Consider the following 72,089-nt stretch of genomic DNA (forward strand, 5'->3'; position numbering starts at 1 on the left):
TTAAAAATGAAAAGATAATCACATAAAACGTTTTTTCTAGCTTTAGTTGATGCAAAATCATTAATAATTAATTCGAAATTCATACTCACCAAGAGTTCTTTTTCAATGCATTAAATTTCTAAACCGTTCAACCTTTCTTGAGACATTGATGATCTCAAATAATTTTTTAATAGCTTTAGCTTAGAAAAACTTCTTTCAGCTGATGCAACTGTCACAGGTGTGGTTAGTAAAATTCGGTAAGCAATATCATCATTTGGATAACAACCCATAGCTTTTACCAACTCAAGAACCTGAAGTGGTGTCATTGCTTCATCGGACAAACTCACCTGCAACATTCTTAACTCAGAGAAAAAATCATCTAAATCAACATCCGACGAATCATCATGAGAGAATGTTCTATAAAAATTAGTGCAGTTTTCTCTTAATTCAATTGCATTAAGTGACTTTAACTTCACTGAATTATATAAGAAACCAAAACATTTTCAAATGTTCTTATTTGTTCAAATCTATCATTCAACGAAGTAATAGCCATATCCACAACGACAAGGAAATAATTAATTTTAAAATCATCTTTAGATGTTTGAATTACTTCATTATGATCACTTTCATCAAACTGTTTTTTTTTCTAAAACATCGACGCTTTTTGGGAAATATAGCATCAATACCCATCTCATGAGCAAGATCTTTAGCCATGTTCATACTAGAGCTAAATCCATCATGTCTATATTTCTCAAAAAAAGACATTACGCCTTCTACTTGTTTCATGGCATTATCAATACATATAGTTTTATCTTGTAATTTCTTACCTACCATATTAATAGCAAATAAAATATCATGCCAAATAACAATACCAAACAAAAACTCAAAATTCTCAAGTGCATCAATCAAACTTTCAGTTTCACTTTTTGAAATAGCATCATCACACAAATCATATAGTTCAATTAAGGCTGCTCTTATTTGAGGAGCTTGATATCTTATAACTTTTACACTTTTTATTCGACTCTCCCATCTAGTATTAGACAAACTTTTTACTGTAAAACATGAAATATGCTTAAGTAAAATATTCCATCTTTTTGTAGAGCTCGAAAATAAAGTGTATATGCGTTGCACAATCCCAAAAAAAAGAAACAGCTTTCACACAAGAATGTGTCATAACAACAAGATTCAAGCTATGACAAGCACATGGCATAAACAATGCTTTTCAATTAATTTCAAGCAATCGTTTTTGAACTCCTTGGTGTTTTCTTTTCATATTAGAACCTTTATCATAACCTTGTCCCCTCACATTTTTAATATCAAGATCAAGAGACTTAAGAGCACTTTGTAATTCGTTAAACAAGCCTAGTCATGATGTATCATCTACTTTAAGAAACTCTAAGAAATACTCTTCAATTCTAATATTTTTATCTGAGACATTCACACATCGTACAATTATACTCATTTGCTCTTGATGACTCACGTCTGGTGTACAATCAAGGATAACAGAAAAATATTTTGCTTCTTTAATAACACTTGTGATAGAAAGTCTAACCTTATATGTGAGAAGAGAAATTAGCTCGTTTTGAATGTTATGACCAAGATAGTGGTGATGTACCTCATGAGTTTGGATGTGTCTTATATGATCCTGTATAATCACATCAAATTCAGCAATCCTCTCAATCATTCCTAAAAAATTACCATTACTATCTTGGTAAAGTTTTTCATTTGATCCTCGAAAAGCTAAATTTCTTTTTGAAAGACATTTAACTACATCAATTATTCTATATAAAACTTGTCTCCAACGTTCTTTTTCTTTTGTGATCTCATGCTGAAATTCTTTATCAATGGTCAAATTATTTTGAAGTCTAACTTTAGATTCATTCCAAGTTCTCATGTTAGCCATATGCTCCTCACTTTTTTCATGACCTTTTAGTCTATCACCAATATGTTTCCAATCTCTTAGTCCTTGATTTGCTAATAAACTGACATTTCCATGAGATTTAAACAACTTACAACAAAAACAGTAAACTTTATATTCATGTTTTGAGTAAATTAACCATTTTCTATCAACAATTTCTCCATTACACAACTTTCTGAAATAATGCCTATATGCAAAATGCCTTTTAGTTTTATCATCAATGGGAAACTCAAGATTCATATCTCTTTTGGGTTCTTTTTCAATTAGCAAATCTCTTGTTCTGTTATCAAGACTATTCCAATTTCTAAGATCATAGATATCAAAAGGAGGAATTGATGGCTCATCATCATCTAACTTTTCAAAATTAGAAGGATTTGACTCATTCTCATGAGATTCCACATTCGTTTTTGCTCTAGAACTCACAGTATTTTTTTTAACAGATTTATCTAAAGCTCCCCTCTGAGATTCTACAAAAGGTATGTATGTTTCAATAGGGTTTGTAAAGTTGTTATGATTGTAGAGTCCTGTATTTAACTTCTTGTGTTTCTGTGTAATAGGTGGATCATGCTCTCAAGATTCATTTGACGGCAAGGGGAATAAAGAGAGAAGTAGAGGAAGAAGAAGATGAGAAGAGGAAGAGGAAGAAGAAAGAAGGAGGCGTTGAAGCACCGAAAGAAGAGCTTGAACAGCTGATCAACTCTCATCAGAACTCAGACAATGATGATTCTTTTTTTATTGGCTTCGTTGATACACACCTACTACATATAGACATAGAGTCGTCCGTCAGTAACTGTTGTTTGAAGAAATCTTCAGACGAGAACTGAAGAACATTACACACTCATCTTATCTGTCTATAGAGATCTGCTCAGTTCTTTCTTTCTGTTTTTGTTAAATCTTTTATCTAGTTTTTGGATAACAATGGTTTATTTATGGCTTTAATTTGTTATCAGTTGATCTTTGTTTCCTACAATACACTATTCTCTAAATCCAAGAGATTACTCTTCCCATCTCTGTTGCTTTTCTATAGTTGATATCACACTAACTACACTAGTCATGACACGTGCGAAAAATATTAGCTTTCACTGTCATTAATTCGGCAGCAAAATATATAAAATCGCATTTTACATTATCAAGCTGGCAAAAGTTTGTATTTTAAATCTTCTAGTTTAACCCAGTGGTAAAAGGGTTCTAGCTGGAGTTTCTGCCATGGATTCGATTCCCGGCTCCTTGGCCACCCATAGACGCCGTAAGTGACAAGAAAACCCGGATTTCTATGAACCTCTTAGTGATTAGTCGTTGAACCTACAAAGAAAGCCTTTGGGATCACACCAAAGATTATCAAAAAAAAAAAATCTTCGAGTTTAACAGATAACACTTTAAACAATGAAAGTAGTTGTAGTAAGATACAGTACAAACTGTATAAATTAATACTCGACAAATTAATGGGCAAATCTCCAAAATAGCACATTTCTAAATTTATGTCACAAAAATAGCCTTCAAAAACTAAAATGATCAAAATAACATTTTATGTTTTGAAAAATTTAATTTTTCTTTTTATTTTTCAAAATTTGGAATCTTATCCCAAAACCCCACTCCCCAACTCTAAACCCTAAAACCTAAACTCTAAACCCTAAACCCTAAACTCTAAACCCTAAACCCTAAACCCCACCCTTTAACTCTAAACACTAAACCCCACCTTAAACTCTAAACTCTAAACCCTAAACTCTAAACCCTAAACCCTAAACCCTAAATCATAAACCCCACGCCTTAACTCTAAACTCTAATGTCTAAATTAATTTACCATAGGGGTATAAGTGTATATTTATATCTTTTGATAAAACATTAAGTGTTATTTTGGTCATTTTTATTTTTAGAAACTAAATATGTGACAAAAAGTTTTTTAGTGCTATCCTATTCATTTTCTATAAATTAATAAACACTATAAATTAATAAATTTTTGGCGCCCAAGTTGAACCAGTTTAAAATATGATACAAATCAATAAATATAATAAGATAATAATATTTTAGGGAACCCTATATAAATAATAATAGGGTCCCGTTAAAATCCTAAATTAATAATTTTTGAATATTTATATAAGTACAAACAAACAATTATATTATTTTCTTTATTCCACAATAGAATTAACTTTATATTTTCTTAACACTTCAATATATTTTACTAATATATAGTAAAATAATATCTAAAATTCATATAAATTTTATAAAAACTATTTTATATACACAAAATAATAAAGTAAAAATAACATGTAATTTGAGTTTCAAAATTTAATTCATTTATATACGATAAATCAATTATTTTCTTATTTTATAAAACTTAAAACTTAAAAATTAAAAAAAAATTGAGAAAAGATTTTTTTTTTAAAATTAATAACTATGTATATTAATAAAATATCTTAGTCCTAACATTACTAATTTATAGAATTTTTACTGTATTTTTTTTGTCATCAACTTATTCAGACTCATACATACTATGTGAACCAAACCGAGAGATATTGATCCATGTGAACGACGAAAGACGCTTACTTCCTGACACTGCGTGCTAGGCTATCCGCCTTTGAATTTTGCGTTCTTGGTACATAAACGATCTCTGATTGGAGGAAACTTTCTTTCAGGGTTTTAATATCTTCCAAATAATTTGCAAAAGCGGGTCATTCTTCTGGTTCCGAAACCATCTTCACCAATTGAGAATAATCTGTTGCAAACGTAACATGAAATTGACGTAAGTTCCTCATACATTCCATTGCCCAGAGTAGTGCTTCCATCTATGCATGGAGAGGAGAGAAACTAGCCTAAACATTCCTCGCCCCCATCAGCCCATCGAACCCTTCTAAAGTACTGAACCAACCCTGTCTGGAGAAAATTTCATTCTCTATCCATGAACCATCTGTGAAACACCATCTACCTGGAATTGACGGTAAAGACTTAACCTCTACGTGTGATATTGTCCTCTGTTCATTCACTATATGTGCTTCAGCCCAAAGTGTTGATTCTGTTTTTGCCAATTTGAGCGTCTCACTAGGATCAATATCCAGATTGCTAAAAAATTTATAATTCTTCCTTTCCAAATGTACCATAGTATCCATGCAAACTGATGATCATCTAACTGCGGGAAGACTCAACAGAAAAGATGATCCATGTTTGTAAAAAGAGATCTTGTTGGGAAAATAGCTGGATTTGATGGTATCTTTGAGAGAGCCCAAACCTGAAGTGCTGGAGGACATTAAAAAAACACATGGTTTATCGATTCCTCGTCAGCTCCGCATCTTGCACAACATATATCACCAGTTATCCCTCGCGCTTGCAAATTTTTCTTGACTGCTACCCACCCTATCACTAATTGCCATAGGAAATATTTTATCTTTGGTGGGCACCGTATTTTCCAGCAGAATGACTTCAATACATCTACTGTGGGTCCAAACATTACTGGTGATCTTTTTCTGTCTGGGTAAACCCGTTCTACCTGATATCCTTATTTGACCGGATATTTCCCATTGTTTGTGAAATGCCATCCATCTCGATCTACCATCTGGGTTCTGCTCAGTGGTATACTTTCTATAATTTTCACATCCTATGGGTCCACTAAAGCCCGGAGTGCTTGCGAGTTCCGATTTCGCAAAGTAGGATCAATGAGAGAACCCACTGTGAGGTCTGGGTAATGATTGTGTGTTTTTATTAGCTGGTCTCATGCGAGTGGTTAGGAGCCAGAGATCATTCCATACAGATATAGAGGATCCTGATCCCACCCGTTTGATTAGTCCTTTGCTTACCAGAGATCTAGCAGATGTGATACTCCGCCAGCCATATGACGGAGATTATGAAAGAATCGGTTCCAGGGGTGAGGCTTTCCTGTAATACCGACCTTTGAAAACTCGAGAAAATAAAGTATTTGGCTTCTCAATCAATCGCCATAACTGTTTACCAAGCATCGATGTGTTGAAATCAGTGATGTGATATTAAGAGTTTTCAAGGCTCCTAAGACAAATGTTGTAGTATAAAAGATTGTCGAACCAGTTCTGAGGGATATCAAAGCACTGAGAATGCAAGTACTCACTTAATCTAAGTGCAACCAATGATTTAGATGGGTTTTAAGCTATGACTAAAACTAGAAGGCAATAACAGAATGATACTTTCTTGACTAAGGGAAAAGATAACTCATGGGCATAGGGATTAGACCTTGGGTGATCAAGTATCGAACTAAGGATGGCAAATGATCAATCAAACTATCAACCTTAAGCCTAGACACAATTCTAAGCAAGCTCTATGTCTAGATGAATGCTCATTTGCTAACATATCTCAAACATCAAATGTCTTTGGTTGAATAATATGAAAGCAATCATTACTAACAAGTCTATTAGCTATCTTAGCATCTTTAACAACAAATGTCTTTGGCAAAGTATACTAAAAGCCTAGGAGAGTTGTCTCAGGCATTTCATCAAACACCTTTTGGGTGGGAAATGTCTATTGATCAACTTTTGAGTGGCCAACTCAGAAGATGCATTATCAATACTCTACTAGCAAGGAACAAGAATGATCTACACTAAAACATCCTAGAACTAACCTAATCACCCTTGATCTCCCTAACCCATGAATTCAAAAGGTGATTACTCACTAATCTCCATGATTCCTCTTAAACCCATATTGGGTTTCAGATTAATCATGTAGAGAAATAGATAGGAAATCAACAAGAACACAAGAACATAACAATCAAAATCCAAGAGATGAACTTCTGAAGAGAGTTTTTTTTTGTATTTCTCAATAGATCAAAAGATAATCTGCCTGGTGGCTACCAAAGATGTTTAAAACATAGGTTTTAGAAATGTAAAACGTCCAAAATAAATTGCAAAAAGGTCCTTGAGAAATCATGATTTTCGGCAGCAAAATAACACGGAGCGACTTGCAGGTGTCGCTCCGGAAAGTCGCTCCAGGGCCGATTTTTGGTGTCTCCGGGCGAGAGGTCCCGAGCGACTTTGGTGTGTCGCTCCAACGGGTCGCTCTGGATCGGGAGCGACCTTGGTAGGTCGCTCTGAGAGGTCGCTCCAGGGTCATCTAAGACTGTTCGGAGTAACGAGAACGCGAGCGACTTCATGGCGTCGCTTTAGGAAGGTCGCTCTGAGAAGTGGGACACAGCGACTTCGTGATGTCGCTCCGGGAGGTCGCTCCCATGCTCGGTTCGTCCAATGGTCACCTTTTCACCTCTTTTGAGCTCCAAATGCACTCGAATGTCTCCAATAACCTCATGTGGTACTCCAGTACCTAATAGAGACTCATGTATGCAAAATGCAACCTAAACATGGCTAAATCCTAGTCTATATGATCAAAATGCACATGGACGAATGGATAAGATAATGGAAATATGCAAGATATCATGATGTCTTTGAACCCTATTCCTCCTTCCTCCTTGCTAACACATACTTTGTCCCATGATTTCCAATGCATTCCTCTTGTGCTTCCCCCTGGAATTCACCAAAATTGGGCTACCGCGCTTGTCAATTTTTTTGCGGTTGCCTTAGGTAATCGATAGCAAGACATCAAATGATTTGGTAATGCTGTAACCACTGATTTAATGATCACTTCCTTTCCTCCTTTTGTGAAAAACTTAAAAATCCAACCATTAACCTTTTTGTTTAGCCTAGAACCCCCAAGATTTTCTGGTAATCCTAGATAAGTTCTCATTCCTCCAAGATTCTAAATACCCAAAATATCTCTCAGTTCCTGTCTGATTGATTCCTAAATCTTGTGCCCAAATTGGATCGAAGACTTATCAAAATTAATGAGTTGACCTGATACCATCTCATATTCCTTTACGACCCTGAGAATAGTTTGACATTCTTTTCTTTGGGCTTTACAAAAGAAGAGACTATCGTCCGCAAATAGCAGATGAGAAATCGATAGACATGCTCTGGCTAACTTCATACATGTCAGTTGTTGCCCACCCTCCGTCTTTTTAATATTTGCAATCAAAGCCTCAGTACACAATATAAATAGATAAGGGGATAAAGGATCTCCTTGCCGTAACTCCATATGTGGAATAATGAGACCACGTACTTGGCCATTTAGTAGAACCCGATATGAACCGATGATATACACTCCATCATCAGCTTAATCCAATGAAGATCAAAGCCCATCTTTTCTAGTAAAGCCTTAATGAAATTCCATTCCACCCTATCATACGCTTTACTCATGTCCGTTTTAATTGCCATATACTTTTCTTGACATGCTTTATTAGTCTGTAATCCATGAAACATCTCCTGAGCTATAAGAATATTATCAGTTATCAACCTCCCTGCCACGAATGCCGATTGAGTTTCTGAATTGAGGGACGGAAGACATAATTTCAACCGCTGACACAAAACCTTCGAGATAATTTTATACCCTACATTACATAGACTAATTGGCCTCAGCTCCGTCATCCTTGTTGGCCCTCCGTTTTTGGAATCATACAGATATTAGTAATATTTAACCTTGGATCCATTTCTCCAGAAACCAAAAAATTGTTTACAATTTCTACCAAATCATTCTTAATAATATGCAAGGAATGTTGGAAAAAGAGAGCTGTCATGCCGTCCGGTCCTGGCGCCTTCTCTAGATGCATCATAAACAAAACCTCTTTAACCTCACTCTCAGTCGCTATCCTCAACAAATGTTGGTTCATCTGAGGAGTGATACCCGTTGTAACCTCTGTGAGAAAACTTTCAAACTCTGTAGGTGAAGTGGTGCTTAATAGATCTTCAAAATAGTCTACAGCCACTTTTTCCACCCCATTATCCTCTGTAATCCAATTCCCCGCAGCATCATGTAATCCAACGATCCTATTACGAACTCGTCATTGCTTAGTTAAAGCGTGATATAATTTTGTGTTAAGATCCCCAGAAGAATACCATATATTCCTACTTTTCTGATGCCAATAATCTTCTTCATCCTTATATGCTTCTTGTAACTTCCTGGAGACCTCCACGATATCCTCCTGAGATCTAGTATTATCTGTTTGTACTTCTTCGAGAGCTTTCTGTAAATCATTTATCTTTTCCTTTCCGTAAGGTGGATTGTTTTTCCGCCATTTTGCAATTTCGTGTCGACAATTGCTAATTTTTACCACTATATCATCCTCTCTTCCTACACTATGATCTGACCAGCCTATTGTAATGGATTCCATAAGACCCTCTTGTCCAACCCATCTCTTATAAAAACGAAATTGTCCTTTCCTCCTGGGAACTTTATCATCTAGGTATGCCACCACTGGCCGATGATCAGATGCCACCATCCCTAAATATTCTGTATAAGAACAGGGAAATAGAGTGTGCCACTTCCATTTGCTAGGGCGCGATCTAAACGACATCTGATCATCACTGCCCCTTTTCCTTTTCCTCTTCTCCCTTGCCATGACATTTTGTTTCCCCGGACCGGAAACTCCAACAAACCGCTGTTTCTTATCATGTCATTAAAGGGAATAAACGAATCCGCACTTCTCAAAGCTCCTCCATCTTTTTCATGATTTCTAGTAATTTCATTTAAATCGCCAATAATAAACCAGGATTCGGATCTTGAAAGTCCATACCTAGTTAATCGTTCCCAGACTTGTTCCCTTATTTTTTGGACCGGATCTCCATAAACAAATGTTAGAAACACTCTTTTCCCAGAGGCACCGCTTCCACATCTATCATTCGGTTACTTGAGTATAGAAACTTAATCTGATACTCATTATTATAAAAAAAGCGCTAATCCACCACTCCTTCCATTTGGATCCACTGTAACCAGATTATCGAATCAAGAGTGGAGTTGAAATCTCTGTACAAAGTCAAACTCCTGCTTTGTTTCTGATAAAAATAGAAAATCTGGTTTATGTTTGTGCCATATTTCTCTCAAATAACTCAATCCATTTACTTCCCATTCCTCGACAATTCCTACTTAAAACTTTCATTAAAAAATAAATTAAGGATTTGCACCCATGATATGAGCAGTCAGGTATAAAGAGACCCTGAATTGCCTTGTACCATAAATAGTCCCATAATAACTATGATCCATGTGTATTCCATTATTTCATCCCAATCAACTCCACCTCCATCATAAAAAAAAACCAAGAGCAATCCTACAGAAACCACAAACCATAGCTTTCCATAATACGTAAACATCTCCTTCTTTTTTTCCCTTGGGTTTTGTATTAAACAAATGCCTCCTTTATTCTCAGAATTTCCACTACCCAACCCACATATTTGTAAACCAAATAGCCTTTTCACTAGATTATTAGGCCTGGACCAATTATAATATGAATAATAAGTTCTCCTATTGGACGATATCATGAGGCATTTGATCCATCCTTGCTTCATATACTCAATCTTCTGTGTATGTGTTTGGTTTAAGGAGACCAAACACATTATCTTGCTTGCTCTGTACACCACAGACACGAAGCCCTTGTATATACCACTTAACCACAATGTACCAATGATCCAACGATCATACCAATGAAATAAGACATAACCGAACCAAATTGCTATTCCATGTTGTACCTCTGTCATCGAAACTATGAAGCATCCACACCAAAAACTATAGAGTTTAATTTTATTCCAAGTTATAATCTTCGAGAAAGGTCTAACCTGCAGCAAGTACCAGCTAGAGATAAAACAAGATAACATGCTCTGAGAGCTTATTAAAGAGTTTAAAATAAAAAAAACACAGACCCAACTCATCACCCCCAATACATTTTTTGTTTTGATGACCGTGGGGTTCCCAGGCGGTAAGCCCAGACTAATCCCCACGAGGCCTTCCATCCGGGCACGCACGGTTATAGGCGGGAAGGTGGCCAAGGCGACTCGAACCCAGGACGGACACTCCAGCCGGAGTTCCAATACCACTAGACCAAGAGCTCTTGGTTATCACCCCCAATACATCCTTTGTAAAAAACACACAATATCATACCCAAGATAAAGCTTTCCACAAGCCATGAGAGGAGAATCCACATGAAGTACTGTTCATTATCCGGTAACGGTAAGAATGGTTGACACTGCAGTTACAATTTTTTAGAAAAATATTTTGTTACTTTAATTAACAAAAATATTAAATAAAAATAATTAGATAAAAACAAATATAAGTAACAGAAAATAAATAAAAATCATATAAAATTTTACAAATTACAAAATAAATTAGTTTTTATTTTAAAAAATAAAAATTATTTTATAAATAAAATTCTAATTATAAGTTTTAAAAAAGTAATCAAAATATTATTAAAAACAAAAAATTTATAAAATTTTCATATGCTTCAATTTTCTTTTAATCTTTAAATTTTGTAGATTTCTTAATAAAATTATATGTATATAATTTTACAAAAAACTTCCAAAAACTTTTTTTCGGACAATTTAAATAGGAAAATCAAAGCATACAACAATTTTTTTTTAAAAAAAATTGTTAATGAAAATTTTCTGTATTTTACTATTTAAAACTATATTTTTAATTTTTGAACAAAAATAGTTTTCAATTTAAAAAAATAGATTTTTATTTTGAATTTTGAAAAAAATTCATATAGTTTTAAATTGTAGATAATTTTACTTATTTTTATAAATTTTATATTATTTTATAAAATAATTAAAATAATAAAAGGTTTTTTAGAAAAAATCAGGTTTTTACCAGCTAATGCATAGAGCTAGTTATAATTTTGACATGGAAAACAAGTAATTTAATTTTAATTACAGTTTAATATGTTACTGAATTTATTTGGAGAAATTGCTTGAAATATCATATTGGATACCACATTTTAAATATACACTCAATCAAAAATATTCTAATATTTAGATTATGGTTTATTGATTATTGTTTAGGGTTTAGTATTTAGAAGGTGAGATTGAGTTTAAATTTTCTATAAATAAATTTTATACATTTATAAATAGTTACAAGGGTTGATTTAGTCTTTTAAAAAACGTAAGTTAGTTTAGTCTATTTTATTACAAACTTAATTTATTTATGGAAATAGCTATCATTTAAAGATATTAAAAATTAGTATCAAACTTGTGGCAAATTTAGAATTTTCCAGTTATTTTTAATGTCTAACATGTTAGCTGTTAAATTCAAAGGTCTAAATTGTAAAATTTTGCCAACTTAATCATTTAAAATGTAAATTTTCCAAACATACTACAGCTCCATAACATACAAATGTACCTAGACGTTGGCATTTTTTTTAGTTTTTTTTTTTGTCAACCTAGACGTTGGCATTTGTATTTTGTAAGTTGTAACTAACCAAACAAACTCAACCTCAACTATTATTAACCGGACCTCAAAATGAATTTAGATGCAAAATAGATCTTAGGCCATCTTTAACCCTGGCTCTAAGATTTAGATTCTAAAAAAAAAAAAATTAAAAAATTAGTAGATTCCACACCATTTTAAAAACTCATTTCTTTCTTCTCCTACATAAAAAGCAAGTTTTGAAGGATTTTTAGCTTATTCACGGGCTCCACCACACACGTGGCGACCAGCGTTAATGATTCTCTAAGACAAAGTTACAAAATCTACCCACTCTACCGAACATATAAACTCCGAATAATCTTCAGAAGGTTGAACCTGAAAAACTCGATCCACCCGAACGATTAATGCGGAAACCTAAATGTACCGGTTCACACCTTCTTACCGATTACCGAATATCAATATCGAGAACCGGATTCAGATTGCTCAATAATTTTAGCAACTGTGACGGAATAATACAAAACCGGAATCACATCAATTACGGTTTACAAAAACCGGATCTATTTGAAAAGAAAGGACTGAAACATCTTTACCAAAACCTTAGCAAAGCGAAGAAAGTTTTAGAGTAAGAACATTGTAACACTCGCCGACGCCACTAGCTCCTCCTTTTTACAGTAAGCTTTCCTGATTCCCTTCAGAAATGTAGACAAAAAAAATAAGACTTTGGTTAAGGTTGGTCTTGTCTATTTGTGCTTCATTCTACCTCGAGTCTCTTGAAATCTCTGATGTGGTTTTAAATCTGATGTTTCCGTTGCCTAGGGTTTAGGGTCCTTATCATCTGCAACCTACGAATTGAAAGTCCACACCTTTATGCAATTGATTAGATAAATTTCTGATTTTTCTTCACTCTTATGCTTAAAGTTTGCTTCTTTCTGTAATTGGTGAAGAAGATGCAGAGTGGGGACTTTTATCTATCCGAAGTAGAGAAGTTGCGTGCCATGAACGAGATGAATGAACGAATGAAGAAGGTGCTGACTATTTTCTAGTATCGTAAATTCAAAAATACTCTTCTTTTTTTCATTCTTGGTGAATGTCTTCTTGTCTGAAAGTTATGTAGCTTTTTGGTCTCTTCTTAAAATCTAGGAAATGTATTGTTCTTGGAAAAATATCACTAGTCTAATTTGATTGATATTTGGTTTTATATTGTTCTGTTTTGCGGTGTGCAGAAGCGAAAGATTGAGGAAGTTATGTACCCTGCTGAGCTTATTGAACAGCTGAAGAACAAAGATGATCAGATCAAAGCGTTGGAAAACGAAAATGCAAGGATGTTGGCTGAAATGGCCGAAAGCCGAAGGCAAATGGCTGAGATGAAACAAAAGTTGGGCATCGACTTTCTCTAGTTTTTTTTTGTAATTTAAAACTTTTTTTTTTTAATTTAGCTTATCTTGATGAAAACTTTTTTTTAATTTAGCTTTTCTTGATGAAATCTTTAATGTATCTGCTATTTTTTTATGAACTTTAATTTGTTGTAATTAAAATATTAGATTTAACAAAGAAAAGTATATTTCAAAATTCTTCTGAAATTTGTCAAAAAAAAATTTCCAAAGAATCGGAAAATTTGTTGACAAAACATTGTTCTTCGTCGGTACCGACATTTTTCAGATCACTATTGTCGGGAATTTTTTCGACGATTGTGGTCCACCGGACATAATTCTGGTGATCTTATGTTTGTGTGGTCCACCAGACATAATTCTGACATGCTGGGGATGAATTTACATCCTCTTCAAGGCCCATTAGACATTGAACTAGCTCATATTGCTAGGAAATCCTAGGCTTCATCTTTCTATAAATAAGGAGCAACCTCTTTATGAGAAAGGATCTTCTCCTTTTCTTAGATTAATAAACATACTTTCATAAGAGATTTGTAGATTGAAAAGTTTCACTTTACATTTGTGTCATTTTTGTAATGAACCTTTACTCAATAAAATCTCATTTATGTTCTTTTCCACTTGATTTCATCTAAAGATTTCTCCTATGCCTCAAAAATCTAATATTTTATTTTTAGATTCTTTTATTGTATTGATTCAACAAACACTATCAGCATAAACACCGTTTTTGGATCAAACAGTTGGCGCTAGAAGGAGGGGGCTAAGGAGAACTATCTTCACATCATATCAAACTTTGGGAATTGTAGATCTATGATGCTCACCTCAAATTGGTTTATAAAAAAAAAAGCAACACGGCTTTGGTTAGGTCAAAGTTCAAAGCTTCTTCAACCTTAGATCGAGTTGACCACAATTATCTCGGTAAAGAAAGAAGCTTTTCATGAAGCCTGGCGGTTGATGTCACTAAAGGCCCACCAACGAGCCCAATACTCTGGGCTTGCCGTCTCCGAACATTACGAAGGCTTCCCGTCTTCGACGATCTGGAGGAGCGACGGAACTCTGAAAGAATAGGGCTAGCGAGACAGGAGACGACGACGTCTGAAGAAGAAGACGATGTCGGAGCTGTCTCGAGAGATGAAACTGGTTTGATTCTCGCTCTCGTGAGCCTAGGATTCTTAGACGTCCGGATCCATCCAAAGAACGCGACAGCAAATCCAGAATCGCGGCGAAGGCGAAGGCGTGGTTCACGGAGAGAAAGACGTGGGCTTGCTCCGGTGTTTCTCCGGGAGGGAGATCAAAAAGTCGATGATTTTATGCGTCTCCGGTCCACAATCGCTGTAGTCGCCGCCGGTGAAGCTCTCAGGACTGCTCGAGCTTCTTCTAGTCCACGAAACACGATTTTCCCAGATGCCTAAGATGAACTGAGTTTGGAATTTCATCGATCTTGTGTCTTCACCGCGACGTCTGTTTCTCCAATAGCACCACCGGAGATGCTATCACCGATCAAGAACATCACAGCTCTGGTCTTTGCGTTCAAGGTCGCTGTGTTCTTGGTCTCGCCAGTAACCGTTTCTCCGAACCTCTTCCTGACTCCCTCGGCCATTGCTCCAAGACGATGAACACAAAGTCTCTTATGTTTCTATGTTCAAGGCCAGACCACGACAATAGCACCAGTGAAAATGTTATCACCAACCAGGAACATTATAGTTCTGGTGCTATTCTTGTACCGGTGGTGGCTTCAACATCGAGCTTCTTCAGACTCACGAGAGAACCGATGGAAGTTCAAGCTCATGACGCTCATGAACTTGCTCGCAACTTGTCATAGTCGCTTCTCTCGCAAACCCTTGTTGTAAGTTCGAGCTCATGAGCATCTATTCCAAAGGCTCCTCTTCATCTCGTCATATTTTTCTCGGCTTAGTCTCGCCATGAGCGGTTTCGAGATCGACGAGGAAATGTCATCAGACTGTCATCAAGCTCTTGCTTCTGCGTCAAGAGAGCTCTCCCGACAGGCTGGCCACCACCAGCACAAGCTCCTCATGATTATATCGAATAGACATGGTGTTATCTCCTTCAGTATAACTCATCGTCACGAGAACTCAGCTTGTGATTCTCTTCAAGATGGATTTTGGTTTCATGGGAATGGATGAAAACTCGTCACACCTTCGTGAAGACCATACATAGCAGAAGAGAACACATCTCTATTGTTCTTACACAAACAAAATGGAGAGGATGGGATTGAGATTCTCGTCGTCTTACCTCACGTACAACCAACCACCTCTTCACGGCAAAGATAAGTTATTTTATCATCACATACTTTTCTTTTTAATCACACATGTGTCACGATAGATATTATAGTTGTGGTTTAAATTATTAAACAACTCTAAGCTGCTCACTCTTATATAATTTTTGTGAGATAACTTCATGTTATTGCTTTACTGTTGGTAGTCTATGATATTAATAAGTTGACAATTATTATATTATTATGCACAACTCACTAGCATTAAGTAATAACAAGTTCTACAGCTTGCTTATTGATTATGTCTTGTGGTTTATATTGATCTAATCATGATCATGCTTTTGTGAACCAGAGCCAAAGAGAAAAACAGAGCGAACAAGCAATTGCCACCACCATATGTCTTCATGCTTCGAAAGATGGCTCTCAGCCACGAGCTTATCGGAAACAGCACAAGCCGGCGCTTTCTCACGTCATCATAGCCTGATGAACACACAAGCCAGCAACTTGCTCGGCACACACGATCTCAACGCAAGACTTTGGGTCGGCAATAGTTCGGTACATGTGTACTTTAGGCACAAGTTTAAATTGAACTTGTTTTTTTTATTAGGCACGAGTTTGCGGTCGACTCGCTTATTGTTAGACACGAGCTTACAAAAACTCATCTTTGGCTAGGCATGAGTTTACAGAAGCTCTCCTTCTACTAGGCACGAGTTCTCAGTAAACTCGCCTCTGTCTCAGCATGAGTCAAGTAAACTCGTCTTTCGCTAAGCACGAGTTTAAAGCAAACTCGCTTTTTACTAGGCACAAGTTCGAAATAAACTCGCCTAAACCGTCATAGGCATGAGTATGTCTAGTTCATTGTCTAATAAACCCTATTCGTAAACTTCGCAGAGATCGATTTCATCTCTCTCAACGAACTTGGGGGACTTACTGTTGGGGATGGATTTACATCCTCTTCAAGGCCCATTAGACATTGAACTAGCTCATATTGCTAGGAAGCCCTAGGCTTCATCTTTCTATAAATAAGAAGCTACCTCTTTATGAGAAAGGATCTTCTCCTCTTCTTAGATTAATAAACATACTTTCATAAGAGATTTGTAGATAGAAAAGGTTCACTTTACATTTGTGTCATTTTTAAAAATGAACCTTTACTCAATAAAATCTCATTTATGTTCTTTTCCATTTGATTTCATCTAAAGATTTCTCCTATGCCTCAAGAATCTAATCTTTTATTTTTAGATTCTTTTATTGTATTGATTCAACAAACACTACCAGCATAAACACCGTTTTTGGATCAAACAGTTGTAGGAGACACATTACATCCCTCCACAAGGCCCATCGAATAACATGCCCTAATCCAGCAAGTCAGATCGATTTGGTCGGCTCGGTGGCTAAACCTATCGGCTTGACCTTAGAGTACTTTTTAGCCGGTCGAGTAAGTCGGCTAAAAGTGTCCGGCTTATAGGGAGCCTCGTTTCGGCCCGTATACTCGGCCTCTCGCACTAAGGCCCAAAGGGGGCACGAAATTAGGGCATCTGGGGAAGGAGTCCTATAAGAAGGGAAAATGAAGCAACAAGAAAGGGACTTTTGGATGATTGAACACACTGAGCGGCTAGATCTAGGGTTTTAGGTTATCTCTTTGATCTTGTTGCTCTTCGATCTTGTTGCTCTTTAATCTTCTTGTCACTCTTGTAACCCTTCAAACCAGATCTAAATAAAACGTCTTTAGCCATCCCATTTATGACTTCTTCCATCTTAGTCGACTGAATCCCGTTCAAACAATTGGCCCCCACCGTGGGGCTGACTAAAGTAACGTTCTAGATCTACATGGTCCAAAACGACGCCACCTTCGGCGCTCCGGGCGGTGAACCAACCCCAACGCCCGAAGCCGCGCCGCCCATCGCCGCAGATTTCATGAGCTCTATCATGGCTCGACTTGCTCATCAAGACGAAGTTCAAAAGACGACCAACGACCAGTTAACTGCTCTGGTCGCGGCCCTCACAGCTCCCGACGGCCAAACAAGCCGTCCCCAGCAGATACGCCGTCGCCTCTTTAACACCAACCCGACGGCGACCGCAGGCGACCATATCTCAGACGACTCCGAGCCTAACGAAACCCTTCTCGCCGACCACCCCCCAGTAGGTTCTGATCTCACAACCATACGCGAGCTCGCCGATCTCAAACTCAGCTTCCAACAAATGAGCGAGAAGATCCATCAAGTAACCAGCGCGGCCCCGCAAATCGAGAGCGTCCTCGCCGCAACATCACGCACTCCGTTTACTAGCGCTCTGACCAGTGTCCAACTCGGAAAGATAGAAAAACTGCGCCTACCCGAGTACAAACCCGGCGGAGACCCAGTGGAACACATGACAGCTTTCAACATTGCGATGGCACGGGCTCGACTCCCAGACGAAGAAAGGGACGCAGGCTACTGCCAAATGTTCGTCGAAACTCTCCACGAGCAAGCCTTAACCTGGTTTTCCCAGTTAGAGGAAAACTCCATCGGAAGCTTCCGCGACTTGTCAGCAGCTTTTCTCAAGACTTACATTATGTTCACCAAGCGCAGCGCTACTGCCTCTAGCTTGTGGAACCTCAACCAAACCAAAGACCAGAGCCTCCACGACTACATGGAGAAGTTCAAAGCCGTAGTCTCGAGGATTGAAATTCCAGACGGTATCGCCATCGACGCCTTGCGGAACACGTTGTGGGTTCGTTCTAAATTCCGAGAGGATTTATACCAAAACCCAACTACGTCGCTCTAGGACGCTATCGGGCGATCTGACAATTTCATCAGAATGGAAGAAGATACCAACGCCATTCTCAGCAAGATGAACGCACCCAAAGCTCCGGCGGCTAAAAACGCCAACACGCGACAAGAACCGCGCCAGCATGCTCCAACCGACAAAAACGGCCGCAAAAACGGATACATGTATGTCGTCAACGAGAACAACGTCCCTGTTTCAACTCTCGTAGTCCGCGGAGAGGGATGGAACAAGTGGGTAAGGGAGCTCGATTCGTCCGACAAACCAGTCGACGCCGTTTGCTCGACCCAAACTACAACAGCAGCAGGATCAGCGGCAGGACCTTCCAGAACCGTCGATCTCACCAAACACTGTAAGTATCACGATGTCAAAGGGCACGATACGACAGAGTGCAAGTCACTCTATGCGCACTATCTCTCCTCCTTAGCAAGTGGCGACTTCAAGTTCGAACCACTAAAGGCTAAGCCAAAGAACGGCAAGAGCTGGAGCAAGAATAAAGAAAGGAGAGCCCAGCGCAAAGCTACAGGCAAAAGTCGACATAGTGAAACTCAACAACGCGATGACGAGGAGGACGCCCCGAAGAGTAATGGCGAGGCAGACTTCTCGGCTGACGAAGAGCAACCAGCTAACCGCAGACGCATTGAGGTCATACTTTCCCAGCAAAACTTGTCGTCGGACGCTGAGAACGATGACACACCTGTACTCGAAGATTTGAGAGATGTTCTGAAACGGAAGTTTGAATCCGAAAACAGCAACAGCTCCACGCGCAACGATCTCCGAACAACATTGAATGCACGGAAGTCGCGGCGTATCTCGGGAGTTGACCCTGATCCCAAAGAACACCCGAACGGCGACCTTAGGGATAAACTCAACGCAGGAGCATGCGATCTCCGAATCCGCCTCAATCGTTCTAAGCCCACTGACCACCGGAGGCGTTTGGAGCAAACTAAGATGTCAAGCAACGACACTCCATCATCAAAAAATGACAGCGACGTACCAACCGATTTACGCGCCTTCTTAGACTCCAAGCAGGTCCAAACGCGATGTCAACTAAATGTTAGCATGGGCGGTTCTCCTCCTTGCGGCAACTCCGTTTGCTCCGTCAAGGACTACCGTCGGCAGGTTGCGACTTCGCAGAGATGGCCGACTAGGCCGCCAAATCACCCTCCGATAACCTTTTCACCGGATGACGCTGATGGGATTCACGTACCCCACAATGATCCTCTTCTTGTAGTTCTTGGAATTGGGGAGTACCACGTCACCAAGGTCCTCATCGATACAGGAAGTTCCGTCGACCTCATTTTCCGAGGAACCCTGCAAAAGATGGGAGTCGATCTCGACGACATCAAACCATCCTCCACAACATTAACCGGCTTCAACGGATCCTCCCAAACAATACTGGGAACAATCCGCCTTCCGGTACGCGCATGTGGAGTTACTCGGCCCCTTACCACGCCATACTCGGAACCCTTTGGATACACTCAATGCAGGCCATTCCATCTACTTATCACCAGTGCGTCAAGTTCCCCGGTACGGACGGCAAAATCAAAACACTGCGAGGAGATCAAAAGGCCGCTAGGGAACTCCTAGTCGCCACAGTTAAACTCCAACGATCGTCTTTATCGGTTAACTCCGTCACTCCTCCAACCTATAAAGTCTGCTCCCAGGAAGGCGAAATTCTCGAGTTACCGATTGACGATGCCGATCCAAGCCGGACCGCAAGGGTTGGTGCGTACCTGTGTGAAGAAATGCAGCGGCCAGTTCTCGACTTTCTCAAGGCAAATGTGTCCACATTCGCATGGTCCATGTCAGACATGAAAGGAATTGATCCGACCATAACAACTCACGAACTAAATGTCGATCCGACAGTCAAGCCTATCCGACAGAAGCGACGCAAGCTCGGTCCAGATAGGTCGAAGGCTGTAAACGAAGAGGTCGACCGGTTGCTCGGCGCTGGTTCAATTGCTGAGGTGCGCTAACCTGAGTGGTTAGCAAACCCAGTAGTCGTCAAAAAGAAGAACGGGAAGTGGCGCGTCTGCGTCGACTTCACAGACTTGAATAAAGCCTGCCCAAAGGACAGCTACCCTCTTCCCAACATCGACCGTTTAGTCGAGTCCAAGGCTGGAAACGAGATGCTCACCTTCATGGACGCTTTCTCTGGGTACAACCAAATCATGATGCACCCCGACGATCGCGAAAAAACGGCATTTATCACGGATAGAGGAACATACTGCTATAAGGTCATGCCATTCGGTTTGAAGAACGCGGGAGCAACCTACCAACGGCTTATGAACAAAATGTTTGCAGACAAGCTGGGCGTCACCATGGAAGTATACATCGACGATATGCTTGTCAAGTCGCTACACGCTGCTGATCACCTCTGTCACTTGAAAGATTGCTTTGAAACTCTCAACAAATACGGCATGAAACTAAACCCAGCAAAGTGCACGTTTGGGGTTTCTTCAGGCGAGTTCCTTGGATACATAGTCACGCAGCGGGGAATCGAAGCCAACCCGAAGCAGATCTCCGCGGTCCTGAACCTTCCGAGCCCAAAAAACAGTAGAGAAGTGCAACGGCTTACGGGTAGGATAGCTGCACTCAACCGGTTCATCTCCAGATCCACTGACAAATGCTTGCCATTCTACGACCTCCTCCGAGGTAGCAAAAGGTTTATCTGGGACGAGAAATGCGAGGAGGCATTTATGCAACTCAAGCATTATCTGACAACTCCACCCGTTCTCGCCAAGCCAGACGTCGGCGACGTTCTATCTCTTTACGTCGCAGTATCACAAGCGGCAGTCAGTAGCGTTCTAATAAAAGAGGATCGCGGTGAGCAAAAGTCAATCTTCTACACGAGTAGGCGCATGACCGGACCAGAGACGCGATACCCAACTCTGAAGAAGATGGCACTGGCAGTCGTCGAAGCGGCGAGAAAGCTTTGCCCCTACTTTCAGTCACATTCGGTTGAAGTATTAACCAACCAGCCCCTCCAAACGATACTTCAAAATACAAACAGGTCCGGAAGACTAACGAAGTGGGCTATCGAACTCGGTGAGCTTGATATCACTTACAAAAAAAAAACTGCAGCGAAATCTCAGGTCCTCGTAGACTTCTTAATCGAATTGGCCCCGGAGTTAGAGCAAGATCTCACGCTCCCAAACCCAAACTGGACACTGCATGTCGACGGATCTTCGACTAACAGGGGCGCAGGTGCTGGAGTTCAACTGCAATCCCCGACCGGCGAACTGATCAGGCAGTCTTTTAGCTTCGGCTTTCCAGCCTCGAACAACGAAGCTGAATACGAATCTTTGTTGCTGGACTCCGCTTAGCAAAAGCTGTCAAGGCCAAACATTTAAGCACCTACTGTGACTCGCAGTTAGTCGCCAGTCAGTTTAGCGGCGACTACGATGCCCGCAACAATCGGATGGATGCATACCTCAAGATAGTACAGGGATTAGCCGCAGAGTTCGACTTCTTCGAACTCGTCAAAGTCCCCAGAGGAGAGAACGTCTGCGCCGACGCCCTTGCAGCCCTTGGAAGCAAGCTCCATGACCAAGTTAAACGAACTATTCCAATACACCTCATTGAGAAGCCGAGCATCGATATCTCGACGGACCAAACCGTCATCATAACCCCAGTCACCGAAACCGACACTCTCGTTACTGACGATTTCGGCCCCGACTGGCGAACTGAGTTTATCGACTACCTTTCAAAGGGGGAACTTCCAACCGAGAAATGGACAGCCCGCCGACTAAAAATGCGCAGTGCCCATTATGTTGTCCTAGACAACGAACTCCATCGATGGACTGCGAGTAAAGTACTACTCAAATGTATCCACGGCGAAGAAACGGTCAGGGTTATGGCCGAAACACATGAAGGCGCCGGAGGTAACCATTCGGGCGGACGCGCATTAGCAATCAAAGTGAGAAGCCTGGGCTTTTTCTGGCCGAAGATGAACGCAGATTGCGAGTCCTACGCCAGAAGCTGTGACAAGTGCCAACGGCACGCACCAAGCATCCATTGTCCAACTGAAATGTTACGAACGGCAGTCGCACCGTACCCATTCATGCGATGGGCAATGGATATCATAGGACCTCTTCCATGCTCCCGCCAGCGGCGTTTCATTCTCGTCCTCACTGATTACTTCACCAAATGGATCGAAGCTGAAGCCTACGCTCAAGTCACCGACAAAGAAGTCCGCGGGTTCGTCTGGAAAAACATCATCTGCCGCCACGGTCTACCGTACGAGATTGTTACCGATAATGGATCACAGTTCATGTCGGGCAACTTCAAGGAGTTTTGCAGCAGATGGAACATTCGTTTGAGCCCCTCTACCCCTCGTTACCCACAGGGAAACAGCCAAGAGGAGTCCTCCAACAAGCTCATCATCGACGGCATCAAGAAACGCTTAGACCCAAAAAAGGGTCATTGGGCCGACGAACTCGACGGAGTTCTATGGAGCCACCGCACAACACCACGAGGGTCGACCAAATCGACACCTTTCTCTCTCGCATACGGTGTCGAGGATATGGCTCCCGCAGAAGTTAACGTTTCAAGCCTCCGACGCTCGAAAATGCCCCAGTATGTCGAACTCAACAAGGAGATGCTGCTTGACGCCCTCGATGAAATTGAAGAACGACGGGACCAAGCCTTGCTGCGAATCCAAAACTATCAACATCAGATAGAGAGTTACTACAACAAAAAGGTCCGAGCCAGACCCCTTGAACTCGGCGACTTCGTCATGCGCAAAGTGTTCGAGAACACTAAGGAGCTGAATGCCGGCAAGCTCGGCGCTAGGTGGGAAGGACCTTACAAAATCATCAAAGTAGTGAAACCACGAGTCTACCGACTTCAAACGTCGAGCGGAGAATAAGTGCCCAGAGCATGGAACTCAATGCATCTAAGACGCTTCTACCCCTAAAAAAAAAAAAAAAAAAAAAAAAACCGAGTAGATGCACCTCCGCGGTCACTTCTACTCGACCGAATAAATGCGCTTCCAACGGCCACTTTCACTCGGGAAAAACAAACTACGAATGGCTTGATCCTCAACCGAGGTACGTAGGCAGCCTTAACCGGTCCAGCTGTAACAAAACCAAAGTCAAAATCTTTTTCTTTGCTTCGACTCTGATCGAGTAAATACCAGTTGACGAACCCAACGGCTCCCGTACCTCCAGCAGGGGGTACGCGGACACTCACGTTCCATCTCCTAGCTATGTCCTGATCAGACACTTAGCCTAAGGACCAAACGGTTGCGAGTCACCCGTGCCCAAAGAGCACTGACCGACCAAACGGAGTGAATGTTTAACCTTTTCTTGACTAAACGCGTAACGGATTAGCTACCCATTTACTCGATAGTCTTTGAGAAAACGCGTAAAAAGAAACTTCCACTCTTTGACTCATTCTCTTGTTTTCAAAGTAGAAAAACGCGTCTACACGTTATCTCAATCGAAACACGACAAGAACTGAACAAAGTCTCTTAGCGGGTTGTGTCGTTATCTATTTGCAAAAGCCAAAGGTCGAGGATCTATTGTCTTTAGGAGAACATATCGCAAAAACTCTAAGATAATTGAAATTCACTTAGGCAATTCGCAAGTACAGATTAAGGACACAACAACCTGCAAATCTAAAAAGTCTGCTTGAAACAGCAACTTGCCGATAAAATAAAAGTACGTCTAGTAATACAACAACAGGGTCTATCAAGACCACAAACACAAAAAGAAAAGAAGACATAGATAAAGCGTCAAGGCGCAGAATCTTGACCGATCTCCTCCGACGTCCCAAGAACAGAAGGACCGACTGGGTCTTCAGCAACAGTCGGGTCTTCCACCCGAGTAGGAATAGAGACAAGAGAGTCCACAACAGGAGGCGGAGGAGCATCTCTATTCCCGACTTCTTCGGTCTTCTCTTCCTCGACGGGTTGCAATGACGACATCTCCTCGACTCTATCGTCTTCCTCCTCTTCACCTTCTCGTCCTTCAGAAGAAGAATCCGAGACGAGGACAGGATCCTCGATGCCCTTGTGCCCGGCCTCTTCCTCTCGAACCAGAATGTTGCCTATCTCAAGGTTGTCTTCCCCGGGGACCTCCTCTGGGTTCCCGTTCCCTGGACGTTTACTAGGACCACCTCCCTCCAGGACCTCGACGCGCTCGGCCGGGACCGACGTGACATCGACCAAAGGCTCCTCCGACGGCTCCTCAGTAATTTCGAGTGAGGTGATGAGCTGAGAAACCGTCCCTGGTCCGATCAAATCTACGTTCGATCCATAAGGATCAAACGACGTTCTAAACCTGTCCTCGACGAAACGAGAAGGGAGAACCAGCGGGGAAAAAGCGAGGTCGCTATCAGACAGCGGATCCATACGAAGCTTCGTAGCCTCCGCCTCGTAGAGTTTCTCCTGCTCGATAAAAATGTCGACCATTTCTTGCGGGATCTCCGTCCCACTTGCCTTTATCATCTCAAGGCACTTCCTCGTCCCCGAAGTTTGACCGTACAGATTCTTCGCCTTCCCAAAGGCGTCCAAGCGAGTTAGATGGTCGCGCACGCGACCAAAGCAACCGTTTGCCTTCTCGATCATAGCAGCTTCGACCCTTTCCCTCTCACGAGTAACCTCGAGTCCCCGGGAGTCTCTCAAGCGTTGCCTCTCTCTGATCAAATTCTCAACCGCGGCGTCCCTTTCCTCGAGTAGCTCTGCCTTCTCCTTTTTAAGGGTCGCAGTCGCTTGCTCCAATCGGGTGTTCTCTCGAGCAAGCTCTTTCTTAGCCGAGCAGGCGGATTTGAGCTTACCCTCCAGCTCTTTGAACTTCGCTCGAAGGACTTCTTTCTCCTTCGCAGCCTTCTCGTTAGCCTTTTTGTGCTCATCCCTCACCCTCTCAATGGCCTTCAATCTTGCTTGAGCGAGCTTCTCCGAAGATCCCAACTGGATCATCGTCTGCTTCAGGGCGCTGTCGTATTTCTCGACAAGGAAGTTCATACTCCCGTCACTCTGCAAAACGACAAACACGGACCACATGAGATGGATAAACCCAATAAATCAAAGAAGGAGACAAAAGGTGAAAGGAAGCGTAGATACCCGCGCTCTCGAGGAAGCTGCGTCGATGTATTCGTTCTTGAAGTAAAGGTCTTCCAGTTGCGGCATCTCCTTCGTCCCACCACGGATTTGACGCATCAGCTCCGCACACCTAAGGGGATTAAGGATCAGGGGAGTTGTCTCGTTGTAGGAAAACTCGACGCGATCAGGATACTCGACCCTCCTTCTCTTCGCGACGGAACCTTCAGGTTCAGACCTCGCGGGCTCACCACCAGAACCTCCTTCTCGCGAGCAGGTTTTCCTCTTTTCCTCTGATAAATTTCCAGGAGAACCGCTGGCTTCCCCAACAGCGTCGACTATGGCCGCGTCAGCAACGCTCGCGTCGGAGGTAGAAGGGCGGGGCTCTGCCTCAACAGACCTCTTAGCTTTCTTCCTCGTGTGACCACATGATGCCGCCCCGACTAAAACAGCCTCCTGCCCTTCTGCTCCGCCACGAGACCTTTTTTCTCCCATCCTTCTTCTTTTTAGACTTCGAACCCTCGGAGGTCGCGTCGATGGGAGGAACCTCGTTAGTCAAAGTCGCATTCACGGGAGCAGACTCTTCGGGAGGAACCTCGTCGGTCGCTCCCACCTTAGTCCTCTTGTTGTTGTTCTTCTTCTTCTTGGGACAAGAAGCAGAAGTCTCTGCCGTCCCCCCCTGATCGGTTGCAATAAGACCCTCCTCTCTGGAGGCTCCTTCTCCAGAGGCTTCTTCTCTGGAGGCTCCACCGCCTTCGGAAGTGACGTCGACTGCGGAGTCAGACGGTCCCTGAGGATCGACTGTAGTCGACTTCTTTGTAAGCAGTTGCAACTTCCCTTTTAACAGAGCGCTTAGGTCCGGAACCCCGTCCATTTCTCTGGCTTTGTCGAGAAGTCGCTGTTGTTTGCGAGTAAACAAAGGAAGGCACGACTTACGGGGACCGAGAACGCAAGGAAGCCTCGACTCCTAATCAACTGCAAAAGCAGAGAATCAACATGAAAATCGCAAAAGGAAACTCGAGTAGGCCGTAAAAACAATCAGCAGGCTTACCTTTAGCGATCCTAGCTTGCTGACGACGTATCCACTCCCGACTAAGATCCGGCCAATGAAGATGACTATGCGCCGCGATCGCTTGAGCACTCTCGAAAAACTTCTCGGGGTAGGTGATCGTATTCGGATGACGAACTGCAAATACAAGGATAAGAAAAGTTAGAACTAACGACTAAAACGAAACTCCAACAGACGAGTCTCTACCGAGTTGCCGGTCAAGACGTTGTAGTTCGAACGCATTTTCACCGAGAAGATCCCGTTTGGCTCCGCCTTCGTGAAAGTCAACTCTTCGAAGATCCTCACGCTCATCGAGATGTCCATCTCAGCTGCCATTACCATTAGCATGACGGCTATTCGCAGCGACCCGTTCAAAAGTTGAGAAATGGCGATGTCTCTGCGAAATGCGTAGGACGTCACTAACCGGGGAATCGGGAACCATAGCTTCGTATGATCCCCGAAATAGGACTCATACACACATTGGTAACCAACCGGAGGCGACCAGGGACGCTGCTCAGCAGACGGAATGATGTAGGTAACGCCAGCACCGCCATTCGCCCTTAACAGATTCCTCACGGTGTGGTGAGAAGCAGAAGATCCAAACACGTTCCCCCACGACTGAGCCCGCGGGCCCATAGCAGTCCGGGTGGCAGCGGAGCAAGCTCTTCGAAGATCCCACCAGAATGGTAAACGGTTGGGCGACAGTCTATCTGGTTGAAACAAACTCTCTCGCGGACCTGTCTCAAAGGAGTCGGAGACCGATCAGACTCATCAGTGTCGCCACGATCGGAGCCAGTCGCAGTATCGTCTTGATCTCTCCCTCTATCCTCACTCTCGCTCGCATCACTGCTCCCGACCTCAACACGATCGGCGTCTTCATCACGAATCATCCTATGAGCATCAGCGACCAAAAGACGCTGAGATAGAGTCATATTTTCCGTGTCCCGAAGAGCATCGCGATGAATCAAATCGAAATCGTCCAGAGGACTGCAGGGCGCTGACACATCTCTGATCGGACTCGAAAAATCTGCGGTGTCCTTCCCTTTCTCTTCTCGCGACAATCAACTTCTTGGAGACATATTCCTTAACTCAGGGGACGACTACAACCGCCGAACGATACCAACGAGTCTATACGAAAAAAAACCTATCTAGAGAGAGAAAACAAAAGTAGAGAGAAGGGGATACCTGAATCTGCAGAGAAGAATGACGAAAGCAAAGGAAAGAGGTCTATTTATAGCAAAAACGAGGGCACGTTCTCCGAGCACAATCATTAGGTCTACACAGGCCTAAATGGGCCTCAAAAGGCCGCCTAAATGCCCAGAAACCTACTCGCGACGGTTCGGTTTCTCGCTCGAACCGATTTTCAATTAGGTTGTCGGGCCGGAATCAATTTTTGGTCTTGATTTAAACCGATCCTGGGTTAACCAACATAACCGATCCCTGTCGCTTCATCCAAAGTGATGTATCGCCCGAGTAAACTGCATCGCATCGTAAAAGATTGAGAAGTAAAAGCACGCATCAACGACTCAACATTACTCGAAGCGACAAGAGACGCTCACAGGACGTCATGCGACTAAATGCACATACCGACGACTAAACGGAAAGGGTTATCCTTTGTATTAGAGCCTGTTATCCGAATAAACCTGACCCATAAATTCACTGAGACCGCCATGTCGCTCAAAAGTGAACTGGGGGGGGGGGGGCTTATTGTAGGAGACGGATTACATCCCTCCACAAGGCCCATCGAATAACATGCCCTAATCCAGCAAGTCAGATCGATTTGGTCGGCTCGGTGGCTAAACCTATCGGCTTGACCTTAAAGTACTTTTTAGCCGGTCGAGTAAGTCGGCTAAAAGTGCCCGGCTTATAGGGAGCCTCGTTTCGGCCCGTATACTCGGCCTCTCGCACTAAGGCCCAAAGGGGGCACAAAATTAGGGCATCTGGGGAAGGAGTCCTATAAGAAGGGAAAAGGAAGCAACAAGAAAGGGACTTTTGGATGATTGAACACACTGAGCGGCTAGATCTAGGGTTTTAGGTTATCTCTTTGATCTTGTTGCTCTCCGATCATGTTGCTCTTGAATCTTCTTGTCACTCTTGTAACCCTTCAAACCAGATCTAAATAAAACGTCTTTAGCCATCCCATTTCTGACTTCTCCCATCTTAGTCGACTGAATCCCGTTCACACTGAGCGGCTAGATCTAGGGTTTTAGGTTATCTCTTTGATCTTGTTGCTCTCCGATCTTGTTGCTCTTGAATCTTCTTGTCACTATTGTAACCCTTCAAACCAGATCTAAATAAAACGTCTTTAGCCATCCTATTTCTGACTTCTTCCATCTTAGTCGACTGAATCCCGTTCAAACGTGACATGTCGATTTTGGCAGAATTAGTTAGCATGTGTCCCAACAAATTTCTTATAAGACTTTGATGCGTTTATCCAAATTGAGATTCTCCTTGTTCGTCGTAATCTGACCACATGGTCCGGTTGTCTGGACATACGCGAAGGATTTACCTGAACTGTCCAATAAATCATTGACCAAGACCAAACCGACCCAATGCTAATTCAAGATCAAACAAGCAAATTGAAGATTGGAGATCAAACCGGTCCAAATTTGTTCTCGACCAACAATCAAGGCTAAACTGGACTTACTATCTTCAACATCCAAGCCGATTCATCTAGCTGTCCAAGTTCACCCTCACCCATTCAAGCAACCGTCAACCTTCATAAAGGAGGGGCACGCTCCAAGCCAAGGTAAGAAAATAATCTGAAATAATTTGAATTCATTTGAAACCAAAACATTTTCAAATGTTCTTATTTGTTCAAATCTATCATTCAACGAAGTAATAGCCATATCCACAACGACAAGGAAATAATTAATTTTAAAATCATCTTTAGATGTTTGAATTACTTCATTATGATCACTTTCATCAAACTGTTTTTTTTTCTAAAACATCGACGCTTTTTGGGAAATATAGCATCAATACCCATCTCATGAGCAAGATCTTTAGCCATGTTCATACTAGAGCTAAATCCATCATGTCTATATTTCTCAAAAAAAGACATTACGCCTTCTACTTGTTTCATGGCATTATCAATACATATAGTTTTATCTTGTAATTTCTTACCTACCATATTAATAGCAAATAAAATATCATGCCAAATAACAATACCAAACAAAAACTCAAAATTCTCAAGTGCATCAATCAAACTTTCAGTTTCACTTTTTGAAATAGCATCATCACACAAATCATATAGTTCAATTAAGGCTGCTCTTATTTGAGGAGCTTGATATCTTATAACTTTTACACTTTTTATTCGACTCTCCCATCTAGTATTAGACAAACTTTTTACTGTAAAACATGAAATATGCTTAAGTAAAATATTCCATCTTTTTGTAGAGCTCGAAAATAAAGTGTATATGCGTTGCACAATCCCAAAAAAAAGAAACAGCTTTCACACAAGAATGTGTAATAACAACAAGATTCAAGCTATGACAAGCACATGGCATAAACAATGCTTTTCAATTAATTTCAAGCAATCGTTTTTGAACTCCTTGGTGTTTTCTTTTCATATTAGAACCTTTATCATAACCTTGTCCCCTCACATTTTTAATATCAAGATCAAGAGACTTAAGAGCACTTTGTAATTCGTTAAACAAGCCTAGTCATGATGTATCATCTACTTTAAGAAACTCTAAGAAATACTCTTCAATTCTAATATTTTTATCTGAGACATTCACACATCGTACAATTATACTCATTTGCTCTTGATGACTCACGTCTGGTGTACAATCAAGGATAACAGAAAAATATTTTGCTTCTTTAATAACACTTGTGATAGAAAGTCTAACCTTATATGTGAGAAGAGAAATTAGCTCGTTTTGAATGTTATGACCAAGATAGTGGTGATGTACCTCATGAGTTTGGATGTGTCTTATATGATCCTGTATAATCACATCAAATTCAGCAATCCTCTCAATCATTCCTAAAAAATTACCATTACTATCTTGGTAAATTTTTTCATTTGATCCTCGAAAAGCTAAATTTCTTTTTGAAAGACATTTAACTACATCAATTATTCTATATAAAACTTGTCTCCAACGTTCTTTTTCTTTTGTGATCTCATGCTGAAATTCTTTATCAATGGTCAAATTATTTTGAAGTCTAACTTTAGATTCATTCCAAGTTCTCATGTTAGCCATATGCTCCTCACTTTTTTCATGACCTTTTAGTCTATCACCAATATGTTTCCAATCTCTTAGTCCTTGATTTGCTAATAAACTGACATTTCCATGAGATTTAAACAACTTACAACAAAAACAGTAAACTTTATATTCATGTTTTGAGTAAATTAACCATTTTCTATCAACAATTTCTCCATTACACAACTTTCTGAAATAATGCCTATATGCAAAATGCCTTTTAGTTTTATCATCAATGGGAAACTCAAGATTCATATCTCTTTTGGGTTCTTTTTCAATTAGCAAATCTCTTGTTATGTTATCAAGACTATTCCAATTTCTAAGATCATAGATATCAAAAGGAGGAATTGATGGCTCATCATCATCTAACGTTTCAAAATTAGAAGGATTTGACTCATTCTCATGAGATTCCACATTCGTTTTTGCTCTAGAACTCACAGTATTTTTTTTAACAGATTTATCTAAAGCTCCCCAAGATTCTACAAATTGTTCATCAAGTTTTTTTCTTTTTCTCTTATCATTCCCACACAACACCATGACTTCAAAATTAAAAGAACAATATCACCTGGAATTGAGGTCCAAAATAGGCCTAGTCCAAAATACTCAATAGCACCAACAAAAATTATGTAACTGCAACCAAAAAATTCAGAAAGAGTTAGAATATAAAAATCTGAAACAATAAACTAAGAGAGTAAAAGATATAGATATAATCAATTAAACAAACCTCTACTTTGAAAAGGGATCTCACTAACTGATCAGTGAATAAAATATATATTTTGGTTTGTGATTTTCTGTTGTTCACTTTTGTTGGATTCAAGAGCTTCTCTTTACCGTCAACGGTAAGATTAGAAAATAGGAAGCGTAAATAACTTTTTGTGTTTTGTCTTTATGTAGGTTAATTAGGTTTAGCTGATTATGAGCTTTTTATTATAGGATTATTAAACTATTTGATTCTTTAATAAACTAAAATGGACCTCTTACAATTAGTCAAATTACATTAAATTGTTTTTGGACCCTTGGGCCCAGGGCCATTGCCCCACTTGCCATAGTCCCAAGCTACATGTAGCATAGAGTCGTCCATCAATAACTGTTGTTTGAAGAAATTTTCAGACGAGGATTGAAGAACATTACACACTCATCTCATCTGTCTGTGGAGATCTGTTCACAACTTCTTTTTTCTTTTTGTTAATTCTTGATCAAGCTGTTTGGATAACAATGGCTTGCTTATGCGTTTTGTTATCAATTAATCACACTGTTCTCCAAAAACCAAGAGATATACATTTTTCCTATCATCATTGCTTTTTATACCTTTTTTCATCGTTTGAACAAAGACGGTGATAAACTACCCTCTGCAGGTGTGGAATGAGGCTAAAGAACATATAGACATGAAAAATGATCTCATCAAATACTCCTAACGATTCTAAAGCCCTCTGTATCATGATCCACTACAATTCAACATCGTAGTCAGCAGGGAGTTTTGCGTTCACATCTAAATAGGCTTGAATGGGACACATGTTTTCAAAATCCCTAAAATTACAAATGTAACGCCTTGGCTTGTGGTGGTGCCTCTGGTTTAGGCATCATGTTTGGTTTGTTCATTATTGAATTGCAAAAGATGTGCAATTCCTTACCCTTGCTTTTTACATCAGCTAATAAGAGAACAGGTGGTTCATACTTGACAAGCGGCTTCTGCTGCTTCTCCCGAAGTCATGCTTTTGCTTTTGCACACTCTTCTGATAGAGGTTTACATATGTTCGCCTCTACGATCCAACACAATGCTTCAATTGAAACACATAATTGGTAGTTCCACTTGTAGAAATCCGTAAATAAGAAGAACTTCTCCAGTAATGAAATCAAGAATTGAAGAATGTTTTAGACTCAAGAAGAAACAACAATCAATATTTTCTGAATGAATCTGAAAACAAACAATCGACTCTGTTTAATACTCTGTTTCTAACGACTCCAACGAACTAGACCCTCCTTCCAATCGGATAACGCTATGTGTACTCGTCATTCTAAGCTGACTCGTTGACTCTAACAAACTCCTTCTGCCAATAACCCGCTGACACGTGGCTTCAATAACTTCTTCTTTATATCTGTATCAAATCTCCCCTGGTTGAAGCAACTTGACCACAAGGCTCAAATGATGGAAACTTCTTTTGGATATCAAATAAGAATTCCCAAGTTGCTTATTCTTCTGTGTGGTTCTGCCACTTGACTAGTACCATTGTCGAAGCTCCCCCTTGGTGTTTTACCATTTTCCTCTCCACGAAATATTCTGGTTCTTTAACAACGACATCATGAACCATAATAGGCAAATGATGAGTTGTTTGAACACTTCCCACTGAACCATAATATTCTAGTTCTTTAACAAAGACATCATAAACCATAAAAATGGTTTCATTTTTCCATTAGTCTCTCTTGTTTCACTCCTTCTTCTTGTCTAACATTCAACACTCCTCTCTGTTGATTGTTACACGACTGTACTTTCTGCCCACTCTAATTATTAGAACTTTTTTCTCGAATGTGTGTTTCTCGTACAGTTCCCCAACACTCCTCTCTGTTTAATACTCTGTTTTTAACGACTCCAACGAACTTCACCCTCTTTCCAATCGGATAACGCCACATGTACTTGTCTGTCTAAGATGACTCGTTGACTCTAACAAACTCCTTCTGCCAATAACCAGCTGACACATGGCTTTGATGACTTCTTCTTTATATATGTATCATCTTTCAAGACCTGTTGCTTCTTCTTTGGTTCGATGTGGTCAAACTTGGATTCATTAGAGAGAGCATCATCTCTATACATGTTGACACATCGAACAAGCTCATCTGTGACCGACACTCTTCCCGCCACTCCTTGCAACGTATTTCGACGGAGTCACCAACCTCCTGGAGCTTTTTCAGCTTTGCAACATAGACATCTTTAATCACATCTTGCCCATCTTCAAACAACCAATCCTTCACCTCTTGCAGCTTAGCCAGGAATGTTTCCTTCTCTGACTCAGAGATATATTCTTCGTATATGTTACTCAGTTTATTTTACATATCCTTACCATATGTCTTAATAAAATTCTTCATGTGCTTGGTTTTTTTCCATGTCACTGTCTTGCAAAGCCATTATATGTTCTTCCAACGTAACAGTTTGAACATCCTTTGATTTCAAGGCACCGTAGACCAATTCTGACAGCGATACATTTGTTTCCTTCAACGTCTTTGGAGCCCCCCCCCCCCCCCCCCCCCCCCCCCCCCAACCTTTGAATCAGTTTCCAATTGCACCAGATTATCAGCAGACTCAGGAACGCCACTATCTGTACTAGCTGTATCACTGGCTTCATTCACCGATTTCTCTTTTGATACCGGAACATTAATTTCTTTCAAAAGAGTTGCCAGATTCAACAAAGACGATTCCGTGCAGGGTCAAGCTCACTTTCACTTCAAGCTTTGCCCTTTTGCCGCCCTTTGATTACTGGAAATGACCAATCTTGTATAGATGATTTTAGAGGTGCTTGCAACTCGTCGGTCACATCAGTGTACTGCACATCGACAAAAAATGATTCATAACCGTAGAACGTTAGAGTCTTGACACTAGGGATGTGGTTTTTTTGGGGAAAACAACGGTGCTCTCCTGATTCTCAGCTCCTCCTTTCCACGCTAGCAAAATTGTGAAAGGTAAACTACCATGAACCTTAAAGAGTTTTCGACCTTTGGAAGTGAGAATAGCATACTGTGAAGTGCGCCCCGCGCCACAGACTCACTTCCAGTTATTGTACGCATGGGCTCCTTACCAAAAAATGCGGTTAGGAACTTGATAATAGCAGGGACATGAGAGCTAGAGCCAACAACCTCGACTATGTGTACATCAGAGAGTCCTGCATCAGTGAGAGTTTTCTCTAGAGGCACCTTAACACGCTCCAAAATTAGTAAGCTAATCTCTTCAAACTCTTCCCTCTTGATAAGGCCCCTAATGTTTTTCTCATCCATCAAACACTCAATCTTCAAAGTTACCACATGATTTTTGCTTATAACCTTATTCAGTTCCTCACACTCATCTTTGAGGCTTAGAGAGGCCTTGGCATTTTGGTAGACATCAATCTTGTACTCCTCCTTGAACTTATGAGCAAAATGATTGAAAAGAACTTCATCAAAGTCCCTTCCTCCCAGACACCGATCAAAACCATGAGACAAAACCTCGAGTTTCCCATTGGTGAAGCGTGCAATGCATACTTGCATACTTGAATGACCAATGTCAAAGAACGCGCTATTAAGCTTCTCATCAGACATAATTCTGACATGCCGATTTTGGCAGAATTAGTTAGCATGTGTCCCAACAAATTTCTAATAAGATTTTGATGCGTTTATCCAAATTGAGATTCTCCTTGTTCGACGTAATCTGACCACATGGTCCGGTTGTCTGGACATACGCGAAAGATTTACCTGAACTGCCCAATAATCATCGACCAAGACCAAACCGACCAAATGCTAATTCGAGATCAAACAAGCAAATTGAAGACTGGAGATCAAACCGGTCCAATTTTGTTCTCGACCAACAATCAAGGCTAAACTGGACTTACTACTTCAACATCCAAGCCGATTCATCTAGCTGTCAAAGTTCACCCTCACCCATTCTAGCAACCTGTCAACCTTCATACAGGAGGGACACGCTCCAAGCCAAGGTAAGAAAATCATTTGAATTCATTTGAATTATTGTCTAGCCAAGTTTCTTTAGATTTGTTTATCTTTATTTTTTCCTTGCAAATCGAGTCAATAAACAAGGCATATCAGTAGCCATGATTTTTGTTGGTCCAAGTAGAGTCATTGTATTGTTTTTGTTTCAAACCCCCTAGAGGTGTCATACTACACTGGACGAGTATATAAGTTTTTTAAAAGTGGTTTTGTATCTTTTACCTTACATCAATAAAAAAAATGAATTTTATTGCTTAAGCAACAAATCCATTAACCAACAACTCCGATCAAAAGAATTTATTAGTTTATCAAATAATAATTATTTTATGAAGTTTTTTACTTGTAATTAACCAAATACCGAAGTCTAAATGTACCGGTTCGCACCTTCTTACTGAATACCGGATAGCAATTAACCGGAATCATATCGATTACGATTTACAAGAACCGGGTATTTGAAAAGAAAGGACACATTTCTTCTTTAGCAAAGCCCTAAACAAAGCGATCAAAGTTACAGAGGAAGAACGTCGTAACGGTCACTACCTCCTCCTTCCTTCTTTCAGTAACCTTCCTGATCTCCTTCAAAAACTAAGACAAAGGAGAGACTTTGGTTAAGATTGGTCTTGTCTCGTCATGCTTACTTATTATATCTCGAGTCTCTTGAAACCTCTGATGTGGTTCAAATCAAATTATTAGAGAGTCAAGCAATTAAGAATGTACTGTTTTCTTTTTTTATTGTAATTAGTTTCTGCAGCTTCTGAAGACGATGCAGAGTGAGGAGTCTAACATCTAGTGGCCGTATCAATCTCTTGACTATGTGTTTTTGAAGTTGCTGATTGCATTCTTTGGTTTCTATTCAGATCCTGAAGCACAAGTGCACCGCAAGAAAGCTGGTGGATTTCGTGGCCAACTGTTTTCTGAAGGGTATGTTCATTAACTGGAGGTGGGTGTAGTTTGATAAGAAAAGCATAGCTAAAAGATTCGCGGATATGCTAAATGGAGAACAAATAGGTATTCCTTGTGACATTATTCATAGTCAGTAGGTGAAATCTAAGCGGCTTGAAATGATTAGTGTTATTTGCTGTTTTATCTTTTCTCAGGAGGGAAAAAGAAGTCAGCTATATACTATATGATATTTGGAACATCAAGTACTTGACCAAGTTCAAATGGGATGATCATACCGAAGAGATCGGTACTGTTTAACTGCAAAACTTATCTGCTTGACATAACATTCTTGGCTATTTAGGTTGATATGATCTCTTAATCTATAAAGGCTTGCTTGTTTTGTTGCCGCATACAAAAGTGCAATACGGGAACAGAAACTAAATATGGTTCTCTCTGCTTCTAAGAGAGAGGACTTTTATCTATCTAAAATTGAGAAGTCACGTGGCATGACTGAGATTGATGAAGGTGCTCACTTGTTCTAATACTTGGATAATGTTATATCAATAATTTTAGAGTTTGCTTACAGACTCTTCCTTGTTTGGAGAAAAACCTCACTAGTCTAACTTGATTGATGTTTGGTTTTGTATTGCTCTGTTTTTGCGGTGTGCAGAAGCGGAAGAATCAGGTAGCAATGCAGAAGCAGCACCAGTCTTCCCGTCTAGGGTTATTCGTCAGTTCAGACAGAAGAAATCAATTAACAATGAGACATCTCAGAGAAAACATGGACTCTCCACTGATGTCTTAGCATCGCTAAGTACTTTCTTTCATCTTATACTTCTTGAAAATACAATATGTATTTACATTGTATTTATGGTTTTGTATATCTTTTATCCTCATTCAGGTATTTGGCGGTTCTTAAAAAGATTAAGAAGAAGCATGTGAAAACCTTCACATACCTGATACACTTCTACCATTTTGTTTAAAGAATATAACAAAACAAATCTTCAACACTTTCGTATTCTTTCTCTTAACAATCTTGTTCTACTTACCTTATTAATTGATCAAACCAAATCAACCAAGCAAAAAAAAAAAACAGCATTAACATACACATACAGACAGGAACACATGAGTTACAATGTGTATCACATGTATAAAAAGAATACCACACCATATTGGTTTTTGTGAATAACAAGAAACTGTAACAATCTTCAATCAGACCATAGCCATACCATGTGAACAATACAAAAGACTAGTAGTCACTGAGACGACTAGAAGGAAGCAAGGGCTTTGGGAGATGAATTTGCGTAGTAGCTATTGCACCTTGGCTTGTGGCCGATGTACGGTGAAGCCTGCAACGGAAGGACCCTTCGTGCTTTGTTGGAGCACATATGCATGTCTTCCCCAACGTGTTGCTGTTACCGAGCAGACCAAGCGAGTCCGTAGACCACGACTTCCTCATTGACAATCCTGTCTTGCTTTTGCTGTCGTCTTCTTCATTCACACGACTAAACGGATTCTTGGTCTTCAACGACTCTCTGCTGCTACTGCCGGTCAAGCTCTTCCTCGGTTTCGCCTCCTCCATGAATTAGAATCGTTAACTTGGAACAGGAACCTAAAAGATGAGAGACGATTTTTTGAGATGACTTGATCAGATGGAAAGAAACAAATCTTTACATATAAAAATAGCAAAGACGTGACAACCAAGTTCTTATATAATAATTATTATGTGTAGATGCTCAATTGCTCATGAACGCGTAGGGAAATGTTTACAAGGTCAATTCATGCGTGTTTGGTATTCCTCAAAGATGGCTCTCTTATTTTCTTCATATATTCACAATTTACACAAACACAAAATAGATACAAACAGAAATGAAATTTTTCTAGGATCAAAAGTATATTAGTATGTAATATTCAAGAGAAAGCAAGTATATTTATATAAAAGAGGGGAAACTTTATTTTATTAAGAGCACTCAGGAAATTTTACCAAAATTTGAGAGAAAATTCTTAGACTTGAATAATTACTAGACTTGTTTACAATTTTGACAAAGCTTTTGTATTTATATAATATAATATTAAAGAATATTCTTTCTATTTCACAAAGAATATCACTTCGATTTTTTTCTTGTAATACATATTTTAAATTTAATATTAACTACAAAATATATTGATTTTATAAATTATTTTATTTGTCTTGAATACTATATATGTAATTAATTAGAGCATAACTACATTTCAATTATTTTCTTATTTTGTGTTAAAAGTATCTCAGACTCTTTGCAAAATAGAGGGAATATTACAAAGTATATTCCTTGGTTATTTTCCTAAAGTTAGTTATTACACTAGATTCTTACACGAATTATTACACATAACTCTCGAATATTAGAACTCTCTAATATTTATTCACTCATTTATTCGACGCTTTTTTACCATTGAAATGTTTTACCAACTCAACAACAAAAAGAAGGGTTCCACAAAAGAGAACAGTCAAATATTCTCTTCATACCATAGACTAAGGTTTAGTATAGCAATCATAAAAGTTATGTCTTTTATTCATAAAGACAGAAGAAGACAATAGCAAACTCAGGAAGGGTTCCTCTTATAACCAGGACAACAATCACTAGTAGATGATGATATCTTTTTTAGCCAGGAGGCCAGTTCATTTGGCGTCCTCCAATGAGATGAACATGAATATGATACACCGACTGGCCTGCAAACCCCACAAGAAGGTGTGATTATAGCATCATTAAACAGATGTCTCTTAATTTTATTAATACATACAGCCTTGAGGACCATCGTTGATCACGATTCTGAAACCTTCATCTAGGCCTTCTTGTTTTGCTACAAGCTTGGCAGTGTAGAGAAGGCGGCCCAAAATGTCGATGTGCCTCTCCTCAGCCTGCAAGTAGCATACAAACAATACGTTATTAGCTTGTGTTTCTTAATGAGATCAAGTCCGATAACTCTCATGCTTTTCGGTTTGATTCTGTCAGGACTTGTTTTGAGGGTTCAACTTCGGAGAGGAGTAAGTGAACAAGGTACCTTAGAGAGGCCAGTTAAACCATCCCTCACTTTTGGAATGAGGAGGATGTGAACAGGACCCTGGGGAGTTATGTCCCTAAAAGCCAAGACCTGCATAATCATAGAAAATGATTTAAAACATGCCAGGAACAGTGATAATGATGTATGTACTGAACTACTGAATTTTTTACAGTGGTGAAATCTATTCAGGAACAGTGACAAACAAACTTAAAATCCAAAAACTATACAGTAAATACAAGATCCGGTTGCTGAGAATAGAAGTGACATGAGCTGGGTAGGCAGATACTGAACAAAATTAAGTTCCTTTAGACGCAGTCTCAATTACTGATTCTTTCTAAACACTAAGGCTGCAGTAAGAGTGAAAAAAAAAACTACAGCCGTGATATTTGCTGACTGAACCATATAACAGTCAAGAAGACACCACATTTTACTTGACATGCATAGGCATAGAAATACTTATGTCACATTTACACATTGGCTAGCTTATAGTACCACTAGAAGTAGATATTCCAGATGCTGCAACAAAAGAGAAAGTATATACAGAAAAAAAGAGTTAGAGAATATTAAAAGGTACCTTGTCATCCTCAAAAACAACTGTGGATGGAATTTCTTTACTGATGATCTTGTCAAATCTTCACGTTTCCAACAATAAACAAAAATACAGGTTAACATCAATTCAGCACAACAAGACAGTTCACTCTTCTATGTACAAACCGACAACTACTCTAACAGAAAGTGGTCGGAATAACAAACTTCACAAATACAGTTCAGAGCCAAAACTTACACACTGAAGTTAGTACTTTCGTTTTCAGATTAAAAAAAAAAAATCAATATCTTTCCATCGAAGCAGAGCAATTCCAACGGTACAGTCGAAGAACAGCTAGACCCAAATATACATTCAAAGTTTCGATTTTTTTTCTCTATCGTTATTAAATTACATCCCAAACAATCGCAGTTTCAATCCACGATCTACGACTCAGTCTAAGATATACTAGGAATCAAACAGATCGACCAGAAGAAGGAATGAAAAAAAGGGGCTTACATGGTGGGAGAATCGGAAGGAGTGGCGGCTAAAGCAGCCTCTTTCTCTGAAGCCATGACGGGAGATAAATGAGAAGAGAGGATCGATACACGGTGGCTCATCAACCCTAGATTTCTTTATACCATATCCGGTGTCGATTGTGCAACCACTTCATCCCGACAATCTGTTTCTTTCAACCAAACATATTCTGCCACGTCATACACGCTTTTGTCTTTATCTCATTTTTCTTCTTATACTGTGCCTAGTAGGCTCTAAAAGCCCACAAAACATGGATAAATTGGATAACTGTTTTACAAAAATTGATAATCGTCAGAAGTACAAATAAATACCATAATGGTTAGAGCCAAACCAATTATCGTGACAAAAAAAAAAAGAAGAAGGTCAGAGCCAATTATATTGTTGTGGAAGCACTGTATCTAGACATGTCAATTAGGGCCGAAGCCCGCAGGCCGAGCCCGCTCAGCTCTAAAAATTATCGGGTTTGGGCTTAGTTTTATAAACCCACAAAAAATAGGCTTTTCGGGCTAAGCCCGTATGGGCTAGGACCGGCCTGAAAACCCAAAACTTTATATTTTAATTTATTTAGTTATGTAAAATAGTTAATTTTCTTAATTATTAATTTATAATATTATCTTAAATCATAGGTAAAAACCCTAATCTTTAACTACGTATCTATACAAACACCTATTATCAATCTCAATTCTTTGCGGCAACCATCAAAAAGTCAATGTCTTCCCCAAACCATGCAAGTCGATTCATCATTCATTCACATAAAATTATAAACCATGTGTGTATATACGTAACATCGATGCTAAAAGTATTTTTTTATCCTACTGAATCATTTTCTAGAAAAGCTTTACGTCCACAAATTCTTAGTGTTTGTCAATAACATGCAATATTTGACCGTGTATAGTATTTCACTTTCAGTAACATGCAATACTCAACTGTGTATATACTTGATTTTATGCAATTTAAGTGTTATATTTAATTACATTCAATATCAAACATAAGCGATTACCTTTCATGTGTTTCATAGATGTTGTGTGTTTTATATATGGTTATGGTTTCACTTGTAATATAGAAATTGATCTTCTGTGTTGTATTTGTATTTGAAGGAACCAATTGAGAATGATATGGAAGATAATGATTTCCATGACTTGGAATTTGACGAGCTTAGCGAAGAGGACATGCCTTCCCAAAAAAAGAAAACAAAAAGAGGTGTAAGAGTCAACAAACCAAAGACACGAAAATGCACTTCACTTGTTTGGACGCATTTTGTTCTTAATGGAAAAAACAGTGAGGGTCTAGAAACAGCAAAATGCAAGCATTGTGCTGCGATACTTCTTGCAGAAAAAAGCTATGGAGCATCACACTTGAAACGCCATGCATTTGGATGTAAGAAAAGGCCACGAAACGGTGATGTGAGGCAACAAATGGTTACCGGCGAGGCACGGTTAGCCGCAAAAAAAATTGATCAGTCGGTTGTTCGTGAGTTGATAACACTGATCATCATATGTCATGACTTACCATTTTCTTTTGTTGAGTATCCACGGGTAAGGGAGCTATTAAAGTATTTGAATCCTGAGTTTAAAGCCATATGTAGGAATACTGCAGTGGCTGATGTGCTTAAGTTTCATGGGATTAGAAAAGATCAAATGAAGCAGGAGCTAGCTAAAGTTGGCAATAGGATATGCTTGACGTGTGATGTGTGGAGATCAATCAGCATCGAGGGATATATATGCTTGACAGCTCATTATGTGGATGATAGTTGGAAGCTAAAGAGTAAAATACTTTCTTTCTGTGCGATGCCTCCACCACATTCAGGATTTGAGTTGGCTAAAAAGGTTATCTCTTGTCTGGAAGATTGGGGAATAGAGAAGAAAATATTTTCTCTTACGCTTGACAATGCGTCTGCTAATGATAATATGCAAAGCATACTTAGAGACCAACTCTCCTCACGTCATGGTTTGTTATGTGATGGTGAATTCTTTCATATCAGATGTTCTGCACATATCCTCAATCTTATAGTGCAAGATGGTCTGAAATTTATCGAGGGTGCTTTGCACAAGATTCGAGAGACAGTGAAATGGATTAAGTGGTCAGAAGGAAGAAAAGACATGTTCATAGATTGTGTTAAAGATGTTGGTCTTAAGTATGGAGCTGGTTTGAAGATGGATGTTTCCACCAGATGGAATTCTACCTATTTGATGCTTGGTAGTGCAATTGAATATCGACGTGCATTCTCCCTACTACAAAGAGCTGACAGGAATTACAAATATTGCCCTTCAAATGAGGAATGGGATAGAGCAGAAAAAATACATGATTTCTTAGAACCATTCTACGATATCACCAATTTATTTTCAGGTATGTGTTCATTATTTTTAAATAATTTAGAAACTAAATATCTATAAGTAATGTATTTTTTTAAATCAGGTACTAGTTATCCTACGGCAAATTTGTATTTTGCACAAATATGGAAGATTGAGTGCTTGTTGAACACTTACTCGAAAGATGGAGATATGGATTTGGAACTGATGGCAATTGAAATGAAGAAGAAGTTTGCTAAATACTGGGAAGAATATAGTACCATTCTTTCAATCGGAGCCATTCTTGATCCAAGAATGAAGTTGGAGATATTAACATATTGCTTTGACACTCTTGATCCAAGCACTAGTAAAGCAAAGGTGGAAGCTGTGAAGGGGAAATTAAACTTACTCTTTGATCAGTATAAGAGTTACACTCCAAGTTCAATGAATGTGCCTTCTCCTTCACGTGCAACAGGATTATTTGGCAAATCCCAAACTGTGGGACGGTTGACTGCTTTTAGTGTAAGTTTTATTCTTTTTATATATATATATTTCTTATTATCTTAAAACCTTTTAATGATTTTAAGTTTAATATAATTTTGATTTGTTTATAATAGGATTCCAAAGCTTATGAAAAACGCACCCTTGCTGAAGAAGGAAAGTCTAAATTGACTTTATACTTAGAAGACGATAGGTTGGGGCTGACTTTCTATGAAGACATGGATGTTTTAGAATGGTGGAAGAGTCAGACACAACGCTATGGTGAATTAGCTCGTATGGCATGTGATGTTCTAAGCATTCCGATAACTACAGTGGCCTCAGAGTCTAGTTTTAGCATTGGTGCTCATGTATTAAACAAATACAGAAGTCGTCTCCTACCAAAACATGTTGAAGCACTGATTTGTACACGTACTTGGTTGGAAGGATTTACCTTCTGCGATCCAGGTAACATATTAGTATTTATATATTTTTTATTTTATGTTGATATATTTTTCAATTTTAATATCTCCTATATTTTTATATGTAGCTCTTGTTGACGATGAAAATGTGGAAACCACTGAAGAAGAACTTGATCCTACAAATTCTACTGCAGCAACTTAGAGCTGAAATGCTTTTATTTTATTTCTATTTGCTATTATTATTATCTTATTTGGTGTTTTTAAGTTACACATTTGTTTTAGTTTAAACTGGATTTCATTAAAAACATATGGCTTTTAGAAAGTGTGTTCCTCTCCCTCTCGATCATTTGAAAGACGGTGCATATTTATATTATTCGATTAGGTGTGAAATAGTGATTTGTATATGCCGGCAAGACATAACAAAAGCCCGAAAAGCCCTATAGTCCGTTTAGGGCCGGGCCGGGCTTTAAAATATAAGCCCATAATTTTTGCGGGCCGGGCCGGGCTGGGCTTTAATAACAATGGGCTTTGTGGATTTTGGGCCGGGCCGGGCCGGGCCGGCCCGATTGACACCCCTAACTGTATCGGTTAACGTTTAAAGGCTTTTAGGGGCTATTGGAATCAGAATTTGGAAGAAGTTTAGTTATTTTAAAAGTTGACAGATTTTTAGACGTTAAGTAGAGTTAACAAATATTGTGTAAATTTCCATCAAATATTTTGTATTGATTTCTATAGATTTTTATTGATTATTATAGATTTGCAGAATATACTTTTTCAAAAGGTTTCTCTTTATAAGGAATGTATAAAAATCTTTCTAGAATTTTTCCAAAAAAAAATCTCAATGTAAACTATATATATAAATATCATGTAATTGACACAATGATACACATCTTATAGTTATAAGTGATCACTGTTTCCGCTACAAGCGATCACTGTTTTAATTTTATAGTTATTTATTTTAACGATATTTGAGACTTTTTTGAATTGGCTTGATTAATAATAAAATGGATCTTGATAAATCAGTTCTCGCTGTTATTGGTTTCTCGTTTCAGCATAATATGTCTTTGAGATACCTGTAATATATGTGTTGAAGAGTTGGTGGCTACATTTCTCCTAACTATTGGTCAGAGTTCAAAATATTGTTACACAATAGACATGTTAAATAGATCACTATTTGACATTAGTGAGAACTTTCATAAGGTTCAAAAATCATTGAATACGTTAATAATTAGAGAAACATGATAGTTTCTAATGTGGATTTATGCAATAGGAAATGGAAGTCAATAGTGATAATGAGACATATTATTTTTATTGGTATTATGGTTTGGTATGTTCACGTAGACAGATACATTTTATGGTACTGCTCCTTTGTGCTATGGTTTGATCTTTGTTTTGTTATGACTATACGTGAAAGATTTTTCTGTTTTGTTTTCATTGACTTTTTGTTTTTCGAGACACCATTTTAACAAAAGAAAGATTATATCATAGGTCAAACATAAAATATATCATCCGGTATGTGTATGTTCTTACTGTTACACAGATTTCTAAAATCTTATGAGTACACTTGATATTTTCAAAATCTAGATTACGAGTAAGAATATAAAGTATTTGCCTCCCAATAACCATAAATTTTAAAAGAATAGCAAAATCAATAATAACTAAACTTTTTGAGTAACAAAAGATTTGAATGAAATTTAAAAGTCATTAAACCAATAACAAAAGATTTTGGAAAGATTTTAAAAGTCCATAAACCAATAACAATGGATTCTTAAAATTTTATAATTCCTTTAGAATTCTTAAACCAATACCCCCCCCCCCCCCCCCCCCCCCCCCCCCCCCCTCACACTAAGTTAAAGAGTTCGAATCTCACGCTATCTTGCAGATTGCACATTTCAGGAGGTCTAGGTTTCAATTCTGGACAAAAGCTATTTATTAGAGAAAGACTTACAAGAGATCTTCAACATAGTACAATAATTTTTTTAACGCTGATTTATTATATAATTATGAGAAAGATTACATAGACGATTCGATAACTAACAATACTATATGTTTTATGAGGGTCTACGCCTAAATGCATCACCTGAGCCGTCCTACGAAGATCCACGTCTGGCCGGATTTATAAAGTTAGTGTTTCAAAAAAAAAATCTAAATAAAGTTAGATACCTTCTTCATTATAGTACTCTCTTGTTAATTTGTTATACCACAAACAGGAAATAAGAAGTGAGACTATGATGTCTGAACCGTCTCATGCATGTTAGCGTGACCTGAATATCACATACTCTGTTCTGCTTAGCATTTTTGCCAGTTAGTGAAAATAGAATATTATTATTCATCTTGGAATTTAATTTAAGGAAGTTTCTTGTTCTTTTATTTTTGGTCAACAAGGAAATTCCTTAATATTAAAGTCTTTGATTGGTTCTAGAGATAGCCCCACGTTATACTGTTCATAATGTTATCGTCCAGTTGTTTTGTTTTTGTTTTTTTTATTATTTGGTATATCCTGGTTTATGATTATGGTTATTGATTGGTTTAGTATCCTTTAGCTAACCAATCCCCTATATATTATTTGAGAAGCATTACAACTTCTTTTTGTAGCCACGTGTCATCACTACAATGATTCTTAGAATCATTAGAGAAATATGTTGGTCCATCTAATTATATAATAAGCTTTTTATTAAACTAACAATAAATTCATCATTAATGTACTTTATTATTTCCTTAAATAAAATTTACGGAATTTCCTAATGTGGCTAAAGTATATATGGCAATTAATGATTTTGAATAATAAAGATTTGATAAAAAATAGTGTATCTTCTATCATATTTGTTTAATTTTAAGCTATTAGATAAATTAAATAACCACAATAACCATATAATAAAAATATAGATTTTTATGTATATGTTATATTTTGAATTTTTACAAACGGCTATAAATTACTAAAACTGTTAAAAGTCTTACATTCAAATTTTATGATCCATGGTTTAAAATTTTTGTTATGACAAAATACAAACGATTACAAAAATTATATAAGTAAATTAAAAGTCTAATTTAATTAATTAATAAGATTAATATATATATCGTTTTAAATTAAACTATAAACCTTATAAAATACAATATTTTAGTTTCAAAATTTGCTTTGAACAATTTTTTTGAACGATCATTGACAACTTATTTTTTTTTAATTATAAATTACTAAAACTATTAATCCCACAATGAAAATTTTGTTATCAGTAATTTAAATTTTTTACTATAAAAGATACAAATGATCAAAAAACTATATGAGTATAAATCAGTATTTAATAGACATTAATATTAAAAATATACTAAAATATATTATCTATGTTAGTATCATTTAAATTTAATAACATATCCTATCAAATAAAAAAAAATTTGGATTAATACAATTGATTTATATGTTTGCACCAATTTAATTATATTTTTAATAGTTACTGACTTTTAATTATTTAATATATATTTATTATTTTATAATATGTAAAAATATTTAATACATAAAATAATTTATATATATAATGTTGATCCCGCGGGTCTTAACCTAGTGTATATATATTGAACCATGTAACAAACTTTACTCTTCAAGAAGTTTTTAATTCATTTCATTCAATAGCTATCATCTCCACTTTGTCTTTGACCGATTTCTATATTACAAAATTAGTAATCAGTTATTATTATGGTTAATCAAAACCACATGCATCGTGAAGAAGATATAGTTTTCCAACGAAGAACACAAAACAAAATAAAACAAAACAAAAAACGTCTTAATTCCTTTTATCGAATGATCTTGTGATATGACTCCCACCTTATCTGGACTCTTCTTGTTTTTTTCTTTCAATTTTCCACAGAAAATTGTGACCCTTCAATCTCTTGCCTTGTGGGTGAAGCTATTCTGAATCCTAGGACACAAGTCATACCTAGGTTCGGTCAAGGGAACAAATTGTCGTGACATTCAAGAATTTCATTTTGGTTAATGTTGAGCCAATGAGAAGCGAATCTGGATTTGATTGCGTAAAGAGTTGATGGGAAATCGTTGTGCTAGAACTCCTTGTTGTACAAAGGTAATGCATAAAACTAGGGCATATCTTGAGATTTTTGGAGCTATAAACATTTTTTTTTTTAAATTTAAATTTTCGAACCATTTTTGAGGCCTATCTTTTGCACATACCTCTTATGTGGATCATATCTAAATGTTTCACATGTCTATATACGGCTCTTCATCAGCTTATTTTTCTTCCTTTTTCTGATAATATTTGTCCTAAAAAAAAAGAAATCTTTGAATATGCTCAACATCTTGTAGATCCAATGTTTCATTCGACATAGCTTTAGAGATAAGATGAAGAATCTATGTTAAGAAACCGGTAACATGAAACACCATATGTTTACAGTTGTGGTCATGTATATGCTGCTGCTGCTGCAGCAACAACAAAGCTCGAGCAAGAAGCCAACACGGGTCTAAAGGGAATGTCTATTCGATAAACAGAATTGAGAAATGGGAAGAAAAGATAACAGAAGCTAACAACAATGGCAAGATTGTAAGGTTTCTTGTTCAACAAGATTCCTCTTTTTCTATCTGAGTTTCTAACTTAACCATTCAATCAATCAAGCAGCTGGTGGTGTATTTCAGCGCGCCGTGGTGTGTACCTTGTAAAAAGATAGAACCAGTATTCAGAGAACTTGCTTCTAGATACCCTTCAATGATTTTTGTAACCATTGATGTGGAAGAACTCGCTGTAAGTAAACTGCAACTCTGTGTGTTTTTTAAGAAGAATTATCGATATGTTATGATGAAGTTTTAGGATTTGAGATTAGATTTTGTAAAATAAAAAACAGGAGTTTAGTGATGAATGGAATGTGGAAGCTACACCAACTATAGTGTTTCTTAAAGATGGGAGACAAATGGATAAGCTTGTTGGTGCTGAAACCTCAGAGCTTCAGAAGAAAACAGCTGCAGCTGCTGAACTCTTACTCAGAAAACCATAAACAGCAGAAGAGAAACAGAGTTATGCTTCAGAAATCGGTCAGAGTAATCATTACCAAAAGTTACTTGTGGATGAAGTAAGTGTCATGAGTTGTTACTTGGGATGTTTTATCCTTCCGGATTTAGTTCGGTAATATTTATGAATTTTTTAACTGTTGTCTCAGTAGATTAACATGGAGATGGAGAAGGGTTTGGATGAAGGTTATATAGCAGCCAAGGCTCCTCTAATTATTCTTCAGAACTCTGTGTGCAGATGTATCTGCTCCTCTCTTATTATGTAATATTGGGATATGTTAAGATCCATATAATATGATTTGGGCATATCTTTGTTTATGTAAACTTTTCTATAAACTCGAGGTTGTATCATTATATATGAGGGGCTGGTTAATGCCTAAGAAATAAGAAACATGAATATTGAAACCTAATTTGTCATGGTATCAGAGCAAGAACCTAGAAACACAAAATTTCTTTAGTTTTTTTTCGATTCTGAGCTTGACCAAACTCTTCTTGCAATCGCAAGAGAGACATAATCTACAATTGAAACCTTTGGTTCTCTGTTTTAAATCAACAAAACAGAGTCATGGCGCTCTCAATGAACAAAGAACAGAAGTACAAGACTATAACTCCATACGACCTAAGTGCTAATGACAACCCGGGTGCGGTCATCTCTCACCCTCTACTCAACGTCACAACTACGATGAATGGGCCGTGAACCTGCGTATGGCACTTAGTTCCAGAAAGAAGTTTGGCTTCCTTGATGGAAGTCTACCGAAACCAGCGTCTGATTCACCGTATCTTGAGGATTGGACTGCAAATAACCACCTCTTGGTAGGGTGGATCAAACAAACCATTGATCCAAAGCTGAGATCTTCCATTTCTACACGTGAGATAGCTAAAGATCTTTGGGACATAATCAAGAAGGGATTCTCGCTCAAGAGTGGAGCAAGACTGCAGCAACTCCGAAACTCGCTTGCTACATGTAAGCAAAATGGATCAACTGTGGATGATTACTTTGGCCGTCTGACAAAGTTGTGGGATGGTATTGCGGAGTGTATGAATTCTAAAATTTGTACATGTAATAAGTGTGAATATGACCTGAATTCGTCGCATGAGAAGGAGAGAGAGGTCTTGCGCGTACATGATTTTCTGTCTGGTTTAGATGACTCGGTTCATGGAGTGATTCGCTCACAAATATGTGCAATTACTCCTCTTCCCGATCTTGACAGTGTGTATCAGACAGTGTCTCAGAATGAGACTTTGCGTTCGAACACTACTGCTGATAATCCGGTGATGAGCTTCGTAGCTCAGAGTTCTTCCAATCGGAGGCCCGGGACAGTTCACACAAAAGAGCTCTCGAAACAGAGCTCGAATGATTTCTCTGCGAATCGTGGAGGACAAGGAAGTCGGGACGGGTCCAAACAGTGCTCGGTGTGTGGTATGAAGGGACATGAAGCTTCTGAGTGTTTTAAAGTAATTGGGTTTCCTGAATGGTGGGGAGAAAGAAATAAAAACCGATCTTCGTTAGCTGGACGAGGTCGTGGCGCCCCTTCCAGAGCTAATGCGGCACAAGTATACACAGCTACTGCTGGATCGTCGAGTGAGATAACAGAACATGATCGTCAGGGATTGATTGGACTCTCAGACGACCAGTGGACTGCGGTTCAAAAACTTATCAATGCGGGGAGATCAACAATGACCTTGAGTGGTAAGAGTACTGATATATTTTGGATACTTGATACTGGAGCAACCCACCACATGACTGGGCGGTTGGACTTGCTCGAGGACGTTCGTGACATTACGCCAGTATCGGTTATGTTACCTGCAGGCGCTGATGTCCTGACCCTCAAACAGGGAACTGTTCGAGTGACATCTCGACTCTCGTTACAGAATGTTTATTATGTTGATGGATTTCATACGAACTTGATTTCGCTTGGACAGCTTGTGACAGAAAATTATTTGGTGGGACAAGTGACTGATAAACTCATGGTTTTGCAGGACCGAGCCACGAGGATGCTGATTGGAGCGGGTAAAAGAGAGGGAGAGCGGTTGTACCGGTTTCAAGGAGTGGAGATCGTGACTTCCCTACATACTGAAGCTTGCAAGGATTTGGTTTTATGCCATAATAGGATGGGTCATCCGTGTCTCCAAGTAACAGAATGCATACCTGGGGTTCGGAGATCTAGTAGTAGTAATAATGAGCTTTCTATTAAGAATTGTGATGTCTATTTTCGAGCTAAGCAAACTCGGCAGTGTTTTCCAGACAGCTTGAATAATGCAAAAGATAATTTCGATTTGATTCATTGTGATTTATGGGGTCCATATCGAACTACAGCATTCTGTGGATCCAAATATTTTCTGACAATCGTAGATGATCATTCTCGAGCTGTATGGTTGTATCTCCTGGCTGATAAAGCAATGGCGCCTATGCAAATTCGAAATTTTATCACAATGATAGAAAGACAGTTTTCTCAGAAGGTTAAGAGGATTAGAAGTGATAATGGAACTGAGCTTACATGTCTTACACGATATTTTCAGGAGCAAGGTATAATACATGAGACTTCTTGTGTTAATACTCCACAACAGAATGAACGAGTGGAACGCAAGCATAGACATATTTTGAATATTGCGAGGGCCTTAAGGTTTCAGGCTAGTCTTCCGATAGAATACTGGGGTGAATGCGTTCTCACAGCAGCCTATTTGATAAACCGCACTCTGTCGGTACTGCTGAAGAATAAAACTCCGTTTGAGGTGTTGTTCGGACATGCTCCAGGATATAAGCACTTAAAAGTCTTGGGATGTTTAGCATATGCACATAATTCACATCATATAGGAGATAAGTTTGAGACTCGAAGTCGACGGTGTGTCTTCTTAGGCTATCCTTATGGGAAAAAGGGATGGAACTTGTATGATCTAGAGCGTCATGTTGTCTCAAGCGATTAAGATGTTCAAAGATCAAGATGTTCAAAGATCAAGATGTTCAAAGATTACTTAGCTACTTGTTTTAAGATGAAAGACCTTGGAGCAGTTAAGTATTTTTTGGGTATAGAGGTGGCACGAAGCAAGGCAGGATTTTATCTTTGTCAGAGAAAGTATGCGACGGACATTGTGAATGAAGTTGGTCTACTTGGCTGTAAACCGTCTGGGTTTCCCATAGATCAAAACCATCAGCTTGCCAGAGCTGATGGAGCATTATTGGCTGATCCGGGGACCTATAGGAGACTGGTGGGACGTCTCATCTATCTCACTGCGACAAGGCCTGATCTTACGTACGCTATACATGTTTTGGCACAATTTATGAATGCACCACGGGAGGAACATTGGTTAGCGGCAGTCAAGGTGGTTCGATATCTAAAAGGGACGTTGGGGCAAGGAATCTTGTTGCGTGCTGATTCACCACAACATATTAAAGGATGGTGTGACTCAGACTGGGGAGGATGTTCATTATCTCGAAGATCACTTACGGGATATTTTGTGCAGTTTGGAGAGTCACCAATATCATGGAGATCACAGAAACAAGATTCAGTCTCTCGGTCTTCTGCGGAAGCAGAATACAGAGCAATGGCGGAGGTGACAGCAGAACTTCGAGGACTCAAAACTTTGTTACTTGATTTTGGAATTCGGCATGATGAACCAATGACGATCATGTGTGATAGTAAGCCGGCTATCTACATTAGGAACAATCCAGTTTTTCATGAGAGAACCAAGCATGTGGAGACTGATTGTCATTTTGTTCGTGATGATATCGTTCGTGACATTGTTAAACAATTTCATGTTTCTACGAAGGAGCAGTTGGCTGATATATTAACAAAGGCATTGGGACGAAAGGAGTTTGAAGCTTTTCTTCTCAAGTTGGGCATTCGAAATTTGTATGCTTCAACTTGAGGGGGGTATTGGGATATGTTAAGATCCCATATAATATGATTTGGACATATCTTTGTTTATGTAAACTTTCCTATAAACTCGAGGTTGTATCATTATATATGAGGTGCTGGTTAATGCCTAAGAAATAAGAAACATGAATATTGAAACCTAATTTGTCATGTAAACATGTTCTTCTTGTGCATTATTTATTTGAAGTCCTTTTTTTTTCCTACACATGATTTTTTCTCTTCTTTTATTGGGTTACTTACTGAATAAACGCCAAGAGTCTCCTTAATTAAAAACGAATCCAATTTAACTCTAATCTCATGCATCGATCTTACAAGAGTGTAAGTGGAAAGTTCAGTCTCTTAGCAATTCGCTCAAACATTAATCCAAAGAACAAGGAAGCAAATATCATATGATCGTCTAAACACGCATTATTAACCCAATTACATCATTCTTGAGTTAGACATTGACACGTTACATCCTCACGGGTCATTTAAATGAGAATATAGAACTAGAGCTTGTGGTCCTGCGGTGATTAACTTGAAGGCAAAAGTCCAATACGGTAAAGCTACCAGGGTTCGAGTCTCGGCCACTGGAGAATTATCATTTCGGCATCACAAGAGACATGAGACTGATATGTGGCAACACGCGATTAATATGGACCACTTCTGTGGAGCCAAGATACCCATGTATAATTCAAGAAAAAAAGAGAATATAGGGTTGCATCAAACAAAGATTAAAAGCCATTGTGTTTCCCACTTCTGTACACGTCTGATATTGTTTCAAAAAAAAAAAGAGTGATATATCTCGAAGCAATTCAAGCCCTTTAACAAAACAAAACAAAAAAAAATCTCGAAGCAATTCAATAATCCCTGATTACAAGTCTACTTTGCCTCGATATAAGTCTAGCTTGGGAGTATATATCTTCAACTTTCCCTAATTGCAATATTGCTTAATTTACAAGTCTAGTTTACTTTGAACACGAGTCTAGTTTGAGGGAGCATGAGAGTATTTTCAACTTTACCTAATTATCATGTGCATCTCTTGAACTGCCACTAACAAATATAGTATTTACTATTTAGCAACGTACGTACCTGCTAAAATAACCTAGTTACATGAGCTCAAAAGATGGGCGTAAAAGGTCGTGTGTCAAAATTAAGGTTTTCGAAAGACTAGCTTAGTTTTGTAGTCTCCATGCATGAGCTGAACTGTATTGTGATATTTTATAAGCTTAACTATGGACGTAACAAAAAGTGCAATTCTGTAGTTTCCTTTCGGTTTCACAGGAAACTTACTAATGCATTTCGTTTTTGTTTTATTTTTTACTAACTTTCGTATAATTACATTTTTAAAAATGCAAACGAATTTTAGTGATTGATATAATTTATATATATTTGAGAAAAAACAGAGTGATAGAAAATTCGTCATGCCATGTTTCTGCAGAAAAGGAAAAAAATACACGTTTATCAAAAGATATTTTCAGCTTTAAAGACAGTTAGACCACATATTATATATATATATATATATATATATATATATATATATATATTGAAATAGGATAATAAATGTTATGAACTCGAATTTAATGATTTGGAAGAAAATAGAATCCAAAGAGATTGTGACCGTCTTTGACGAACATACGATAGAGTCATGGAACAAGCATCAGTTTCTTTACTTCAAAGTTGTGACTTCAACGTTGTGAATTTCTAAAGCATTTCTTAACTTTAACAAGTAATCGATATTTTTTTTCTAAAATAACACTAAAAAGTTTTTATTATAAATATAGAGCACAAGACTCAATATGACCAAAATATTTCATTAAAAAAGAAAAACACATTTAAATTTCTAAGATTAATTAATCTAGACTTGAGTCAGTGTTTTTAAAACCGGACCGGGAACTGAACCGGAATTTGTTTGGGTCACGGTTTAATATGGTTTGACCGGGTCAAACCTGGTTCAATAATCTGGTTTAATATACTTTTAGTATATAAATTTAAAAATAATGTTAGTAAATATGATACATAATTAAAATATAAATAACTTTTAAACATAAAAAATTATAAATATAAACTAGTTTTATATTTATATGGATGATTTATAGATTTTTGATAGTTTTCGTAGTTTAATAACTTTAAGATCTAATCTGGCAACGTGATCGGTTCATGGTTGAACCTGGTCTAACCATCGGGTCGGTCCAGTTTTAACAACACTGCTTAAGTTTAAATTTGAAGAGTGTGGTTTTTGGGTGGAGTTTAGGATTTTTTAAAAATAATTTTAAAATAGTTAATAATTTTCAGATTTAAGAAATTAGAATTTTTTTTTTTTAAAAAAAATTTGAATTGAAAAACATATTTTCGAGTATACAATTTTTTTTTTATAATTTACCTATATAATTATTTGTATCTATAAAGTAAAGATATAATAATATTTTACCTCTTTAATGAAATTTTTTTGTCATTTTTCTTTCGTATGCTCTTTTGAAAAAAACTTGTTTTAGTGTTTTTAGCGAAAATTGCAGTTTTGAGTATTTTCACTAAATTTCCTTTTCAGCTTTTTATCACTTATTTTTCATGTTCCCCGACCAATTTTTTTTTCCAATGAGAATTTTCTCCTTGCAGATATGATATATATATGAAGCTTCTCCCTAATTGTTGTTAATATTTCCCTTCTGATCGCACCACAAACTTATTTGGTGAAAAACGAATGTTTGCGTTTTATACAATTATTAGTCTCAGCATACGATACGATAGTTTCCAACTTAAATCGAAAAGTATCTTTGAGACTCTCATTCTGTTTTTTTTTTTTTTTGACATTGAACACCATATTTTGTTAAACCGGTTCAAATGGGTTAGGCTGGATAGCTAACCCCTGCGGAACCAAAAGGTTTATACGAGAGAATTCAGAAGCTTTCGCACGAGCTCTTTTTGCAAGGAGATCAGCTCGAGCATTACAATCCTGAGGGATAAAGGATAAAAAAAACAAAGTAAACAAAGAACGAGTATGAAAGAAATCTTCCCATTCACGAGCCAAAGGTGGCCAAAATTCTTCTTCTTCGATCAGCTTTACCATTTGAAGGCAATCCGACTCGAAATGCATAGTATCGTGCCTCAAGTGCAGAGATGATCGCATGGCCCATATTAACGAGTTCATCTCCGCATGCAGGGGAGTGAGGACTTCCCCCCCCCCCCCCAAGGAACCAGTCATCGCGGTCCCATCTTGTAGCTCCATGACGAAGCCACCTCCAAAAGTAGATTGATTGGTTGCCCAAGATGCATCCACTTGACATCTCGGTATATGCAACCTACCCCTCTCCTCCTGGTCATTGTTGTGTGGGCGCTTCTTCGCCGTGGTACCTTTTAGCGCTTGTTGTGCCACTATCCATTCATCGTACTCACGAGTAGCCTTGTGTAGTGTATCCAAGGGTGTCACCTCTACTCCATTGAACAATTTTCCGTTCCGCGCTTTCCATAGGTACCACATGATCCATGGAAACTTGTCTAGCCTTTGCGTCTAAACACCTCTTGCTGGTGCTCTGAACAAGAGGAAGTCGAAATTCTCATAAACTGATGTACTCGGGAATTGTCCCGGATTCGTTGGAATGTCCGATAGAGCCCACACTACAAGAAAACATCGTAATTCTGACGGACATTCTGACGGAAAATGAGATCCTCGGAATATTCCTACGAATTTCCGAGGAAATTCCAAGAAAACCAAAATTTGGGTTTCCTAGAAATTTCCTCGGAATATACCGATGAAATACCGAGGAAAGCATATTCCTCGGAAAACACCGACGAATATCCGAGGATATATTATAGCCGTTGGAGAGCCGTTGGGGATTTTAAAAATTCCGAGGAAATTCCGAGGAAAGAGCCGTTGCCGTCGGTATTCCGTCGGAATTTCCTCGGTACTATCGGCAGCATTTCATCTATAAATACCCGCACCCCCCAACCTCTTCATTCACTCCATTTATTCATCCTCTCACATACTATATTTACACACGAATTTGATTGAAAAAGCATGTCTTCTTCAAATTATTATCGTTCTTGGATCGATCGACCTCATTTGGATCCGAACACGAGATTGCTTACGGAAGAATACCAACGAGGTATAACCGAATTCATGGGGTTAGTTCAACGACAACCAGAAGCAGAAACGGGTATGTTAAGATGTCCTTGCTCTAATTGTAAAAATAGAAAGATTATTAAAGAGTGGGATGTTTGGACTCATCTATATTTGAATGGGTTTACACGAAGTTACAAAATTTGGTATCATCATGGAGAAACTGATTATGAATATGGTAGTACTATCGAACCTCAGCCTGCGGTTAGGTTAGAAGAACCAATTAGAATGAATGTAGATTATGGTGTAGGTACTGAGCAGATGGTAAATGATCATTTTAGAGGGGAAGATTTACCCAATGCAGAAGCTATGAGATTTTATGATATGTTGGATGCTGGAAAGCAACCCTTGTACGAAGGTTGCAGAGATGGTCATTCAGCTTTATCATCTGCAACAAGACTGATGAGCATTAAAACAGATTATAATTTGGCTGAAGACTGTGTGGATGCGATTACTGATTTTGTAAAAGGTATTCTACCTGAGGATAATGTAGCCCCTGATTCATACTACGAGGTTCAGAAACTGGTAGCTGGTCTTGGTTTATCGTATCAGGTAATAGATGTATGCAGCGATAACTGCATGATTTATTGGATAGCGGATGAAGAGCGGGTTACATGCAAATTTTGTGGAAAGGCTCGTTATAAAGATACGAGTGGAAGAGTTCCAGTGCCATTTAAAAGGATGTGGTATTTGCCTTTGATGGAAAGGTTGCAGAGGTTGTATCAGTCTGAACGCACAGCGCAACCAATGAGATGGCATGCGGAGCATTCAACAAATGGTGAGATTATACATCCTTTAGATGCAAAAGCGTGGAAGCATTTCCAATCAAAATATCCCGACTTTGCGTATGAGAGAAGAAATGTCTACCTTGGATTATGTACTGATGGTTTCAGCCCGTTTGGCAAGAGTGGAAGATAGTATTTTCTATGGCCAGTCATTCTTACACCATACAACTTACCACCAAACTTTTGCTTGCGACGAGAGTTTTTGTTTCTCTCTATTCTCGTTCCCGGACCAAAGCATCCTAAGAGATCACTTGATGTGTTTCTTCAGCCACTAATATATGAGTTGCAACAACTATGGGCTCAAGGTGCTGAAACATACGATGTTTCATGTAAAGAAAACTTTCAAATGCGGGTAGTACTTATGTGGACAATAAGTGATTTTCAGCATATGGTATGTTATCTGGATGGACAACGCATGGAAGGCTATCATGTCCATATTGTCAAGATGACACATATGCTTTCCAACTAAAGAACATAAGGAAAACGTGTTGGTTTGACTGTCACAGACGATTTCTACCACCTGATCATCCACACCGCAGGAGTAAGACTTCGTTTACAAAGAACAAGCAGGTGTTTGATGGTCCACCTGAGGAAGTTAGTGGGAAAGATTTGTTGAAGCAGTTTAGGTATTTTGATGCAGAAAGGACGCCAGATGTAGGTGGACATGAAAACATTCGAGTCAGTGCGGTTGGAGAGCTACATAACTGGCACAAAAGGAGTATTTTCTGGGATCTGCCATACTGGAAGGATCATCTGCTGAGGCATAATTTAGATGTCATGCATATTGAGAAGAACTTTTTTGACAATCTCATGAACACGATCCTTAACGTTCAAGGTAAAACAAAGGATAATTTGAAGTCAAGACTGAATTTAGTCGATATATGTGCTCGTTCAGAACTTCATGTTGATGAGAATGGTAGGGCTCCTTTTTCCGTATACCGACTTGATGCAGAGGGAAAAGATGCGTTCTTTGAATGGATTTCAAACGATGTGGAATTTTTAGACGGTTACGCATCTAATTTGCGTAACTGTGTCGACATAAAGGAAGAAAAGTTTATCGGCTTGAAGAGTCACGATTGCCATGTAATGATGCAGCGCCTCCTTCCGTTTGCCTTCAAGGAACTATTACCACGAAATGTTCATGGAGAAATTGCAGGGATTAGTGCTTTCTTCCCCGATTTATGCACGAGATCAGTGACTCTTGAAGGTATTGAAAATTTGAAGACTAACATAGCCGTGATTCAGTGCAACCTTGAGAAGATATTTCCTCCATCATTTTTTGATGTTATGGAGCATCTTGTTATTCACCTGGCAAGAGAATTGAAACTTGGTGGTCCTGTGCAGTATAGATGGATGTATTTGTATGAGCGGTATATGTACCATTTGAAGAAGATGGTGAAAAATTATAGTAGGGTGGAAGGTTCTATAATCGCACAGATGATAAATTCAGAAACTTCAAACTTTGCCGAGTTCTACTTTCCAGCAGAAGTGCATACCAAAAAAAGAAGACCTGCTCGGCATGATGATAGAGGCGAACGGGTAACATATCATGTTACGGTTTCAGACATCTTCACAGATGTTGGACGACTTAGCGGAAAACCAAAGGACCGTCGACTTACGGAGCAGGAGCGCAGTCATTTGCAAACATATTTGCTCACCAACTGCGAAGATGTTCTTCAATATGAGAGGTAAATAAATTAGCTTACAAATTTTTATTTTAACAAGTTGAAATTTAAATCTTAATTAATTATATTATTGTCAACATATGTACAGGATTTTCATGGCAGAAAAGCGGTTCGAATATAGATACGCCACAGAGGAGAAACTTGAAGAACTGAAGCAGAGAGAATTTTCTGGATGGATGCTTACTTATGTGAGTGCTTTAAAAAAATTAAAATATTATTTATCACATATTTATACAAATTCACATATATTGATATAACATATATATGTGCTATTAATAGGTGTCTGCTGGTATGACCAGAGGTGAAACATTTGACGATTGGATACGCGAGATGGTGCGTGGAGCAGAGTATGTTGTGAAGTCATATCCGAGATTTTGTACTCGAGGATATGCATTCACAACTCAAAAGAGGAGACGTTCGAGTACGACTTATGATGCTGGCGTTTGTTCTGCATCTGGAGATGATGTATACTACGGAAACATACGGGAGATTATGGAAATCAAGTATCCGGGCATGGTTGGATTGCGCTGTACTGTTTTCTATTGTGATTGGTACGACAACACTCCAGATCGAGGTGTGAGAACAGATGCATTTGGTGTTACATCAGTACATTCGAGGCGAAAGTTGCAATATTATGATCCTTTCATTCCTGCTTCTCAGGCCGATCAGGTAATTAAATATACATATATCAATTATTCATAATGATTCATCATCATGTGTATTAATGACACTTATTTACAAATTAAATAATTTTTTAAATGTTACAGGTTTGTTATATCAAGTACCCCCGGGTTAGGAACATAGATGATCCATAGGTCACTGTTACATCACTCAACACGAGAGGCCGAGTTCAGGGAAGTTCTGAGCTGGAAGACCCACTACAACCAAGCACATCCGGTAACTTAAGTGCAACAGAAGATTTAGCTGCAGTTGGCCTTGTAGTCGATTTAACCGACTTTGGAGAGGAAGCCGTCGTTCACGTAGAGGATGAACCAGAGATTGGAGAGTTTCACCAAGATCCAGATTCATCTGGTGATGATGACTCGGAAACAGAGTAGCATCGCCTTTTTTTTTTTTAATATAAGAATACCGAGGAAATTCCGAGGGATAATAGGATTTAGGGATTTCCTCGGAATTTCCTCAGAATAGTCCGAGACTTTTCCGACGATTTAGGGCTTTTCTTTTAGGGTTTCTGTTTCCTCGGAAAAGCTTCGGAATATTCCGAGGAAATTCTGAGGAAATCCAAGTGTTCCTCGGAATTTCCTCGGAATATTCCGAGGCTTTTCCGAGGAAGTAGGGTTTTTAAGTGTCTTAGACTGATTATGAAGTCAAAAATTTGTTCCTTAACCTATAATAAACACTTTTCCGATTGTATGAACGAAATCCCCACAACATAAGAGAAACACTTATACACTTTAATGAACGGTAAAAGGAATACTTACAATTCGTTTTGAAATTTTGTTATTTCATAGTTTATGATCATCTATACAAAGATTCCTCAATGGTATGCATTACATTTGTATAAGAAATGATATAGGGGAAATTTTTTTGATGTTTTGAAACCCCAAACATGTGTTCCTCGGAATTTTCTCGGAATAGTCCGAGGAAATTCCGAGGAACAATATAAACCAATAGAAATACATGCATAGGATATTCTTTTTCCTCGAATTAATGAACATACGGAGGAAATTCCGACGGATATTTAAGTGTCCGTCGGAATTTCCTCGGTATATTTTCATTTAACCGGGCAAACCAGCCGCCAAATATTTCGCGAAAATTGAAATTGAAAATACCGAGTTAATTCCGACGGATAATTTCCGTCGGACCCTAGGTTTTATAAAGACGAAACACTTCTTCTTCCCCATTTCTCTCTTCTTCCTCTCCGGCGATCTTCCCCTTCTCTCGCGACGATCTCTCCGGTGAATCCTCTCTAAACCTACACAAATCATGTAAGGACCCTATCCCACTCTTTTAGGTTCTATTTGTTATGTTTTTATGTAGATTTGATGATTTTAGAAGTTTTTTGATAGATTTTTGTTAGGGTGATTGGTTAGGATTGTGATTTGGTTGTGTAATAGGTTTAGAATTGTGATTTGGTTGGATAATTTGTTGTGTTGAATTGATTTAGAACTTTTTTATAATTTTTTTATAATTTTTGTATTTATAAAATCGATTTTTGTATATAAATTCGATTTTTGGATTTTACAAAATGTTTTTTGTATATAAATTCGATTTTTTAGATTTTACAAAACGTTTTTTGTATATAAATTTGATTTTTGGATTTATAAAAGGTGATTTCATATTTATAAAAATATTTATAAAAATATTTATATTTATTAAAAACTAATTTTGTATTTATAAAACATTTTTTTTTTTATTTATAAACACTATTTTATTAGTTTTTGTATTTATAAAAACTATTTTAAATATGTTTTTCAATTAATATTTATTAAAACTATTTTTAAATATGTTTTTTTTAATTTATATATTTATTATAACTAATTTTAAATATTTTTTTCAATTAATATTTATTAAAACTATTTTTAAATATGTTTTTTTAATTTACAGGTCTACTGGTGATCAGACCCGGTCTCGATCTCGTCGTGCCTCACTACGAGGTCGTAGTGGTACGGGGAGCCACTCTCAGGGTTCGTCCAGCCACTCTCGGGGGTCGAGCAGCCACTGTCGGGATTCTTCATTTCCCGCTCCGGTTTTTGCTCCCGCTGCTGCACCCCCTCCCGTTGCTGCACCCCCTCCCGCTCCTCCAGTCGTTCCGGGAGTGATGACTGTTGCCCAGTTGGTTCAACAGCCCGGTCGTGAGCATCTTCCCTATCTCACTCCGTGTCCAAAGGGACGACGTCAAACATGGTAATTAAAAGTCTTTTTTTTTCCTTTCATTAAAATTTGATTCATTATTAATAATTTGTTTCTTATATTAGGTTCAACCGATCCGGGAACGGGATCAGCGCATGGATCAACAATATGATGTACTCGAACCTCAGCAAGGGATATCCGACTTTCACTCACTTCCCTGCCGAGGACCAGGAGATGTGGTTTCGTCAGTTTGCGATAAGTTTTCTAATTTTTTAATTTATATTTTTAATCTTTAATATAAAATTTCTACAAATTGAGTTTTTTTCAGCAAGAGTTCACCAGGAATCCCGATCACACGAACTTTATCTGTGACGCCTTCGTCCATAAAGTTATGGACAACTATGGGAAGCAGATCTACGAGTGGAAGCAGAAGTGGCTCATCAACCAGGTTTTTTTTTAATTTATTAAACAATTTTTTGAATTTATTAAACTATTTTTGGATTTATTAAACTATTTTATATTTTTTTATTAAAAGGTCCCGAAGTCGATCAACAGCACGGTCTGGGAGGAGTTGTGTGTGCATTGGGATAAGGACGAGACGAAAGCTACCTCCGTGACCAACTCCGCCAACCGCAAGAGCGATCGTGGCGGGAAGGGCATGTACAAGCACAATTTCGGTGCCCAGACTATTGCCACTCTGGGGGATCGCTTGGTAAGTTCAATCTTTTTTTTTTAATTATTTAAGTATTTTTATTTTATTTTTATGCATTTCTTCTAATTTTAATGTTTGTTTAACTTTTGTTTTTTTCAAGGTGGATGAAAATGATGACGAGCCGGTTGATGATTTCGTCCTAATGAAGACGGCGCATACCAACAAGCACACCGGGGAGATTGATGATGGTGTTGTGAGGGATGTGCTCAGCCTGATCAAAACTCAGAAGGAAGACGAAGAGACCCGTCTATCTCAGCTTCAAACCAACCTGGACGCCACTTCGACGACTTCGACCAACTTGTCCCGGACTCGAATCAACGAAATCGTTGAATCGGTATGTTCTTTATAAAAAAGTTCAATTCATTTATTTCTTTATTTTCTTTTTATCATCTTTTCGATTATTTAAATTTGTTTATTTTCTATTTCAGTCGGTTCCAAAGAAGAAGGGACGTTTGGTCGGTTTGGGTCATCGAGCCCGGTCGGTCCCTCCTTCTGCACCACAGCCCTATGTTAATCCAGAAGTGCTTATGGACCAGTTGAAGGACAAAGATGACCGCATAGCTGCGTTGGAACAAAAGATGGCGGATCAAGAGGCGGGATGGGAGGCAACGAGGAAGCAGAACGAGCAAATGATGGAGATGATGAAGAGGATGTACCCGAACGAGCAGTTCCCATAGTTTCTTTCTTTTTTTAAAAAAAAAAACTCTGAATGTTTTATTTTGGTATGTACAACTTTGAATATTATCTAATATGTTTTCTATTTCAATTTTAATTTTATATTTTCGAATTTCAATTAAAAAATAAATTTTTAATTTTAAAAAAAAATTATTTTTGGGAATATTCCGAGGAAGTGTATCCCTCGGGATATTCCGACGACAACTTCCTCGGAATATTCCGAGGGCATATCTCCTCAGAATATCCCGACGGATACACTTCTTCGGAATATTCCGACGGCAAAGGTTTCTCGGAATATTCCGACGGCCGAAGTTCCTCGGAATATCCCGACGGCCAAAGTTTGTCGGAATATTCCGATACCTCTTTTCTCTCAGAATGTTTCCGAGGACCGGTCCATCGGAAATATCCGAGGAGATACCGACGAACAGTCCTAGGAAATGTTTCTTCGGAATGTGTGGGAACCGAAATTCGTACTGTCGATTTCCGTTTAAATAAGGAAACTAGGAAAACCCTAATTTCCCAGAGGTCCCGGATATCTGCTATTACCACACGCCAAGTAAATCAGAACACAATAATGACAACGATAAAGTATAAAAATCGTAAGAAGAGAGCAATGAGAAGTCTTATTCCGAATTTGCGTATGAGCGTTTACAACAAGGTATAAGCCTAGGCTCGAGAGCTGTCGGCGAGATTCCTAGTTCTAGCAACCATAAGACGGCTAAACCTAATTGAGTCGCAGCTCGAAATAACAAAAACGGAAAGTTGCCTAATTGCTCTAAGTGCTAAGTTTGCTCTGAGAAAAGTCCTCCCTCATGCCTCTCGCCTAGGACTCCTTATATACTGGCTCCAAAGTCGGTTTACGCTTTTCTCCTTCTGCCCTTAAGCCGCCATAGCATAAAAATGGAGATATTCCATTTTTTCCGATCTTCGTAATTATATTCAAAATTTCGTATTTATCCGCGGAAACTTGACATTTATCTTTCTTTGCGAACCAAGCGTAAACCGTCATGCGGCTTACGGGATGTTGGTTAAGAAATCATAAGTTGGGCTTCGATTCATGTCTTAGGTCCCTTTGGGCCGTCTTCCGACTCGAAGCGTTTGTTACGGCTTCTTTCGATAAAGAACGAACTTTCCGCGGTTTTTACGGTTAAGTTTGATCGATAACTTAGAATGGCGGGGAATCGTGAAATGGGTTCGCTACGGTCTTCGGGAGATAGCATCGAAGGGTAGACGAGAACACATGGACTAATGTCGTATCGATGTTTCGGAAGAGCTCGGTCGCTACGTAGCGACCAAACTTTGGTTCGAGCTCGGTCGCTACGTAGCGACAGAGCTTTGGCTCGAGCTCGGTCGCTACGTAGCGACCGAGCACGCTACGTAGCGACCGAGCTTTGGTGAGAGCTCGGTCGCTACGTAGCGACCAGCTTTTGCGCTGGTTGCTACGCGGCAACCTTGTTCGCGTCTTTCTCCGATTTTTCGTAAATGTGTTTTCTCCACAAGATTCTTTGTAAAAATAGATCTTTTTCTAAGATTTATTTTTCGTAAAAACGTTCATGCCGATTTTTATGGACTTTCAGACATTGATTCCGTCGTGACCGATTTTGACCCCAACAGTTAGCCCCCCAGCTCGTTAGAACCATGAGCTTCTAGCGTGAGGTTTTAGCGAGTGGCTTGGCATGTTAGGTGAGTTAGGCGGAATTAATGGTCGAAAAGGTTCGTGGTAAGTGGTCTTCTCGCTCTTCTAAGAGTAGAACGCGATAAGATTGGGGCTGCGCCTTATGACGGCTGCCTACGTACCCTTGTTGAAGGGATCAAGCCTTTCGTAGTTCGTCTTGGAGTTAAGGTTCTTATGACTTGTTTTCCAGCGAGACCTTTACGGTCTAGTTTTTATGTAGCGGTTATCAGGCGTGTTGCTGCCGATGGCATTTTATATGGGTGTAGAAGGAAGATTACGAGTTGTCATCTCGTAATCTAACTCTGTGTGAACTGCTATATCCGTGATCTGTTTTGAGAGTTTTCCGCAGTGTGTAAATCTTGCGGGATTTCTGAAGACGCTCGAATATTGGCAAAGAGACAAATTTTGGGATCTCGTATCAAGGTTTTTGATACTATGCCTAGAGATGTTAGAGACCAGTGCGCTTGGTTTAGGGCAAGAACTAGGTTTATTCCTGGTTTTAGAGGGTGCGATGACTAATTCGACTTACGTATCCCGTTTCAGTTTCATCCTGATTCCATACCGATTTAAAGTCCGCGATAGGTTCTCGGCTTATACGACTTGTATGGTTGGAACCGAGCATCTCTCCAAGGACAATTTTTAAGCCTCCTGGAAGTGCTGACCAAAAATTTTGGGTTTCTTTTATAGCGCTATTATCCTTGTGTCGGATGTACGAGAGTCATCTCCACGAGATGGCTAAGTCTGTTTAGGACGTTAAGAGTTTGTTGTGATCAGCAACAAACTTAATGGTAAAAAATACCGTTTCGAGTCTTCGCGAAGGATATGTTTTGGGAAGATGTTAGTGGGTATGACTGTCTGGTCTTCCAAGAAAGTGTTTTTATCGAGGAAGGAAATTTCGTCGAAGAACAAATCTTTAGGCGTCTGCGACGTCTCGCGAGGCTGAAGATTTGTTATTCTTTCGTATGCCGCGTTTCGTGCTTGAAATGTTCGCGGGCTTGAAGATGTTTTGCGAGGTTGCAAGGGTTTAGTCTTAGCCCTGCGTTTGATAAACATTCTTGTTTGACTACGGATGTTCGCAGCCAAATTGTTGTTCCTGTTTGGATGCTAATAATATGATTTGCGATCGAGGAATTAGGACTGAGGTGTCGCGTAAATTTTTCCATGGGAAGAAGCGTTTTCCTTCATAGTGCTTTGTGAAGTGTTGGCTTTCCGAGATCTATTTCGTGCATTTTTGAGGATGTTTCGTATAGCTCTAGAAGCTTTGTTACAAATTTTCCTTACATGCCGCGTATTATGGGTAAAACGTTGCGGGCTTAAAGTGAATTGTGGAGCGTATTGAACTCGGTCAATTTTCAAAAAGTTTAGATCTTCCTTTAACCATTTGGTTGTTAAGACTGAGTTTCGTTACGAAGAATTTATCATATGACTTCCGACTGTAGGCTATACGATAATTATTCTCTTAATAGTCACACGACGTTTTTAGACAAATCGTAGATTGTCGTTTAGCCGTTAAGTGATGGAGCTTTGGTTTCTCAAATAGTTTGGCTTGGCGTGAGGGATGTGTTCACTCAGATAGCCAAGGATGTTGTAGGTCAAGGATTAGACCATGGTACTTTAACATTTAAGGTCATGTTAGTTTACGATCGTCCTTAAAGGGGATGGCAAATATTGGTTTGGACCTTTAGTGGAAGGCGTAATTGACCGAGGGCCAAAGAGAGCTTGTTGAGATTGATAGGCCAAGTTTGACGGGGTTATCCATGCTAATATGGCCGATAGTCGTAGAAAACGATTCACCGCTCTAGGTTTCAGTTATACGACGAATATTTCGTACAATGTGACCTATAGTCTTATGAAAATCGAATCTTTTTTGCTTGAGGAAGACGAAGCCTAAGAGGTTTGCTACATAACCAGTGTGGAGTCAGTGGCGGGACGACTGCCTTCTCGGATGTGACCGAGGGAAAAGAAAAGAAGAAGCCGGCGAGCCGCATGGTTCTTCATAAAGCCTGTTATGTTAACTTTAGAAAGTTTCTTCGTAAGACTTGGTCTGATTTTACGAAGGATTTTTTGCGTAAGTAACGGGGACCGGTTTTACGAAGGTTGTAGATCGGTGATATGTAAACATATGTTAAAGTAGCGTTGTTTCTGTGGGTTTCACGATAAACGTTTCCGCTGTGATTTCGATCCTAGGTGAAAGTTGCTTGGAGTTACTCATGGAGTGTTACCGAAGTTTGTTTCGTTACAATCTAGTCGCAGAACGTTTTTCATAGGTTTTATGAAATGATTCTCATGACACATTCGTTTCTGGAACGAATTGGTCGACCAGAGGTGGATCTAGCCACCATCGGGAGGAAAGCATCTCTTTGTGCACGATGCTACGTCTATTCTTGAGTTTTCTTCGTCACAAATGTTTTCGATGCTTTTCTGTGACTCACTTGGTACAACGGAAACTGAAAGAAATGCTTTGGTGATTGAAGATTTCTCGTAGAAAATTTTAAACGAAACTGGCTTTCTAAAACTGGAAAGGGCTTCAATACTTTGGCTAATCGTCGAGTTTCAGTTTGATATTGGTATATGTTTTCTGTACGCATGATTACGACAAGAAATGATGTATAGTCTTTGAGATTATCTTCATGATCGTCTCGATATGTTGCTAGCGTTTAGACGAATTTTAGATTGTCGTTTGCCTATTTGAGACGATTTGCTTTGACAAAATCGTTTTCTTGACGATTTGCAAAAGTTTTTGAAGTTTGGGAATATACGAGTATAGTATACGTACCTACTCCCCCCCCCTTTTTTTTACGAAAGAAAACAGTTGAACAGATACTTTGAAGGGTTGTGTACGATTCTTCTTCTAAGGTTTGAAATGATCAATAATCCTGGACGATTTAACGACGACGCTTGGACTGTGATTTGGTTTGTTTCCACTTTGACGACTTGGAATATGTCGGTTCCGAGAAAATTGCTAGAAACGAATCGGTTTTAAGACGACGTTCATGTCTCTCGTTTTTCTCTCTTTAGGAAGCGAGCTTGATATGCGTGGCGATCGTTTCTCGATTTTCAGAGAGTTTACATCGGTTTGCAAGATCTGGCTGAACAGTTATGGAACGATATATCGAGACAAGAAAAATCGCCTAAGACTTAGTTCGCTAGACTATCCCTCTAGGTTTTACGTTCTCTGAAGTTCTATGGCAGTCTCAAAGGCGTTTTTATTTCTTAGTAATTTCCTACGAAAATTCCAAGTCTGATTTCAAAAACTTCAAGTCGGAAATACCTTAGTTCTCTCGAAGATGCAGTTTTGTCTCTTCTCAGTTTTGCTTGCTTATTTCCCCTTCCTCTTCTCGTGTATGTTCGCCATTTTCGGTATTGGTCTTTATCCTCTAAACTTGACATTTATCTTCCGAACTTGGCTGTTATCTTCTCCTTAGATACGACGTCAATTTTTATAAAAAGGTTCAAAGTAATCGTATAGTTGAGGCGGCTAAGGTGTTAAGTTAACCGTTGCCGTTTTATACGATTAATCTGAATCCAAGCGAGAAAACAAGTCTTTGCGGTTTTTTTTTTTTATCGTAAAGTTTCAATGGTAACTCCAATCAAGACGAAACAAGAGACGTTTCGATCGAGATTTTGAAGGAGAACACAAAGATGGAGGTAAGGGCGAGTAGGAGCAAGCGAAGGAGTTTAGACGAGTCCTACTTGTTTTCGTCGTAAAATCTCAACGGAAACTCCGATTGAGATGAAACGAAAAGCGTTTCGATGAGGATTCAAAAAGAACGTAAAGGAGGACCTTTCTGAGGCCTGACAGGTTGCTATGTAGCGAGTGAAGGTCTGACAGGTCGCTACGTAGCGAGTGGAAGCAAGCCAAGAAGAGTCCTACTTGTTTTCGTCGTAAAATCTCAACGGAAACTCCGATTGAGATGAAACGAAAAGCGTTTCGATGAGGATTCAAACAAGAACGTAAAGGATGACCTTTCTGAGGCCTGACAGATTGCTATGTAGCGAGTGAAGGTCTGACAGGTCGCTACGTAGCGAGTGGAAGCAAGCCAAGAAGAGTCCTACTTGTTTTCGTCGTAAAATCTCAACGGAAACTCCGATTGAGACGAAACGAAAAGCGTTTCGATGAGGATTTAAACAAGAACGCAGAGGAGGACCTTTCTGAGGCCTGACAGGTCGCTATGTAGCGAGTGAAGGTCTGACAGGTCGCTACGTAGCTAGTGGAAGCAAGCTAAGAAGAGTCCTACTTGTTTTCGTCGTAAAATCTCAACGGAAACTCCGATTGAGACGAAACGAAAAGCGTTTCGATGAGGATTCAAACGAAAACGCAAAGGAGGACCTTTCTGAGGCCTTGCAGGTCGCTACGTAGCGAGTGGAGAGTTGGCTTGAGCTCGGTCGCTACGTAGCGACCGAGCTGTGTGCGTGCTAGCGACCGAGCTGTGTGCGTGCTCGGTCGCTACGTAGCGACCGAGCTGTGTGAAGGCTCTGTCGCTACGTAGCGACCGAGCTGTGTGCGTGCTTGGTCGCTACGTAGCAACCGAGCCTTGTGCGTGCTCGGTCGCTACGTAGCGACCGAGCCTTGTGCGTGCTCGGTCGCTACGTAGCGACCGAGCTGTGTGCGTGCTCGGTCGCTACGTAGCGACCGAGCTGTGTGCATGCTCGGTCGCTACGTAGCGACCGAGCTTGGCTAGAGTTCGATCGCTACGTAGCGACCGAGCTGTGTAATCGATTTGCTGCGCTTCCTTTTTCCGCGATTAACCTAGGGGTTTTCTGCGGTTTTTGGGAGAACAAGTTTTACCTTCCGAAAAGTTTTCGGAAAACATGTTTTGGTAAAACTCTTATGCATTGAAACTTCTTTAGCTCGGAAATGAGCCAAAATTACGGGATTTGATAAAATTTATCATTTTCCTTTATGTTTAGACAGAGAAATTGCAAGCTCGTTTCGTAGCACTTCCTGTTGGCGAAAAGTCGCGGCTAGGTTTTTTTTTCGATTTTTTTTTTAGGCACTATGGTGTTTGCGTAATCGTTGGCCATATGCGCAGTGGCGGCTGGGGTTGTCTTACCAGCGTTGTTGTGAACTGCGATTTTGTCTTTCTTGTTTCGAGACATTGTTTTGATCAAGCGCTTTGTGGCTGAGAGTAAGATTGATCCGTACCCCCCCTCCTTCTAGCGCCAAACTCTGGGAACCGAAATTCGCACTGTCGATTTCCGTTTAAATAAGGAAACTAGAAAAACCCTAATTTTGCAGAGGTCCCGGATATCTGCTAATACCACACGCCAAGCAAATCAGAACACGATAATGACAACAATAAAGTATAAAAATCGTAAGAAGAGAGCAAAGAGAAGTCTTATTCCAAATTTGCGTATGAGCATTTACAACAAGGTATAAGCCTGGGTTCGAGAGCTGTCGGTGAGATTCCTAGTTCTAGAAATCCTAAGACGGCTAAACCTAATTGAGTTGCAGCTCGAAATAACAAAAACGAAAAGTTGCCTAATTGCTCTAAGTGCTAAGTTTGCTCTGAGAAAAGTCCTCCCTCATGCCTCTCGCCTAGGACTCCTTATATACTGGCTCCAAGGTCGGTTTAGGCTTTTCCCCTTCTGCCCTTAAGCCGCCATAGCATAAAAATGAAGATATTCTATTTTTTCCGATCTTCGTAATTATCTTCAAAATTTCGTATTTATCCGCGGAAACTTTGCATTTATCTTTCTTTGCGAACCAAGCGTAAACCATCATGCGGCTTACGGGATGTTGGTTAAGAAATCGTAAGTTGGGCTTCGAGTCATGTCTTAGGTCCCTTTGGGCCGTCTTCCGACTCGAAGCGTTTGTTACGGCTTCTTTCGATAAAGAACGAACTTTCCGCGGTTTTTACGGTTAAGTTTGATCGATAACTTAGAATGGCGGGGAATCGTGAAATGGGTTCGCTACGGTCTTCAGGAGATAGCATCGAAGGGTAGAAGAGAACGCATGGACTAATGTCGTATCGATGTTTCGGAAGAGCTCGGTCGCTACGTAGCGACCGAGCGCTCTATCGCTACGTAGCGACCGAACTTTGGCTTGAGCCCGGTCGCTACGTAGCGACCAAGCTTTGGCTCGAGCTCGGTCGCTACGTAGCGACCGAGCTTTGACTCGAGCTCGGTCGCTATGTAGCGACCGAGCGAGCGCTTGGTCGCTACGGAGCGACCGAGCTCCGGCTCAAGCTCGGTCGCTACGTAGCGACCGAGCACACTACGTAGCGACCGAGGATGCTACGTAGCGACCGAGCACGCTACGTAGCGACCAAGCACGCTACATAGCGACCGAGCACGCTACGTAGCGACCGAGCACGCTACGTAGCGACCGAGCACGCTACGTAGCGACCGAGCACGCTACGTAGCGACCGAGCACGCTACGTAGCGATCGAGCACGCTACGTAGCGACCGAGCTTTGGTGAGAGCTCGGTCGCTACGTAGCGACCAGCTTTTGCGCTGGTTGCTACGCGGCAACCTTTTTCGCGTCTTTCTTCGATTTTTCGTAAATGTGTTTTCTCCGCAAGATTCTTTGTAAAATAGATCTTTTTCTTAGATTTATTTTTCGTGAAAACGTTCATGCCGATTTTTACGGATTTTCAGACATTGATTCCGTCGTGACCGATTTTGACCCCAACAGAATATCTTCGGAATCTTTAATTCTCGGTATTCCCTCGGAAGTTTCCGTGGAAATTCCGAGGAAATTTTACTTTCCGACGAGAAATTTCCGACGACCATTCTCGTCGGTATGTCCTCGGAATACCGTTATTCCGAGGACATACCGACGATATTTGTCGTCGGAATACCGGTGTTGTCTTGTAGTGCCATGTCTGTAGGTCTGGGGGACATTCAAAAAGGAGATGGTTTATTGAATCTTCTCGGATACCACATCTCGGACATGATCGGTCATTGCCACAATGTCGATCAGTTAATCTGCTACAGACCGCAATGCACCCCGTAAGACATTGCCAAAGAAAGTGTTTGATCTTTCGGGGAGCTCTTAGATTCCACACCTTAGTTAGCAAGGGATTGATACTCAGCTCTAGAGCTTGCTGATCATCGCTTTCCTCTTGTAACCTCATCGCAAGTTCATAACCCGTCTTGACCGTGTACAGGCCCGAATTTGTATGTACCCAGCAAAAACCATCC

General features: G+C 39.3%; 5 protein-coding genes and 1 pseudogene across 7 annotated transcripts; 3 read left to right on the forward strand and 3 right to left on the reverse strand.

The window, feature by feature from the left end:
• The first annotated feature begins 11,164 nt into the window (after positions 1-11,164).
• LOC111205907 lies at positions 11,165-18,590 on the forward strand. Of its 3 annotated transcripts, none has more exons than XM_048753752.1 (3): positions 11,165-12,762; positions 13,036-13,116; positions 13,315-18,590. In XM_048753752.1, exon 3 carries the CDS (start codon positions 17,537-17,539, stop codon positions 18,470-18,472), a length of 936 nt encoding a protein of 311 aa, XP_048609709.1. In that variant the 5' UTR covers positions 11,165-12,762; positions 13,036-13,116; positions 13,315-17,536; the 3' UTR covers positions 18,473-18,590. The 3 variants fall into 3 exon arrangements, with proteins under 3 accessions (XP_048609709.1, XP_048609710.1, XP_048609711.1); XM_048753753.1 differs by having other exon boundaries at positions 13,039-13,116; XM_048753754.1 differs by having other exon boundaries at positions 12,734-12,820.
• A 13,314-nt stretch (positions 18,591-31,904) lies between these two features.
• LOC111205720 lies at positions 31,905-36,002 on the reverse strand (annotated as a pseudogene).
• A 211-nt stretch (positions 36,003-36,213) lies between these two features.
• Positions 36,214-37,251, forward strand: LOC106447871 (pre-rRNA-processing protein esf-2-like). The gene is made up of 5 exons (XM_048755806.1): positions 36,214-36,220; positions 36,308-36,371; positions 36,548-36,639; positions 37,003-37,130; positions 37,234-37,251. Exons 1-5 carry the CDS (start codon positions 36,214-36,216, stop codon positions 37,249-37,251), a joined length of 309 nt encoding a protein of 102 aa, XP_048611763.1.
• Positions 37,252-37,382: 131 nt separating this feature from the next.
• BNACNNG55080D lies at positions 37,383-38,527 on the reverse strand. The gene has a single exon (XM_013890953.3). It carries the CDS (start codon positions 37,912-37,914, stop codon positions 37,582-37,584), a length of 333 nt encoding a protein of 110 aa, XP_013746407.1. The 5' UTR covers positions 37,915-38,527; the 3' UTR covers positions 37,383-37,581.
• A 212-nt stretch (positions 38,528-38,739) lies between these two features.
• On the reverse strand, positions 38,740-40,646 carry LOC106445221 (adenylylsulfatase HINT1). The gene is made up of 5 exons (XM_013886738.3): positions 40,414-40,646; positions 39,946-40,003; positions 39,372-39,461; positions 39,111-39,228; positions 38,740-39,039 (listed from the first exon to the last, which is right to left on the reverse strand). The coding sequence occupies exons 1-5, from the start codon at positions 40,512-40,514 to the stop codon at positions 38,972-38,974; spliced, it is 435 nt and encodes a 144-aa protein (XP_013742192.1). The 5' UTR covers positions 40,515-40,646; the 3' UTR covers positions 38,740-38,971.
• A 7,597-nt stretch (positions 40,647-48,243) lies between these two features.
• LOC106449151 (putative thioredoxin H10) lies at positions 48,244-48,613 on the forward strand. The gene is made up of 2 exons (XM_022700841.2): positions 48,244-48,363; positions 48,464-48,613. Exons 1-2 carry the CDS (start codon positions 48,328-48,330, stop codon positions 48,611-48,613), a joined length of 186 nt encoding a protein of 61 aa, XP_022556562.2. The 5' UTR covers positions 48,244-48,327.
• Positions 48,614-72,089: the final 23,476 nt, after the last annotated feature.

This window comes from Brassica napus, chromosome C4, assembly GCF_020379485.1.
Source record: "Brassica napus cultivar Da-Ae chromosome C4, Da-Ae, whole genome shotgun sequence".
Classification (NCBI taxonomy): Eukaryota; Viridiplantae; Streptophyta; class Magnoliopsida; order Brassicales; family Brassicaceae; genus Brassica; species Brassica napus.

Coding starts and splice junctions, on each gene's coding strand:
- LOC111205907 (XM_048753752.1), top strand. CDS start 17,537: ATGGTCCAAAACGACGCCACCTTCGGCGCTCCGGGCGGTGAACCAACC.
- LOC106447871 (XM_048755806.1), top strand. Junction 36,372..36,547: donor GGCCAACTGTTTTCTGAAGG/GTATGTTCATTA, acceptor ATCTTTTCTCAG/GAGGGAAAAAGAAGTCAGCT. Junction 36,640..37,002: donor TGATCATACCGAAGAGATCG/GTACTGTTTAAC, acceptor TGCGGTGTGCAG/AAGCGGAAGAATCAGGTAGC.
- BNACNNG55080D (XM_013890953.3), bottom strand. CDS start 37,914: ATGGAGGAGGCGAAACCGAGGAAGAGCTTGACCGGCAGTAGCAGCAGA.
- LOC106445221 (XM_013886738.3), bottom strand. CDS start 40,514: ATGAGCCACCGTGTATCGATCCTCTCTTCTCATTTATCTCCCGTCATG. Junction 39,462..39,945: donor TTGTTTTTGAGGATGACAAG/GTACCTTTTAAT, acceptor ATGATTATGCAG/GTCTTGGCTTTTAGGGACAT. Junction 39,040..39,110: donor CAACGATGGTCCTCAAGGCT/GTATGTATTAAT, acceptor TGGGGTTTGCAG/GCCAGTCGGTGTATCATATT.
- LOC106449151 (XM_022700841.2), top strand. CDS start 48,328: ATGATTTTTGTAACCATTGATGTGGAAGAACTCGCT. Junction 48,364..48,463: donor TTGATGTGGAAGAACTCGCT/GTAAGTAAACTG, acceptor AATAAAAAACAG/GAGTTTAGTGATGAATGGAA.